We start from the raw sequence: 50712 nt of genomic DNA, 5'->3' as shown, positions 1-50712 counted from the left end.
TAACTTTCTATCCTCCTGCCTCAACTTTCCTAACAGGCATGCCCCAACTTCCTTCTACATTTGTTCTTTTTTTGTTGTTGTTGTACCAGGGATTGAATTCAGGGACACTTATTCACTGAGCCACATCCCTAGACCTTTTAGTATTTTTTTATTTAGAGACAGGGCCTTGCTGAGTTGCTTAGTGCCTCACTTTTTGCTAATGCTGGCTTTGAATTTACAATCCTCCTGTTTTAGCCTCTTGAGCCTCTGGGATTACAGGAGCCTCTGGGATTACAGGAGTGTGCCACCTCAAGGCCATTCTACATTTTTTTTTTTAAATGTGATAAAGTTTTCCCTTTTCTCCAGGTTTTGTTGTTGTTGTTGTTGGTTTTGGTACTGGGGATTGAATCCAGGACATTTGCCGTTGAGTTATGTCATTATTTATTTGGTACTGGAGATTGAAAATAGGGTGTTTTACCACTGAACTATCTCCCCAGCCCTTTCTATTGAGACAGTGTCCTGCAAAGTTGCCAAGGCTGACCTTGAATTTACTAGGATTACAGGAGTGTGCTCTATATTACTTTTTAATTAGGGGGAAAAATGCTTTAAAAATTTGGAATCATTGTAATGGGGTGCAGTTGATTCCCAATACCCCTATTATCTTGGCCTAGGTGTTTGAACCTCAGACCTTCATTTTTTTTGCCGCCAGAGCTTTCAGCCTTGACCTGTATAGTGTCCTTACGGGCGACTGGTCTGGATCTTGGCTTATTATGACACAAATTCAACCCGGGTTACAACTCTTTGGGGCAGTTAGTACTTCCAGATATTCCAAAAGAATACCCCAGTCTCTATAGCTTGGGAGGTATTGTGTCTTCCATCTTGATTCCATCTTTATTCTTCCGTGGAAGAACATTGTTACTGTGATTCAATCCATTATTTCAAATTTCTCAAATTAAATGTGCTTAAGAATTACTTGAAGATTAGGCTGGCTTTGAATTATCACTGAGCTGGGTACGGTGATACAGGCCTGCAATCCCAGCGACTCAGGAGGCTGAGTTAGGTGGATGGCAAATCAGAGGATACTTTCAGTAATTCAGCGAGACCCTGTATCAAAAAAGAATTTTATTTATTTATTTATTTATTTATTTATTTATTTATTTATTAGGGGTTGGAGATGTAGTCAAGACTCCCTGGATTCAATCCCCAGTACCAAAAAAGAATAGAATCACACCGGAAGGAGGAGACCACGGTTTAAAATGTAAATTCCCAACCCTTGGTCAGGGCCCAGAAGTCGTCAACCCAGGTGGTCTCCGGGAAAACTTAACCTCTGCAATAAGAGGGCAAATTTCTCTAGCTCCAGAAGATGGGTGAAACAGGAGACGTCGTGATGCTTCTCCGCCTCACCCCAGGCGCCTTCAAATGCCTGCCTCCGGCCAGTGCCGCCCGGGAGCCAGGAGCTCAGGCGTTCGGGTGAAGGGCCAGGACAAAGCCCGGGGCTCCTCGCAGGGGCAGGCGCCATTCGCCGTCACTGCAGGGGGACCGAGAGGCTGTCCCGGACGCGGCGGCGAGCCCCAACTCCCAGCGCCTGCCCCTCCTCCGCCCGCTCCCGCGCAGCGGCCGGCTGCTTAGTCACGATGAGGCTGCGCTTGCCGGCGGCCCAAGCCCCCTCCCCCCGGGGCCCGCCTCTGGGTTGCTCTCCCTCCCCGTGCCACTTCCGTGTGGATGGCCCTGCTGCCCCGCACGCTGAGCGCGAGCGTGGGGCCGAGCTGGCTGCGGGTGGCGTGCGCCTTCCACGGCTTCCCGCTGCCTCCGCCCGGGCCCGCCGGCGCCCTGCGCACCCTCTCCCAAGCTATGGCGTGTAAGCAGGAGCCTCAGCTGCAGTGTCCGCCGCCCGCTGCGGTGGCCTGCTACGACTACCTGGTGATCGGGGGCGGCTCCGGCGGGCTGGCCAGCGCGCGCCGGGCAGCCGAACTCGGCGCCAGGGCCGCGGTGGTGGAGAGCCACAAACTGGGCGGCACTTGCGTGAGTATCGCGGCCTTTTGGGCGCTGCTCCTAGTGCCTTGGGCTTGCAGCGTTGTATTCGCTACTCCTCTTAGTCCTAGCACCTACAGGAGCCAACTGTGACCTTGCTTACTGGGAACCCCTTTGTCCCGGCCCGGAGGGCGGCCCCCAGCGCCGCGCTTTCGCACACTGTTTCTAAGGCCAGACCCTAGCAGGTGGAGAAAAGTGTAAAGGAGCTTCTCTTCGGCCCCTAATGCTGGGTCAGCGAGTGCTTCCGCACAGGCGCAATATTAACGAAACTCGTAGCTTATTAAATCGAATATAACTTATTTGCATCCTCCCTCCTCCAGGTGGGAGAGTATTGCGTTCCATGCTTATGTGCCTGAAAGGATTCATGAAACCCAAGACTGCATCTGGGAAAATTGAAAGTGGATTGTGGAGGCGGGTAACCTCGAGGAATGTTGATCCTGATCCTTTCCCATCTATTTCAAAGGCATAATGATTTATAGCAGCAGTTTAACCTTGGTTGCGCATTCAAATCACCTAAAATGTTCAGAGTTCTGCGTGGATTCCCATCCCAGGACTTGTGGCTTAATTGTTCTGAAGTGTAGCCTCGGTTTGGGGAGTTTCAGAAGCTCTGCAGGTCATTTGAGTTTTAGCCAATGCCGAGAACTACCGACTACCTTGATAAAAGGCTTTGAAGTCATTGATAGGTGATCTCTCAGATTTTCTTGTTTATTTGGGGTAGATTTAAACCCCCCACTCCAGTGGTTGTATATTCCTTTTTTTTTTTTTTTTTTTTTTACACAATACCTTTATTTTATTTATTTTTTAAATGTGGGACTGAGGATCTAACCCAGGGCCTTGCACGTGCTAGGCGAATGCTCTACCGCTGAGCCATAACCCCCGCCCCCGTGGTTATAAATTCTGAGATTGAAAACCTACTTGTAAATTTTGAACGTGAGTTTTGTACCCATGCTATTAGTATGACCTTTTTTTAATCAAAATGTTTGGGTGAGGTACTTACTTTTGACTTTTAAAATGATGAATCCAAGACTAAGTTGGGATTTGGGAATAGTTCTCTAAATTCCTTTTAAGACTGATGTTTAAATTATACTAAATTGGAAATTCCTTAGGGGCAGGGATGGGTTCCTGTGTTTGTATACCTTTCATTATCTTAACAAAGTACCTTGCTCAATAACCATTTGTGAAATGAATGGAACTTGTGGTGAGTAGCTATGAAAGGCTGACTGTATTGTTAAGTGCTCAAGTTCAAAGTGAAAAAGGGGATTAGGAGAAAGGAAAAATCTCTGTTAATTATTGCCATGCACTTTGACACTTTAGTGCAGAAAGACTAGAACTCTGTGGAGAAGGCCGATTGAGGGATGTCACTTGAAGTTCCCCAGTTTTCATTTCAACTAGTAATAGTACTTGATCCCTCTCACCTGATCTCTCTCACTTTATGCACCGCCTTACATTTTTCTGTTTTCCTTCTTCCTTGTTTATATCCATATCATTGTGGCATGTGCTGTCATTGCTGGTTCTTCTGGTATTAATCAAGAAGGGGCTGACCCATTTTTAGATTTGTTAGGAATGTGAATACACTGAGAGATAACCACTTTGGAGGAAAGCAAAGGACCATCAGCCTTCTATTTTCTGCCTTGTTGAATGCCTGACCTTGCTCAACTCATCCTCCTATAGCAGCTTATATTTCCATCTGACCGTTGACATCTTTGGGAAGTCATCTAGTTAGTAATTTTTAATGATGTCACATTAGGGCTTTTTTTTTTCTTTTTCTTTTTTTTTTGGTAATGGGAATTGAACTCAGGGGCATTTAACCGCTGAGTCACATCCCCAGCTCTATTTTGTATTTTATTTAGAGACAGTGTCTCACTGAGTTGTTCAGATCCTCACTTTTGCTGAGGCAGACTTTGAACTCGTGATCCTCCTGCTTCAGCCTCCTGAGCCACAGGCATTACAGGTGTGTGCCACCATGCCTGACTAGAGCTTTTCTCAGACTAACTTTTGGTTTTGAATTAAAAGGAAGGGTGTAGGTGGTAGTGAATATTTGAGAAGGTAGAACCAATAGGTAGATATGGGTTTAGTTTCCTTCAAGCATTACAGTTATATGGGCTATACACAGTTAGAGTGATTTCCAATCAGGTGTAGGGAGAATTGAGATTTTCTGTTCATGTATTTGTTCATGTATTCATTTCTTGGATTGATGAAGACAAAGAAAAAAGATAGATATAAGACAAAGATCCCTTCAGGGAATTTACCATATGGTGGGGAACACCAAATATAGACAGTCAACTGCAAAGTGGGTGGCCTTGTCTTAACTGCTGCAAGTTATAACCAATTAAAGTAGTTAAGAAAGGAGATGGAATTCTCACTTCCGCCTGGGAAGATTTCTGGAAGGAGACAGTATCTTTCTGAAGATTCAAGAATGAGTATTATTCTTGGACTTGGAAGGGTCTGGGGCAAAGACATATAGCAGGGTATGTTGTGTAATTGAATTTGGAGCAAATGCTGTCTTTTATTCTAATAGATCCAAGAGATGGGAGCTTATGGATAGGTATTAATTTTTAAAAGGTGGATTTTCTGGGAGTAGTCAACGGTGAAAGGGTTTGAACAAGAGAGTGGCACAAATGGTCTTGTGGTAAATGATATTATTAAGAAATATCCCAGATAGAAGTTTTTTAAGATTGATTCTCCAGCTAGTTCCTTCCTAAGTAAAATTCATTACTATAATTTTAAAGCTTGGTAAATTTTTATTTTTAAATTGTTTTTACAATGCTAGGGAATAAACACAGGTCCTTGGCTCTACCACTAAGCAACACCCCCCACCCCCAAGCAGTGGTTATTTCTTTTTTTTTTTTTTTTAATTTATTAGTTATTGGCGGACACAACATCTTTGTTTGTATGTGGTGCTGAGGATCGAACCCAGGCCGCACGCATGCCAGGCGAGCGCGCTACCGCTTGAGCCACATCCCCAGCCCAACAGTGGTTATTTCTATTTATCAGAATTGTTTCTTTTTTATTCTTGATCATTCATTTAGCCAACATTTTTAGTTTTTTAATGGTACTGGGGATTGAACCCACAGATAATTTCCCATTGAACTACATCCTCAGTCTTTCTTATTTTTAATTTTGAGACAGGGTCTCTCGCTTAAGTTGCTGAGGGCCTTGCAGTGTTGCTGAGGCTGGTCAAAGTTGAAATCCTCCTGCCTCAGCCTCCTAAGTCACTGGGGTTATAGGTGTGCACCATCACACCCAAGAACAATATTTTAATAAAACATAGAAATCGTATAATGCAAGTAAGGATAGGTCTTTGAATACATCTAGCTTTATGAAACACCATACCCCCTATTTTTGCTTCATTAAAGATTGGATTTACATATACCCTAATTGAAATGTGAGAGGTATTGTTTTGTCCAACATCTTCACTTTGCTAAGGAACAGATATAAACTAAAATGTGGTTGAAAATAAAAATTAGTTTTGTCACCAGAGAGGGTGCTTGACAGATGTTGCAGAAAAGAATTTCAAGATGTGTCAGAAGCACAAGTAGAGATTTATTTAAGACTTTCTCTAGCAGTGATTATTTCTATTTAGCCCAAGTACAAATTTATTTATTTATTTTGGAAGCAAATTTACATTCAAGGGAGAATGCAGCCTATCTCAAGAGTAGAATGCACTTTTTGGGGTCTCAGATGCTTTTTTTTTTTTTTTTTTTTTTTTTTTTTTTTGGTGCTGGGGATTGAGCCCGGGCCTTGTGCATGTGAGGCAAACTGAGCCATATCCTCAGCCCCTTCAGAAGCTTTGAAAGGAAACTTTGTGAGGGGTAGGTATGGGAAGATAGGTGGAAATGCCATCAGGCTGGTCATTATAAGACAGTTCATGGTGATCAGTCAGTGCTCAGGATCTTTGATGTTGGCTCCATTAAATTGTCTAAAAATACATGTGTTAGTACAGTGCACAGGACCATTTTCATTTTTTAAAAAATTTTATATTTTATTTAGAAACAGGGTCTCACTGAGTTGCCTAGGGACTTACTAAGTTGCCACGTCTGGCTTTTTTGAACTCACTATCCTCCTGTCTCAGCCTTCTATGCTGTTGGGATTGCTGGTATGTGCCATTATGCCTGGCTACATTTTTTTTCTTTTTTGAGACAGGGTCTCCCTAAGTTGTTTAGGACCTTGATAAGTTGCTGAGGCTGGCTTCAAACTTAGTATCCTCCTGCGCCTCAGCCTCTGGAGTGGCTGGGATTACAGGTGTATGCCACTACACCTGGCTGTCCTTATTTTTCTGGATCAAGCAAAAAGTGTGGTTGTTATGGGTATAGTGGCACACACATGTAATCTTAGCAGTTTTGGGAGACTGAGATGGGGGGAATGCAAGTTCAAGTCCAGCCTGGGTAATTTAGCAAGATCCCATGTTAAAAAATTAAAAGGGCTGGGGATGTGTAGCTCAGTGGTAGAACACCCCTGGATTCAATTCCCAGTACCCCCCAACACACACACTCACATACACACAAAATGTGGCTGGCGGGGCACAGTGGCACACACCTGTAATCCAAGCAACTCAAGAGACTGAGTCAGGAGGATCACAAATTTGAGGCAAGCCTCAGCAATTTAGCAAGACCTCAGCAACTTAGACCCTGGCTCAAAAAACAATCCCCCCACCCTCCCAAAAAAGAGTATGGTTATATGTATTAGGATACATGTTAAATATGGGAAACTGAAAGATATCATCTTTTTTTTTTTCTAGAATTCCACTACCAATTAACTTATTTTTGAGGACAGGAAAAAAATATGTGAGATGATCTATGAATTCAGTTTTCTTTTCTTTTCTTTCTTTTTTTTTTTTTTTTGAAGGAGAGAGAATTTTTATTTATTTTTTAGTTCTCGGTGGACACAACATCCTTGTTTGTATGCGGTGCTGAGGATCGAACCCGGGCCTCACACATGCCAGGCAAGCGTGCCACTGCTTGAGCCACATCCCCAGCCCCTGAATTCAGTTTTCAAGTTTCCAAAAAGTGAAACCTAATGCTTCTCTTGTGATCACATGAAGACCAAAGAGCAATGCAGAGCTTGCCCAAAGGTGAAGTAGAACCTCTGGGAGCTTATCTTTGAGGTTGTTCTCTGCCCACGCAGACTTTGGGAGAGTCAGCTTGGGGAAAAGCCCTGATTTATTGCTCCTTTGCTGCAGGGCCATGGGAGCACATGCTTCTGTATTCTTGCTAAGTATACTGATTTTGAGATAAAGAATAGCTGGATTCCTGTAGGACGGCCAGTAGTTCTCATCTGTGAGAGTAAGGGTTGATGGCACAGAGCCTTCTGATCACTAAGTTGTTGTGAACTGCGCTGTGCAGCTCCTACTAGAGAAGACTACAGAATGGGGGTGGGGGCATCAAAGAGGGCTGAGAAATGAGCTGCTCATTGGATTATGGTTCATTTAGGCTGTAAGCAATTCCTTAGCAATATGCAAGGCATAATTGAACTTGAAGGTGGTAGTGTCTACTTTGTTATTGTGACATCTCCCCTCCATAAGGCTGAATATAAAAGGACCTCAGTTTATTTATTTTTATTTTTATTTCTTTGGTACTAGGGATTGAATCCAGAGGAACTTTGCCACTGAGCCACATCTCCAGCCCTTTTTTGTATTTTATTTAGAGACAGGGTCTCACTGAGTTGCTTAGGGCCTCACCAAATTGCTGAGGTTGGCTTTGAACTCACAGTCCTCCTGCCTCAGCCTCCCTAGCCACTGGGATTACAGGCATGTGTGACCACACCCACGCCTTTTTGAGGCAGGGTCTATCTAAATTGCTTAGGCCTTGCTGAGGCTGGCCTCAAACTTGCAGTCATCCTTCTTCACTGTGCCCTGCTAGACCTCAGTTTAAAGTAATGCTGTCCATCAGTTCCTTCAGGATTGACAGGTGTCCCTTAAAATCTGAAAGTTACCCTAATTTGTTTTGTGGGTTTAGAATTCCATAAGTGGAATCCAGCTGTATTCATAAGTGTTAAGTAAAGGAGTGATCATAAAGGGTGGAGAAGTTGGAGTAGGCAACACCTGTTGTTAAACTTTGGCTGATTTACCGTACTGTTTACTTTTTTGCACAGATTTAGTGAAATATTTCTTTGCAGTCTGCCTCAGAACCCTCTTAAAACTCTGCAGGTCCAGAAAAAGAAAGATTACCTCTGAATCTCTCACTGTCTATGTCTTTCATCAAACATGTTTGGAAAAGAGTGAAATTGAAGAAATGATATGGAAATACTAGTAACTGTTTTCATTCAGAAGTGGATCCAGTCATCATTATTTTTCTTTCTTTTTTTTTTTTTTTTTTTGATGGTAGTGGGAACTGCACCCATTAGTGCTCTACCTTAGCCCTTATTTATTTATTTATGTTTTGTTCTTTTTGGTACCAGAGATGGACTACAGGGGCTCTTAAACACTGAGTCACATCCCCAGCCCTTTTTTTTTTTTTTTAACTTTGAGACAGGTAAAGTGCTTAGGATTTTGCTAAGTTGGCTGAGGCTGACTATACTTGTGATTCTCCTGCCTCAGCCTCCTGAATTGCAGGCATTATAGGTGTGCACCACTGTGCCCAGCTCCAGTCAGTCACTATATTAATAACCATTTATTCACCATTTATTGCAACATAAGACATTAATTAGGATGTGGGATCCCAGATTCTTTCTTTTTTGGGAGATGGGGGCAAGAGATAACAGGACAGATATCATTATAGTGGGTATCAGACATTCCAGAAGAGTTTGGTTTCACCAATTTCTTTCTGGGTCCTCCTGGATGCCCCAGAGTTGCAGTTCTTTTAAATTTGATGATTCCTGGGAGGTTCAGTTTAATATCATGTTTTGCTAGTGAATGAAATATTGAGCAAAACCAATTTTAGCTCCTACCTTTGTTAATGAATCAGTTCATTTTCCATCTTTTTTTTTTTTTTTTTTAATCATTGCTGGGGATTGAACCCAGGGCCTCATGCTAGGGAAATGCTCTACCACTGAGCCATATCCCCAGCCCAGCTAGGGATCATCCCTTTTGATCACCAGTATATCCCAAGCCCTTAGAACATTCTTGCACATAATAGGTACTCAATATGTAGTTGTAGAAAAAAATGAGTTGATGGATCACTCGTACTTTGCTTCATAATTGATAACTGGTCCTTCTTTTTAGGTACTGGGGGTTGAACCCAGGAGCACTTTATAATTGAGCTATATCCCAACCCTTCTTTTTTTTTTAGTTTGAGACAAGGTCTTTATAAGTTACTCAGGCTGGTCTCAAATCCATGAGCTTCCTGTTTCAGCCTCCCTGGTTGCTGAGTTTATAGGTATGCATCACTGAAATGAGCAATTTTCTAATAGTAGCCTGCAACTAGATTTTAGGTTGTAAAGAAGGAAGACAGGAGAAAACTAGAGGCAACTCTGATAAGGTTTGGAAAATAGAAAGCAGGAAGGAAATTCACTTCTGAGCACAGGAAACATGTGTGGCAGGTGTGATTATAAATTAATTTATTATTCTTTGCACCAGAGTGAGCGATGTGAAAATTTCCCTATCTAGGCAAAATTGAAGGTCAGCATGCCAGCCTAGGAAAGAGAGTGAATTCCCTGGATTTTGCTACTTGTGCATGTTCTATTCCTACTTGGAAGGTCTGTGTCCTCACTGGGATTCAGTGCTGGTGTGTCCATTGCACAGAAGGATTCTGGGATCTTCCTATAGCTTTTTGTTGGTTAATGCCTGGTGAATGGAGGTTTCATGAGGTGCTATATGCCTGGGGAGGGGGTTTATCAGCTTTGTGCACCGCTGGGAAGCCAGGGCCCTGAAAACCCAGTTCCCCAGTCTGGGAGGTAAACTCCTGGCAAAAGTTGGTCTGTATCAGATAGTTAGAACTCTTTATTGCCTCTCTTCCATATGTCTTGTGTGCAATGTGGGAAGTCAGCAGGCTGCAACAAGTATAATTCAGTTTCATTGTCATCATCAGATATATCATAAATTAGAGATCAATGCTTTACATAATCTCTACACTCAAAACTTTTGTAATATAAGTGTTGCCATTCCCATTTTATGGAATAGGAAGCCACTCAGATTTAGAAACTTATCTACCTACAGTCATTGAGTGGGAGAGCTCAGAGTCAGATTACCTGATGAATTCAAGGCCTTGCTTTCTGACAACCTCATGCACACATCAACTAGAGAAGGGGGAAAGGAATAGGGAGGCGTATTGGGAAGGAATGAACATGACTGGACATAGCTCTTTATCCTGGCTTCCCTGCTGTGAAGGTAATTAAATGTGCTTTTCAGGGTTGGGGATATAGCTTAGTTGGTTGCCTTGCATCATCACACAACCCTGGGTTCAATCCCCAGCACCTCAAAAGAAAAATACATTTCAGCCAGGCACATGCCTGTACATGCCTGTAATCCCAGCGGCTTGGGAGGTTGAGGCAGGAGGATCTGGAGTTTAAGCCAGTCTCACAACTGCAAGGCACTAAGCAACTTCGTGAAACCCTGTCTTTAAATTTTTAAAAAAGTACAAAATAGGGTTTGGGATGTGGCTCAGTGGTTGAGTGCCCCAGGGTTCAATCCCCAGTACCTACCCCTACAAAAAACATGCTTTTAATTTCTTTAAGTTAAAGAGGCAGCTTATGTCCTGTTGCCATGGGAGTTTAACTTGGTCTCTAAAGCCAGCAGAAACCCTATTTCCAGGAGTTGCCAAAGTAGGACCAGTGGCATTTCATGGTCTTGGCCTTCCTTTCAGCCAAGCTGGAGCACAGATTGTGTGACCCAGCAAGGTCATGGTTTTCCACTACCCTTTTCAGATTTCTGACCCAGTGCTCTGTGGTTTCAGGGGATGGAGTGATTCTTCTGCTGACCCTGGAGTTAGTATCTTGGGTAAGCTCAGGGTCTTTCTGGTTAGAACTGTAGACTACAGGGGAGCAGTGCTTTTCCATGCATAATGCCTGGCAGAAGTGGGTGCTTTATCCAAACTTTGAAATGAATGAGTGGCTGAAAGTTAAAAAGCATTTAGAGGGCTGGGGCTGGGGCTCATCGGTAGCATACTTGCCTGGCATGTGTGAAGCACTGTGTTTGGTTCTCATCACTGCATATAAATAAATAAAGGTCTATCAACAACTAAAAAATAATAATAATTTCAAAAAATTAGAAACCAAAAAGGCAAAAACTTCTAAAACAATAAATCTGTCATCTAGTCAGCCACCCAAGTCAGGCCATCTTGACCCTTAGAAGAAGCATATTACAAACTTTAAAAAAAATTGCTTTAAGCAAGGCAGAAACTGATGATTGGTCAGAGTATTTAAGAATATCTTAGTAGTTTAGTACTCTGTGACTCCTTGAATTGCCTTTTTATTTTATTTTATTTTTTTTTTCCTTTTAATACTGGGGAACAGAACCCTCCTGGAGTGCTCTACAACTGAGTGACATTCCCAGCCTATTTTATCTGTTACTGGGGTTTGAACCCAGAGGGGTTTGATCACTGAACCACATCCCCAGCCCCTTTTTCTTTTCTTTTCTTTTTTGTGGTGCTGGGGATTGAACCCAGGGACTTGTGCATGTGAGGCAAGCACTCTACCAACTGAGCTATATCCCCAGCCCTGCATCTTTTTATTTTAAAACAGGCTTTCACTAAGTTGCTTATGGCCTTGCTAAGTGGCTGAAGCTGGCCTTGAACTTACAGTCCTCCTGCCTTAGCTTCCTGATTACTTTTTGAGACAGGGTCTTGCTAAGTTGCCTAGACTGATCTTGAACGTTTGATCCTTTTGCCTCAGCTTCCCAAATTGCTGTGATTATAGGTATGCACTACCACACCGTGCCTTGATTGCTTTTATGAAGATTCCTGGGAAGCTGGAAAAGGGCAAGTAGTGTGCATTTCTTTAGTATACCAAATCATCTCTGCTTTGGGGGAAACTGGTTTTGGAGTCTGTTCAAGACTTTGGTGTATGTAAGCTATAAACCGCAGGTAATAGCCACCGCTCTTCCTCTTTCTGTAAGTGGCCTGAGGTGATCTGTGAAAATGGTCTGATACTCTCTTTGACCTGGAAAACGCCACAAAATCATGCAAATCAAAAGGTTCAAATCGTGGAATTCACTTTAAGAACACCGGTGAAACTGTGCAGGCCATTAAGGGTGTGCATATCCAAAAAAACCACCAAGTATTTGAAAGATGTCACTTTAAAGAAACAATGTGTTCCATTCTGGCATTATAATGGAGGAGTTGAGAGATGTGTCCCCGCCAAACAGTGGGGCTAGACACAGGATCGGTGGCCCAAAAAGAGTGCTGAATTTTTGCTGCACTTGCTTAAAAATGCAGAGAATAGTGCTGAACTAAAGGGTTTAGATGTAGATTCTCTGGTCATTGAACATATCCAGGTGAACATAGCACCCCAGATGCACCACCATACTTACAGAGCTCATGGTTTGATTAACCCATACATGAGTTCCCCCTGCTACATTGAGATGATACTCACTGAAAAGGAACAAATTGTTCATAAACCAGAAGAGTAGTTTGCACAGAATACAAAGATATCCCAGAAGAAACAAAAACTTATAGCACAGAAGTAAATTCAGCATAAAATAAATGCAAATAAAAGTAAACCAAAAACTGCAGGGCATAAAGGTATGGATCAAAGGTCCAGGGAGTACTTTGTCCACCAAATGAACTAGGAAAGTTAAGTCTGATGATGAAATCACCCCTGTTAAGGAATTGGGATTATTTTTCCCAAAGGGTTTCAGCTGCCTTTCTCTGTTGTTAGCATTTAAGAAAGTCCTGTCATCCTCCTTAAGAATGGCTCATTCTGTTTGTCCCCATAAATTGTCAGTTACTTGGAGGATGAGAAATAGCATATCCTCAGCTTAGTCAGATGGGTGTATAGTCATAAATGGTGCTAACTGCTAATATAAAATATTTTCTGAATAGTGTTCTGCATATTGGTATGGGTCTTGATTCTTTAGTAGGTTTGAATTCTGCATCCTTCTCTAGTCACATGGTTTCCTGCCTTTGTTGCTTTTTTAATATGACCTCTCATATCCCTTTGGGTGGGGAGGCCAAATAATGGTAGGAGACCATATAGAAGCATAACTCACTCATTTATAATTTTACATCATATAATAATGAATAATGGAATTATAATAGATTTGTACCAAATATGCTGATAGCAAATAGAATTTGGAATAGAAGAATGGATTACTTTTCAAAAAGACTACTTCTTTCAAAAGTAAGAGATCTTAATGAGATTTGGGTGCTGTCTTTGAATCTAACATGTCATAACAATTGCCCTGGTGCATACAGTGTGGTTCAGCCTTCACAACAGAAGCATACCTGGAAAGCTTTTGTTACAAGAGCTGGGCCTGTATCCTTGGAGCATACAGAAAGCCAATGTAGTTCCTTATGACCATCATCATTATATCAACACCTGATATAATTTATCTAGAAAGTATTCATTTTCATATTAAAAATTATATAATGAACAAGAGGGAACAAAGAATCACTTAACCTAAATGCTACTTCCCAAATAAAATTATTTTGGTTTATTTATCTAAAGTAATTATGCAAGTAATGAATGACTATTTACTATTATAAAAAGCATACAGAGTGAAATATGGAATTTTTCTTCCTTCCTAGAGATAGCCCCATTGACTGCTTGGAATGTAGCCAAACTGTGTTTGTACATATATACAGTCATTTATGCTCAATACCAATATGTTTTGAGGAATGTGTTATTTAGTTTCATCACTGTGTAGATATCATAGAGTGTACTTATACAAACTAAGATGGCAATAATATCACTAGGATATAAGAGACACTAGTGTATACACAGTTGCTGGACTGGTGGTGCAGGCCTGTAATCCCAGCGACTTGGCAGGCTGAGGAGGATTGCAAATTCAAAGCCAGCCTCAGCAAAAGCGAGGCGCTAAACAACTCGAACCCTATCTCTAAAATACAAAATTAGGGCTAAGGATGTGGCTCAGTGGTCAAGTGCTCCCGAGTTCAATTCCTGGTTACCCACCCCCCCCCAAAAAAAAAAAAAAAGACAAAACACCGTTACATGATGTGTGGCTATATGTACATATAATTATAAATACAAATTATGCCATGGAACAGCTATTGTTTTCTTTCTTTTTGCCACATTATATTATAGAGTAGTCCCCCATCATCCACAGTTGAGTTACTCATAGTCAACAAGAAAGGATAAGTACAATACAGGAGATATTTTGAGAGTAAGAGAAAGACCACATTCACATAACTTTTATCACATTATCAAAATTGTTCTATTTTATTATCAGTTGTTTTCTTATTGTGGCCAATTTATAAATTAAAACTTTATCTTATGTATAAGGAAAAACAGCATATATGGGGTTTGTTTGGTACCAGCTACAGTTTGAGGTATTCTGTAGGTCTTGGAATGTGCCCACTACTGATAGGGGGAGCTATTGTGTCTTAGAATTCAGTATTCCATAACAGTATGTAGAAATCTACTTTATCATTTTGAACGACTGCAGAGTATTCCGTAGGCTCGGTGTACGGTAATTTATTTACTACTTCTCTTCTGATGGATAGTTAACTCTTCCCAGTTATACATTATGACTATGTTTCAGGGAACATCCTTATACATTTATCTTTTGGGGCACATGAACAAAATATGTTACCATTTCTCTAGGTTACATTCCCCAAAATAGAATATCTGGACCAAATGTGATGTGCTTGCTAACATTAGTTATAGTCAATCTTTTATATTTCTTGGGGGGTGTGGTACCAGGGATTGAACTCAGGGGCATTTGACCACTGAACCATATCCCCAGCCCTATTTTGTATTTTATTTAGAGACAGGGTCTCACTGAATTGCTTAGCTCCTTGCCATTGCTAAGGCTGGCTTTAACTCATGATCCTCCTTACTCAGCCTCTAGAGCCACTGGGATTACAGGCATGTGCCTCAGTGCCCAGCAATCTTACATTTTTACCAATCTGATGAGAAATATCATTTGGGTTATTTCCACCCTATTTCCCAACACTGGGGATTGAATCCAGGGCTTTCCAGTCAGTACTCATAAGGTTAAAGGTTATGTGAAATACACATCAGATAGCCAGTCTATACGGAGTTTATAATTTGTCCTTCAAAAAAGTGAGATCAGCATAGTTTTCCTTTTACAAGCAGCTCCTCCCCTAGGGTACACAGAGTAGTTAATCATTTAGTTAAGCCCATATTTCTAACTTAAGGCCTTGTAATCAAAGTCCTAATTAGCTCAGTTTAAAAAAATTTAGGAAGTAATCAAAAGAAAATTAACTGATAAGCACAAAAATGTGTGTATAAGGATGAACACTGCATCTTGTTTATAAAGATCCTTGTGTTGAGTGTGATGTTCAGGCCTGAAATCCCAGCTATTTTGAAGACTGGGGCAGGATGATTGAAAGTTTGAGGCCAGCCTCAGCGACTTAGCAAGACCCTGTCTCAAAAAAGACTGGGGAAGGGCTGGGGTTGTGGCTTAGTGGTAAAGCGCAAGACTTGCGCGTGTGAGGCACTGGGTTCGATCCTCAGCACCACATAAAAATAAATAAAGGTATTGTATCCATCTACAATTAAAAAATATTAAAAAAAAAAAGGACTGGGGATGTAGCTCAGTGGTAAAGCACCCTTGGATTCATTCAGTCTCCAGTACCTAAAAATATAAAGATCCTTCTGAGGCATTTTTTTTTTCTTTTTTTAGTACTAGGTATTGAACCCAGGGGTACTTTACCACTAAGCTATATCCCCATACTTTTTATTTTGAGATGGGGTCTTCTAAGTTGCTGAGGCTGGCCTTGAACTTGAGATCCTTCTACCTCAGCCTCCTGAGTCACGGGAGTTACAGGTATGTGCCACTAAACCCATCTAGAAGATATTTTTCTGTAGCCTCCTTATCTAAATAGTTACCTTCCTAAATATCTGGTGGATAAACTCTTAGAACTGTTTTCCTTTGTGTGTTGACTATTAGAATACTAAGAATCAAGGCTTCATAGTAGGGATGAATCTCGTTATTTTGGCCCTAAGGAATAAAATGTCATTCTCTACTTGTGGTTTTAGCAGAGGCCATTCTAGGTGTTTTATCCATATACTCCAGAATAAGATTTCCAGAAATCCTCTAAGATAGCTGCTCAAATGATCTGATTGATGTTCTTTCCTTTCTTGCTGACCCCTTCTCTTGAGAAAATGCTAAGTAAAGATTTTCTACTTCATTACATGAGGAAAATAATATTCTTATCTTTTCCTACTCTATGATAGAAAAAAGGAAGTAGCCGTACAATCTAGTGACTTAGAACTCAAGGAAAAAATTATTTGGAAAAACAAGAGACCCAGAATAGCCAAAGCAGTCCTTAGAAAGAAGAGTGAAGCAGGAAGCATCACAATACCAGACCTTAAACTATACTACAAAGCTTATAGTAACAAAAATGGCATGGTATTCGCACCAAAATAGACATGTAGACCAATGGTACAAAATAGAAGACACAGAGGCAAATCCACATAAATACAGATATCTCAAACTAGACAAATGAGCCGAAAACATACATTGGAGAAAAGATAGCCTCTTCAACAAATGATGCTGGGAAAACTGGAAATCCATATGCAACAAAATGAAACTAAGCCCTCTCTCTCATCATGCACAAAAATTAAACTCGAAGTGGATCAAGGACCTAGGAATTAGACCAGAGACCCTGCACCTAATAGAGGAAAAAGTAGGCTGAAATCTTCATCACGTCAGATTAGGCCCCAACTTCCTTAACAAAACTCCTAAAGTGAAGAAATAAAATCAGGAATTAATAAATGAGATGGATTCAAACTAAAAAGTTTCTTCTCAGCAAAGGAAACAATCAATGAGATGAAAAGAGAGCCTACATTTTGGGAGCAAATTTTTACCACATCCACATCAGATAGAACACTAATCTCCAGGAAATATAAAGAACTCAAAAACTAAACACCGAAAAACCCCAAACAACCCAATCAATAAATGGGCTAAGGAGCTAAGCACACTTAGAAGAAGATATACAATCGATCAACAACAACATCTCTAGCAATTAGAGAAATGCAAATCTCACGCCAGTCAGAATGGCAGTTATCAAGAATACAAACAACAATAAGTGTTGGTGAGGATGTGGGGGGAAAGGCACACTCTCACACATTGCTGGTGACACTGCAAATTGGTGCAATCAATCTGGAAAGCAGTATGGAGGTTCCTTAGAAAACTTGGAATGGAACCCCATTTGACCCAGCTATCCCACTCCTTGGTCTATACCCAAAGGACTTAAAATCAGCATACTATAGTAACACAGTCACATCAATGTTTATAGCAGCTTAATTCACAGTAGCTAAACTGTGGAAGAAACCTAGATGCCCTTCAATAGATGAATGGCTAAAGAAACTGTGTTATATATACACAATGGAATATTACTCAGCATTAAGAAAGAATAAAATTATGGCATTTGCAGGTAAATGGATGGAGTTGGAGCATATCATGCTAAGTAAGCCAATCCCCAAAATCCAAAGGCCAAATGTTTTCTCTGGAAAGTGAATGCTGATCCATAATGGGGGAGGGCATGGAAAAAAATGGAGGAACTTTGGGCAAAGGGGAGGGGGGTAAGGAGAGAGGGTATGGGACAGGAAAGATGTTGTAATGTGATGGACATTATTACCCTAGGTACATGTATGACTGTACATATATGGTGGGACACTACATTGTCTATAATCAGAGAAATGAAAGTTGTACTGCAGTTGTGTACAATGAATCAAAATGCACTCTACTGTCATATATACCTAATTTAAATAAAGAAAAAGAACTCAAGAAAGTCTTATTTGATGTTTACAGTTCCTTTCTTGCAGGTGCATTTAATGGTTTGAGTTTCATTTTCTTAAAGTATGTTTCTTTTTTCCCCCTTAGGTGAATGTTGGATGTGTACCCAAAAAGGTAAAAATTCTTTTCTGTACTCCTTTTTCATGCTTGGTAAATCATGATCAGAACAAGGACATTTTCAAATATATCATTTAAAATTATTTCTGTGAAACGTAACTGAGAAACCAACTAAAAGTGGCTTAAAAAAAATACCATGTTCATGATTTTTTGGTCCTGATATCTGTGGTGTAGTTTTCATTGAACTCATTTCTCTGTTTCACATAGAGGAAAAATTGCATCTTTTATTCCCAAAGTTGCCTCTTGCTTATGGTTGCAAATAATTTTATGATACATTTGAACGCACAGTTGTCCCTCAATATTAATGCAGGATTGGTTCTAGGACCCCTGAGTGTACCAAAATCCATGGGTGCACTAGTCCCTTATATTAAAATGGTGTAGTATTTGCGTATCCTCTATAAACCACTCTTCTGTATACTTTTTTTTTTTTTTTTTTTTTTGGTACCAGAGATTGAACCCAGGGGCCCTTAACCACTGAGCCACATCCCCAGCCCATTTTTTAAATTTTATTTTGAGATGAGGTCTCACTAAGTTGCTGAGAACTTGCTTTGAACTTACAGTCCTCCTGCTTGAGCCTCCCAAGTCACTGGGATTGCAGGTGTGTGCCAGCATGCCTGGCTCCCTCTGTATACTTTTAATCGTCACTAGATTACTTATAATACCTAATAAAGTGTAAATGCTTTGTTAATAGTTGTTAAAATTTTCTTATCATTATTCCCTAAAAAATGACAAGAAAATTCTGTAAATTTCAGTACAGACACAATTTTCTTTTAATATTTTCCATCTTAGGTTGTCTGAGTCCACAGATGTGTAACTGGATACAGAGGGCCAGCTATTTGTTTATTGGGTACCAGGGATTGAATCCAGGGCAATTAGCTACTGACCCATATTCCCAACCCTTTTTTTTTTTTTTTTTTTAACTTTTTAAATTTGAGACAGGGTCTCACTAAGTTGCTTAGGGCCTTGCTGAGTTGCTGAGACTGGCTTTGAACTTGCAATCCTCCTGCCTTAGCTTCCTGAGCCACTGGGATTGTAGGTATGAGCCATCATGCCTGGCCTGGTCTTCAACTTTAAATTGGCAGCTTTCTGATGTCTTGTAAGCAAATGACATGCACTCCACTGAAATTTCATTTCAGAAAGATTTTCTGAAATCCATTCCTTTGGTAAGGTAGGTTTTTAGGAAATTTGCTCTTTTATTTGGGACACTGTTTCCATTATTTTCTTTCCTTTTAATTGTAGATTTAAAATTTAAAAAAAAATTATGGTAATAGACATCAAACCAATGGCCTGTGTATTCTAGGCAAGCACTCTACCACTGAGTTTCACCTCCAGCCCTTAATTCCAGACTTTGGAGTCTGTTCTACTTGGGGTCATGGATATATGAATTACATAAATTAAGTTGTACAGTGATTTTATGTAATTTAAACCTAATTATGGCAATAAGTTCGGTGTTGGCTAGTGCTACCTCATTATTTTTAAAAATACCACTGGACAAATACTGCATAGGAATTTGAATTTGTAATGTCTTGTTCCCATATTTTATTTCACTTATCCCTTCTGATCATATCTGGTAGATTTTTGTTTTTTATTTCTGTTGGGCTCTACTGATTTCAGTGCTTTGCATTCTTGAGCATCAGTTGGTAGTTGCCTCTTATTTTGTACAACAGCCTGAAGTCTAGAGTAACTCCCCTGTATCGGAAGGGCAGAGTGAATCAGCAGTAGAGGAGCAACCGGAGGTCGGTGGCCCCTACTGCTATGATTAGATCTGAACCAAAAGGCCTAAAGTGGTTCATACAGAGGCACCCTCTCCAGAAGGTGCATGATGCTATCACATAGTACATAATACAAACTGGAAGCAAAATATTTGTGGTGTTAGTGACTCTTTCATGTGCATTAAGATCAAGAATAAAGCAGATAAAATGGTTAATTCTATGTTACATGAATTTCACCTGAGTTTTAAAAAAAAATCAAACAGTCCTTATTTTTATGAACATTGACAATCTTTTAAAATATTTCTTTACTGATTGACTGTATTTTGTGTGGTACTGGGGATTAAACCTGGGGGTGCTTTAGCATTGAACTTTGTCCCTAATGCACTACCCCCTTTTTAAAAATATTTTTTAGTTGTCAATGGACCTTTATTTTATTAATTTACATGGGGTGCTGAGAATCGAACCCAGGGCTTCACACAAGCTAGGCAAGTGTTCTACCGCTGAGCCACCACCCCAGTCCCCCTTACTTTTTATTTTTATTTTGAGACAGGGTTTCACTAAATTGTTGAGGCTGGCCTTAAACTTCATATCCTCCTGTCTCAGCCTCCTGAATCCCTGAGATTATAGTCATGTATACCAGGCCCAGTGCCCGGTTCTCATTTTAATCATATTAAGTGCAGAGGGACAAAGGTACAAAGAAGGCATTTTAGGCTGGCCAAAGATGTAGTCTAAAGCTTGTCTTGCAGAGAAAAATGGTAGTTTGTTATCTAGGGTTCTTGATGCCAGTTTGAATCTCATTAAATTGATGTTCATTTGTCATAAAAGACCTTTACAAATGACTGACTGCATTCCACAGCAGGTGCAGTCAACATTTGTATTCCAGATGTGTGATTATGTACATCCTTCTAAGGGCATGTTTGTAGTTACTGACTACATAATAGAAATTTGTTCTCTTAGAATTTTTAGTCCTTGCTGGATGCGGTGGCGCATGCCTGTAATATTAGCGACTTGGGAGGATTCGGCAGAAGTATTGTAACTCAGAGCCAGCCTCAACATTCTAATGAGGCTCAAAGCAACTCAGCAAGACCTTTCTCAAAAAAGGCTGGGAATGTGGCTTAGTGGTTAAGTGCCCTTGGGTTCAATCATCAGTGCCCCCTGCCCAAAGCAAAAAAAAAAAAAAAAAAAAGGAACAACAAAAACTTTATTTCATAGCTTTTCTTCTGAATTACTATCCTGTAAAGTTACACATGCATTCCATTTCCTGGAATTGAATCAAAAGGACAAGGAGTACAGAAATCTAAAAAAAAAAAAACTTAAAATAGTAATATAGGGGGCTGGGGTTGTGGCTCAGCAGTAGAGTGCTCGCCTAGCATGTGTGAGACCCTGGGTTTGATCCTTAACACCACATAAATAAATAAAGGTATTGTGTCCAACTACAATGAAAAAAATAAATATAAAAAAAATAGGAATATAGGCAATGATAAGTTTAAAAATTTTTTGAAAAAACTATTAGGCTTGTAATATTCTGCTTTCGTATTATTTATTATAAACTCTATTACTTAACAATATTGGTTATATTGGTTATAATTTGCCCAATATTTCAGAAGCCTCACTGTCCAGTCCATCTGGTCATGCTTCTGAACTTTCATTCTTAGTGTGTTTAGTTTTGTTTTTAATTTCAAGGTTAGTTCTTACCTGCTGTCACATAGTTACCATTCATTCATAACATCTTTCTTTCTTCAGGACTCATGTACTACTATTTTGGGTACTTTTCTTTATAGGTAATGTGGAACACAGCTGTCCACTCTGAATTCATGCATGATCATGTTGATTATGGCTTTCAAAGCTGTGAGAGTAAATTCAATTGGCGGTAAGTATTAATGCTCAAGGGGTTCAATTTGCAAATGTAGATTTCTAGTAACTAAGCCTAAACTTGGGGAGATATTATTGTGGTAAAATATGTACAATGTAAAATTTACCATTAAGTACATTCCAGTGTTGTGCAGCCATGATCACTCTGCATTTCCAGTACGTTTCTACCATCCCAAACAGAATTCTTTACCCATTAAATGTAACTCCTCATTCCCCATGCCCTAGCCACTGCTACCTCTAGTCTACTTTCTGTCTTTATGGCTGAACCTATGCTAGGTTCTTCATAGAATCATATAATGTATTTGCTTTTATGTCTGGTTTATTTTGCTTAGCATAACATTTTCAAGGTTTATTCATGTTGTAACCTGTATAAATAATTCATGCTCTTTACTGTGCAGTAGTATCCCTTCTATATTTTATTCAGTTACCTGTCCATGGACTATTGGGTTATTTCTACTTTATGGCTGTTAAGAATAATGCTGCTGCAAATGTTGGTGTACAAGTATCTGTTTGAGTCCCTGTTTTTAATTCTTCTGGGTCTATACCTAGAAGTGGAATTGCTGGATGATATGGCAATTCTATATTTAACTTTTTAAGGAATCACCAAAAATTTTTTTTTTGGTGGAGGAAGATACTGTGGATTTATCCCAGGGGAACTTAACCACTGAGCTTAACCACATCCCCAGCCCTTTTTATTTTTTTATTTTGAGATAGGTCCTAAGTTGCTTAGGGCCTCTCTTAATTGCTGAGGCTGACCTCGAGCTTGCAATCCTCCTGCCTCAGCTTCCTGAGCCACTGGGATTATAGGCGTGCGCTTTTGCATCTAAATTGCCATAAACTTTTGAAATCATTGAATTTTCACAAAGTTTTAGCAAATCTATTCGCTATTTATGTTTCAATAAACATTTTTGAGTGGCCACCATGTTCTATGTGCTATGCCAAAGCAACTATCCTTGATTATATGCAGAAAGAAGCCCACATAAGTGGATGCCAACTGAGCGTTCTCCATGGAGTGGAGTAAGGATTCTCATCATAGAGGAAGGCAGGTGGTCACAGGGAAAGGACAGCTGTCTTCAGAGATATTTATTCACTTCATTTTTATTGACAGTCTATGATTTTCTGCTTACGGGTGTTGGGACAGCTCTCTGGCTACTGAAAGAGGAAAATCCTGTTTCTCAGTACTGACTCAGGTTTTGTTGCAGTGTTATAAAAGAAAAGCGGGATGCCTATGTGAGCCGCCTGAACACCATCTATCGAAACAATCTAACCAAGGTGTGTATGCTTTTTGTTGTTGTTGTTGAGAATCAAACCCAGGGTCTTGTGTATGCGAGGCAAGCACTCTACCAACTGAGCTATATCTCCAGCCCTGTATGCTGGGTTTTGAACTTAGAAAAGGAAGGAGCCGTTTTTTTGCTGGAGTAGGCAAGTATGTGTGGCCAGGCAAAAATGTATCTTCGTATAGTGTGTTTGCCTCTGGCAAGTATATGTTGTCCTTTACCTTTCTGAGGCTTTTTCTGCCTTAGTGCTTAGATGTTATACCTCCTCCATGCCATGCCATACTAGTGACATTGGTAAATCACAGGTCATCCAGCCTTCCATTTTCTTTTTTCTTTTTAGTATGGAATGCTTCACAGATTCATATGTCATCTTTGCACAGGGGTTACATTAATCTTTTCTGTTCCTATTTTAGTACATATGCTACCAAAGCAAACACCAGCTCTCCTTTTTCTTTTTTCTTTTTAAAATGTATTATAGTTATGCCTAATTGTAGAGTTCATTTTGGCATATTCATAAATGCATGTAACATAGTTTTCTCCATTTCAGTCCTCAATTCTACCTTCTACCTGCTTCACTTCTCTCCTCCCACATCCTTTTACTGTACAGCATATGTCCCATCATCCTTCCTTTGTCTTTGTGGTTTCACTTTGCAGTTTCTAGGAGATTTACATATTTATATAGCTTAATTTGTATTCAGGTGACAGTAGATTCTGGGTTTTTTTTTTTTTTTTTTGAGTATTATACCTAGTAGTTGGGTTTATTCCAAGAAAATCATATAGCATCAAACAGTAAATTCTTGTTGCTGTTTGAGCTGCCCTAATCTCAATAGTGACATGTTTATAAACCAATGTTTTTTGTCTTTTGCTACTAGGCATTGAAGCCAGGGGACTCTACCACTGAGCTACATCCCCAGTTCTTTTTATTTTTTGAGACAGGGTTCTCATTGAATTGCTTAGGACCCTGCTTAATTGCTGAGATTAGCCTTAAACTTGGAATCCTCCTGCCTCAACCTTTTGAGTTGCTGGGATTATAGGTGTGCATGACTACACCTGGCTCTAAACCAGTTTTTAAGGTGAATTATTTCTACAGATGGCTAATCTCAAATACTTTTATGTTGGTTCTTATCATTCGTTGTATTTGATTATTTATTTATTTATTTTAAAAATATTTTTTAGTTGAGATGTACACAATGCCTTTATTTATTTATTTTTTATGTGGTGCTGAGTATGAAACCCAGTGCCTCACACTTACTAGGCAAGTGCTCTACCACTGAGCCACAACCCCAGCCCTGTATTTATTTTTTGGAGGAGGATATTTAGATATTTTCTTGTAGCATTTTTCCCCCCCAAGTGGTCCTGAGGATTGAACCTAGGGCATTAAGCAAACTAGGCAATTGCTTTACCACTGAGCTATATCCCCATTCCCAGAATATATTTTCTGACCTTAACCCCCAATTTAGAAGGAAAGATACTTGAGTACAGTTCTGTATTTACTAACTCCAAAGGATTTTAAGGCTCTCAGACTTATATTTATTAGAGATACAACATTCTATTACTAAAGCACCCACATTAAAATTTTAATTTTTAAAATTTGTTCTAAATAGTATACATGACAGCAGAATACATTCAACTTATTGTATACAGATGGAACACAACTTCTTATTTCTCTTGCTGGACACGCTGCGGGGTTATGACTCATTCGTGCAATCATACATGTACATAGGGTAATAATGTCCATCTCTTTTTTTTTTTTTTTTAAAGAGAGAGTGAGAGAGGAGAGAGAGAGAGAGAGAAATTTTAATATTTATTTTTTAGAACTCGGCGGACACAACATCTTTGTTGGTATGTGGTGCTGAGGATCGAACCCGGGCCACACGCATGCCAGGCGAGCGCGCTACCGCTTGAGCCACATCCCCAGCCCAATATTGTCCATCTCATTCCACCATCCTTCCCATCCCCACACATCAAAATTTTTAAGTAGAGCTAGCTAAAGTACTTTTGCAAGAGATAGGAAAATTACCAAGAAATCCAGCATTTTTAAATACTTATAAATCTTGATATGTAATAGAACTTACTGTGACTTTATGATCAAGGAATTTTTTATAGCTTTCCCTCATAGAAAAGGAAACTTGCTGTCCAATATCTTAGGAAATGAAAATTCCTCCAAACTGTGTTGTCTGAATTATTACTACTCAGCTCACACTCCTTTTTCTCTAGCACCTCATAGGAACTTTTTATTCCTGAAGAAAGGGTGTTCTGGAGGCTTGTGGGTTTTGGCATTGATTTTAATTCAGCTTGATTAAGCAAGGCACCTGCAGGAATAGACCTGGAGGGGTGATTGGAAAAGAGGAAATAGCTCAGTTCAGAACTAGACATGTTCCAGAATGTTGATACATTCCATTGTGTGATCATACTTGCATGCCTCCATTATCCTTATTTAGTCACCTGTATTCACAGGCCAATACCTGTATCTCGACTGGCAGAAGCTTGCCAGCCTTCTCAAATTGATGCCTTGGCATAGATGATGTTAGTAAGAGCAAATCAGCTTTTAGTTTTCAACATTTCTAACAAAGAGTTTTGCTGTCATATAGTTTTGTGATATTCTTCCCATTTTATTTGGGAAAACAATGACTGCATCTTTTTCCCTTGGCCAGAGAATTTTGCTTTTGCCTTCACTCTTTTAACCTTTATTATTATTATTATTATTATTATTATTATTATTATTATTGTTATTTTAAATATTTTTTTAGTTGTAGTTGAACACAGTTCCTTCATTTTATTTATTTATTTCTATTTGGTGCTGAGAATCAAACCCAGCGCCTTGCATGTGTTAGGCGAGCGTTCTACTGCTGAGTCCACAACACTAGCCCCTTAACCTTTATTTTTTTGTTTTCCTCTTTCTTATTCCCTTCCTCCAGACACATCATTCTTCAATCTCTTCTCACTGTAAGGAAGACTTTCTCCCTCAGTGCTTCCTTTCTCCTCCTCTTCCATTTCTTCTTGCATTTCTTATTTTATGCTTTCAGTATGTAACAGCAATCCCTTTACTTGAGTATCAGTTACCAGTCAAGAACTCTACAGAAATGCAAGAAACAGAATTGTCTTGGCATTTCAAACCAAAAATCACAAGTTTTACTGGAGATACGGAAGAGCTGATATGTTGCATCAGGTGTTTTTGCTTTATCTTAAGAACAGTCTAATGTTATTATTTCTTCTTCAGTCCCATATAGAAATCATCCATGGCCATGCAGCATTCACATGTGATCCCCAGCCCACAGTGGAGGTTAATGGGAAAAAATACACAGCTCCTCACATTCTGATTGCCACAGGTGGTGTCCCCTCATATCCTCATGAGAGCCAGATCCCTGGTGAGTTCAAAGGCAAATAGTTATTAACTATTTGGAGGGGTTTTCCATTGCATTCAGAATTACAAACCAGGCCATGGATATGCCTATATCGGTTTTCTCTCTCTCTTTTTTTTTTTTTTTTAAGAGAGAGAGAGAGAATTTTTTAATATTTATTTTTCAGTTTTCGGTGGACACAACATCTTTATTTTATTTTTATGTGGTGCTGAGGACCGAACCCAGCGCCCCGTGCATGCCAGGAAAGCACGTTACCGCTTGAGCCGCATCCCCAGACCCCAGTTTTCTCTTAAGAAAGGCTGTGAAGCCAGGCATGGTGGTGCAGACCTGTAATCCCAATGGCTAGGGAGGTTGAGGCAGGAGGATCACAAGCTCAAAGCCAGCTTTGGCAAGAATGTGGCACTAAACAACTCAGTGAGACCCTGTCTCTAAATAAAATATAAAATAGGGCTGGGATGTGGCTCAGTGATCCAGTGCCCCTGAATTCAATCCCTATACCCTCAACCCCTGCCAAAAAAAGAGAAAGACTGTGAAAAAAGTCTCTGTAGAACCTAAATTAATTGGCTAAGTGGTAGTTAGTGAAGAGGAAAGAGATTTCATCCATTTCAAACTATTGTAGCCTCAATCTTAGCATGTATAGATTGTTTCTAGTCTCTGTTAGAAGTGTTGCTATTTATAAGGTACAAATATATTGACTGAAGGGAGAGAGATATTGTAAGGATGTAGTTTAACTAGTTAAGTAAGCCTTTTTTTTTTTTTTTTAATATTGCAGTCTCTCTTTTCAAATTTAAAGCAACTTTTTTTTTAAGAGAGAGAGAATTTTTTTAATATTTATTTTTTTAGTTTTGGCGGACACAACATCTTTGTTTGTATGTGGTGCTGAGGATCGAACTCGGGCCGCACGCATGCCAGGCGAGCGCACTACCAATTGAGCCACATCCCCAGCCCATAAGTAAGCCTTATATACATCTTTTTGTCTATAATATGGAGATTATAAAAGAAGATTAAATTAGGAGTCTCAGAGATGGCCCTATCTACCTTTGCAGGTCTTTTGGATGGTGAGCATAGTTTATGCGTCTTTTTTATGTTCCATGGATTGGTGCCATAAGACTCATTACCATCCTGAATTTTATATGGATCATTCTGAAGAGAGGATCCATAAATTGTCACCAACTTTAAAGTGTTCATGCCAGGCCAAGTGGCACACACTTGTAATCTCACCTACAAGAGGGTCACAGTTTCAAGACAACTTAGATGCTGTCTCAAAATAAAATAAAAATAGGGCTGGGGATGTAACTCAAAACACTCCTGGGTACTATCCCCAGTACCCAAAACAAAACAAAGTGTTTGACCCCAAAAAGTAAAGACATTAACTGTAAAAGATACGAAGATACCATTTTCAAGTAGATTAAAATTTAGTTGGGAATATTAAACATAAAATATATTAGACATAGAACATTCAAATAATCACAAATGAATATATTAGACATGAAATAGTTAGACATATGTTAAATAGAATTAGAATATTAGACATAAGTATCCTTGATAGGTATAGTTTCTAAAATATAGAAATATATACATATATATATATCTATATACATATATATGTGTGTGTGTGATTTTTTTTTTTTTTTTTTTTTTTTGGTCTATATGTGTGTGTGGTACTGAGGATTCAACCCAGGGCACTTTACCACTGAGCTATGTTCCTGGCCTTTTATTTTTTATTTTGAGACAAGTTGTTTAGAGCCTTGCTAAGGTGCTAAAGTTGATCTTGAACTTGCGATCTTCCTGCCTCAGCCTCCTGAGTTGCTAGGGTTATAGGCATACACACCATGCCTAGCCTGCAAAAAAAAAATTTAAAAGTAAAATAAAAGCAAATGCAAACAAAGTGTATGAAGATAAGAATGGTGTGAAAATACATTGTATACAATTAGTGACTTGAGAAATTTGGCTATATATGTGTAATATGAAATGAATTGCATTCTGCTATCATGTATAACAAATTAGAATAAATAATTCAATTAAAAATAAATAAATAAATAATTTATTTAACCCTAAAAGAAAACAAATAATTTAGAACATAAGAAATCCAGGCATTTCTCACTCCCAATACTGTATGGCTTACTCTTTCCTTAGAACCTCAAAGTATTAATAAAATAATCTCTTATTCAAAAAAAAATTTTAAATATTTATCAATTTATTTAAAATATAAAAAGTAAGCCAAGTGTACACCTGTAATCCCAGCAGCTCAGGCTGAGACAGGAGGATCGCAAGTTCAAAGCCAGCCTCAGCAACAGCAAGGCACTAAGCAACTCGGTGAGAACCTGTCTCTAAATAAAATACAAAATAGGGCTGGGGATGTGGCTCAGTGGTTGAGTGCGGATGAGTTCAATCACTGGTACCCCAAAAAATAAAAATAAAAAGTAATAAATAAAAAAAATAAAATAAAACAAAGCAAATACAAACACTAAATGAAATGTTCTAATACATGATTGCCAGATAATGAGGTTTTAAGTACTCAGAGGCAGGCCAGATTACTATGGGCTGGGATGAACCAGGAAGACTTCTAGGGAATGTGCACACAAACTGAATGTATGTGCTCAGGAAGAAAAGAATCAGTGGGTAATAAAGGTGTCTTTGGTGGACATTGAAACAATTCAGCCAGTTTTTCTAGCACTGATATTCTTGAGGCAAATACTGTGACCTGAGACTGGAATTGGGTTGGGGCCAATTTATGGGAACTTATTAAGCCAAATAGTGGAATCTCTAAATTTATGATAACTGACAAATGTTAATTTATAAATATTATAGTAATAAGATCTCAGTGATTATTTATTTTGGGGTACCAGATATTGAACCCAGGGGTACTTTACTACTGAGCTATATCCTCAGTCCTTTTTATTTTTTATTTTTAGATGGGTCTCACTAAGTTGTCAAGGGTCTCACTAAGTTGCTGGGACTGGCCTCAAACTTGTGATCCTCTCCCAAGTCACTGATTACAAGTGTGCACCACCACACCCAGCTCAGTGATAATTTTAGAAACAAATGGGACAGTGACTTGAAAGGGACAGAGAAGGATGTAGATCAGCTAGAAAACTTGTAATTCCCAGTGCAGAAGATTGGGTATGGTTTCTACCAGAAATGTGATGGAAATATTTCAATCTTACTTCAAGTAACTGTCTTTTAAGACAGTTACTATTCCCCTGCTGCAATGCCAGGGATAGGAGAAGAGAATAGGCATAAAAGACACAGCAGAAACAGAATCAGGCACTGTATCTATTGATTTCAAGACACGTTTTTAAAAATATTTATCACCTCTGAAAAGATGTATCTTATAATCATGATGCTTGGGTTCTGTGTGTATGTATCTCTGTGTATGTGTATTTGCTTTTATATATTATAATTATTTTTTGTTTGTTTGTGATGCTTGGGATTGAACTCAAGGCCTTGTGCATGCAAGGCAAGCACTCTACCAACTGAGCTATATCCCCAGCCCTATAATTACTTTTTGCAATATTGGGAATTAGGTCATTGAATCCAAGGACACTTTATCACTGAGCTACATACCCAGCCCTTTTGATTTTATTTTGAGACAGGGTCCCAGAGACTTTAGCATCTGGCTAAAGTATTTTTTTAATATTTATTTTTTAGTTGTAGGTGGATACAATATCATTATTTCATTTTTATGTTGTAATGAGGATCGAACCTAGTGCCTCACATGTGCTAGGTGAGCATTCTACCACTGAGCCACAACCCCAGCCCTGGCTAAAGTAAATTTAAAGTTAGTTAGCTGCCGTTGCTTCTAGTTCTAGAAAGAAATTAAGTGTTGATGCACAGAAGACTTAGTGGACCATTTTCTAAACTTGACAGAACTGTGTGTTAACTGAAAAACTGTTTGGTTCTTGCATAAAATGCTGCGTACAAGAGAAAGTGCAGTCTTGTATGATCAATATTGTATTTTCTACATAGGTGCCAGCCTAGGAATAACCAGTGATGGATTTTTTCAGTTGGAAGAATTGCCTCGGTAAGTGGACTTCACCTCAATGGTCCCTTCTTCCACAGTCTTGCCTGGGAACTTTTCCTCTTCTTCCCCTTCCCAACCATTTATAGTGTTTTCTAAGTTCAATTTTTCTACCTTTTCTCCTTTTCTGTCCTTGGGTACCTCATCCACTAGTACTCCTCAGTAGATCCTTGAAATCTTATATGCTTTCAGGCAGAGGCCGTTGTAGAATGTTAAGAACTCAAATCAGATACAGGATAGTATTGAAGACTCAATAATATAAGACCGAAAACTCTGGTCAGAGGTTGTAGCTCTGTAGTAGAGCACTTACCTAGCATGCGTGAGGCACTGGGTTTGATTCTCAGCACTGCATACAAATAAATAAAATAACAACTAAAAAAAAATTAACTAAAAAAATATTTAAAAAAAAAAAAAGACCTAAAACTCTCTTCAGCTTGATATGGCATCAAGTCATAACATCTCTAAAGTAATTGACTCTGGATTTTTCAAAGTTAGTACAGAGGGGTCTCCATAAAAGAAGGCTCTGTTGGTCTCACAAAAATGTATTTTCTGACATTGTTCTTTTCTTGTTCTTTTTTTTTTTTTTTTTTTTTTTGAGATGGGGGTCTCACGATGTTGCCCAGGCTGAACTTGAAATCCTGGGCTTAAATTGCCATCCTGCTTCAGCCTCTCAAGTAGCTGGTGACTATAGGCATGTGCCAAAGTGACCAGCTGACATTGGCGTTTTTTGGTTACTGTTGTTATTTTTTCTTGTACTAGGGATTGAACCCAGGGTTTGCACATGCTAGGCAAACACTGTACCACTGAGTTACATCTTCATTCCCTGGCATTGTTCTTGAAGTAGGTTTGTCTGAGTAACTTTAGTAAATTTCTGACATGAATTTGATTCATAGAGGAAAAGAAGGTAACAAGGGCAAACATTTCTCTCATTTAAAGGCCCTGCATGTTGCAGGCTTTTTGGAGTGGTTCTCCTTTTACTCATGGTAAGAGGTGAATAGAAGAAAGAACCTGTGGCCCAGAGCCTGGCCTCTGTCTCCATCTGAGTCACTCTCTAGTTGATGGTGCTTAATCTGCTGCTCCCTCAGTGGCTGTTGCCAGTCCAGTTTGAGGTCTTAAGCCTCACTTGTTACAAATGCTTTCAGAGATCATCAGTGACTAATAATCCATCTTTACCTTAAGTCACCCATAGCCACAGTTCATAAAGGATGAGGACTACTCTACAGTTCCATGGCACCAGTGAAAATGGATATATAGACCAAGCCATCTTCTGACTTAGATGAGGTTTCAGAAAAGCCTATAGTCTTTTTAGGTTTACTGTCAGTGCATGGAAATGTATTGGATAACAGCCTTTCATCCCTCACGATCCTCCCTGTACTACTTAGTGTTAGTGTTGAATGACATGACACATGTGAGCATGCTTCCAGAAGTGTGGTCATGAGTCATCATGTTTAGATAATAAAATTTGATCTAGACTCAACCTGAAACAAGTTTTATTATAAATATCTGTTCATTAGGTATTTTGAAGTCATTTATTAAGCTTTTATTGACATGAATAAAAGTTTAATGAATGCATTTATACATGTTATAAACAAAAGACTTTTAAGAACACAGGAAAATGAATTAACTGTTGAGCAGAGCATGGTAGCATGCACCTATGGTCCTAGCTGCTTTGGGAGGCTGAGGCAGAAGGATTGCTTAAACCTAGAAGTTTGAGAACAGTCTAGGTAACCCAGGGAAACCCTTGTTATAATCATGGTAAATAAGGAAAGAATCAGGGAAAGAATGAATTCTGTAGACAAAATACTATGTGCACTGTGTAGTTCCATTTTATCCTCTGGTTGGATGGAGTTGGGAACATGAATCCCATGGAAGGTTGTAGCATAAGTGGTCCTGAAGGCCAGAAGGAGGAAAAAGAAGTGCTTTGGGGATTTGGCGGCTTGAAAGATTTCTTCCAGTGAAGATGACAGTGGCAAGTGTTAGCATTAGGGTACTAATGGGAGCTGAAGGGACGCACTGAGCTCCTTGCAGGTCTCTGAAGAAACCAATTTTTTTCCCATGCCTATTTTTCTTTCCTTTTTTTTTTTTTTTTTTTGGTGTGTGTGTGTGTGTGTGTGTTACTGGGGATTGAACCCAGGGCTTTGTGCATGCAAGGCAAGCACTTTACCAGCTGAGCTATATCTCCAGCACCTCTCCCCCATCGTTTTTTGTTTTTTGTTTTTTTTTAAACTGGGGATTAAACCTAGTGGTACTCTACCACCAAACTACATCTTAACCCTTTTTATTTATTATTATGAGACAAGGTCTCACTAAATCACTGTGTTGTTTTTTTTTTTTAATTTTATGGATTTTTTTTTAAAGAGAGAGAGAGAGAATTTTTAATATTTATTTCTTAGTTCTCGGCGGGTACAACATCTTTGTTGGTATGTGGTGCTGAGGATCGAACCCGGGCCGCAGGCATGCCAGACAAGTGCGCTACCGCCTGAGCCACATTCCCAGCCAAAAATCACTGTTCTTGAACTTGCAGGCCTTCTGCTTCAATCTCCTGAGTACTGGAATTATAGGCATGTGACACTGTACCCAGTACATGCCTGTTTCTTGCATGGACTGCTTCTGGGGGCCCTGCAAGAGTTAGTTGTGTTTCAGGAATCTGCAGCATTTTCTAAACTCTCTAATCTGCAAGAACTGACTGGATGTGATCCTTGACCGACTCTAGAGCATGTTTCTCTCTTCCAAAATTCCTTAAGAGCAGGAATCATTATCCATCCTGTCTAGTGTGATACCTAAAACAGCATAGAACTTCAATAATACATGTCTGGGGATAAAAAGAAGGTGGATAGGAGAAAGGAGAGCAATAGGAAGGAAGAACTGTAGAAAGGCAAAGAGGTCAGAAACAATGGTGAAGATGGAAGAAGAGCTATTTCATAGGTTTGAACCATACAGAGATTTTTCTTTTCATACTCTGGATTATAGGATAAGAGGGTCATTACCTCTTATAGCCATTTGTTTTTCTTTCTTGTAGTGTTCCTGGAGGTTACTAATACCTCACCTTTAAAGGGGAGATCCATATTTACAGTACCCAGTGCAAACAATATGCAACCGGAAACCAAATAGCTCCTATTTAGACAATTACAGTTTTGTCACAATAATGAGAAATGATGTGTGAGATTAATATCTACAATATAAATAGTAGGTTTGCATAAATGTCTGTGGTTTCTAATGGTGAACAAAGAGTGTGGGAGGTGTGGGATGTGAGGTTTATGAGGTAGGAGGAGAGCATATAGAGGTATTAGATCATAGGAAGAGTGAAAAAGGAATCAAGAAAAGTAGGCTAGCAGGGATACCTCTGGTGTAATCAGACCTGCAGGGCCTTTGGTGATGATCTTCCAGGTCCTGGCTATTGTCTCTAGTTGAAAGCAGGCCAGGAGAGCCACATGTTGGTAATTGGGGGCCACAGTGGTGTGGCTCTCCTCCCTGAGCAGGTGTAATCATCTCTTCCTGCTCCTCCTCCTACTCCTCCTACTCCTCCTACTCCTGCTCTGTGCAGTGGTGAACCATTTGGGTTTTTACTTTTTTCCATCCAGATTGTAAGCCCTGTGAAGTCTGGGACTTACAGTGTAGGTACTTTGCCTAAGGGAAATATTGGAGCAAGATTTCCTTTGTTCTCCCCTTGAGTGCTTATTACCCATGATGCATTGCAACTTTGGGAAAGGTTGTATGAAGCTTTAGAGGACACCAGTCCCAAAGGGGATATCCAAAAAAGAGGTCTTATTCTGCAGACTGCAGCATGAAAGTAAACCTGGAGCTGGGTCCAGGATCAGAGCTTCTTCACTATTGGTTTAGACCTTCATTCAAACTTTTAACCAGGACTGAAGATTCTTTTTAAACCAAAATGTATTCAGGAAGTTTAGTTTGCAGAATTATCCTAGAAGTTAAAGTAGCTTTCTTAAATTGGCCCTTGACCATATTGCAAGAATTGATAAAACTGAGTCATGATCAAGGAGAAACACCCAACACAGAAGAGTAATGGTGCTAAGAATTGTGGCCCTGCTGTTAGTTTTAGACACGGAAGAGGCCATCTCTAGAGTGTACACCCACTATAAAAACGAAGTAATCCAGACTTTGGGGATGGAAGCAGAAGATCTCAGAAATGGTCCAAATTAACAAGTGAAGTATGACTCCAACACAGAGCATGTGGAATGTAGCCTTTGAATAACCTCTTGAAAAGCCCCCTGTTCCTGCTGATGGGCAGAACCACAGCCTCTGGGACAGAAGTCTCCTGTGTTTCTCCTTTGCTTGCAAAGCAGTAAAACTGCTTTTTCCTTTTTCATAAAAAAAGAAAGAAAGAAAGAAAGAAAGAAACCATCTCTAGTTTGGAAGGTTTTTGTGTCATTAAAGAAATGTCATAGTATCTGTATAACTTGTCTATAAATCTAAAATTATAAAACATTAACATTCTGCTCTCATTTAAGCCGCAGTGTCATTGTGGGCGCAGGTTATATTGCTGTGGAAATAGCTGGGATCCTCTCAGCCCTGGGCTCTAAGACATCATTAATGATACGGCATGATAAGGTAAATCTTAGCCTTTTCCTTCTCATTCCCTGTGTTTTCCTTTTCTTTTTTGGTTGGAGGGAAGGTACCAGGGATTGAACTCAGGGGGACACTAAATCACTGAGCCATATCCCAGCCCTATTTTGTATTTTATTTAGAGACAGGGTCTCACTGATTTGCCTAGCCCCTCACCTTTGCTAAGGCTGACTTTGAACTCACAATCCTCCTGTCTCAGCCTCTGAGCTGCTAGGATTCCAGGCATGCGCCACTGTACCAGGCTGGTTATACTTCTTAACTTGAACAAATGGAGGGACCAGAGGTTTGCTTACAATCCTGGACAGTGCATACTCCTAAAACTTTCTCTTTGGCTTTGAAATATGTCATATAATTCAACCCCAAGGAGATTTATGTCCTGAAAAGTGCTTTTCATAAACATGATTTTGCATGATTGGAATATCCAGTAAATTGGAAGGAAGAGGAAAGGCAGAGTATTTAATAAATAAGTAAATTTTTATAGTCTTATCAGTACATGGGTCCATTTGGAAAGTTGGTAAGCACTGATGACATCTCCAGCCCTTTTTATTTTTTTTCAAACACGGGCTTGCTAAGTTGTAGAGCCTGGCCTAGAACTTATGGTCCTTTGACATCAGCCTCCTTAGTAATTGGGATTAAAAGCATATATTATTGTGCCCAGCTGACTATCCATTTTATTTTTACTCTAAAACAGGAATTAAGTCAAATATAATATAGACACTAGTAGGAGAAGAGAGGATTTATTAAAACTTCACTTCCGTCTCCCAGGATGGCTTGTACCTGTGATCCCAGTGACCTGGGAGTATGAGACAGGAGGTTTTCAAATTTGAAGCTAGCTAGCGCAACTTAGTGTGAGACCCTGTCTCAAAAAATAAAAGGGATTGAGGATGTAGCCTGGTACTAAAGTGCCCCTTGGTTGGGTCACCAGTACCAAAACAAAAACCAAAAAAACCCTACTCTCAATATGACCATGAATGAAGGAGATAGGGAAAAGGATAATACAGCACTGAAATTTCCTTCCCAAGTTTGTAGCATGTCTTTAATCACATTTTTTTCCCCACAACCCCCATCCCTCTGTTGCCTATATCTGTACACAGGTACTTAGGAATTTTGATTCACTAATCAGTTCCAACTGCACTGAAGAGCTGGAGAATTCTGGCGTGGAGGTCTTGAAGTACTCACAGGTGTGTCCTCAAGGCCCTCTCATAGCCTCTTGTCATCTGTCTCTGGGGAATAACACTTTTTGCGTTTAACCTCACCCATTTAGGTTTTGAATTTTGTTCCTGGTTGTCATGCTTTGTTTGCATCAAACCCAGGGCCTTACACAAGTCAAGTACTCTACCACTGAGCTACACCCCAGCCCTCAATTTTATAAACACAAACTCCTCAGTCAAAATTTATTCTACTCCTAGAGTACTGCCAATTATTTCTTTTATTTCCTTTTTTTAAGAAAGCTACTTTTCACATGAAGGTGTTAACAAAGCCAAATATGTAAAAGATTAGAAACCCGACAGTTAGAAGCTTTGATGTTTGTGCCCATATACCTTTTTGCATATCCTTACTTTTTATATTTACATTTGTTTTCCAGAAAATAGTATGGGATTTTTTTTTCAGTGCTAAGAGTCAAAACCAGGGCCTTTCACATGCCAGGCAAGTACCACTAAGCCCCATTCCCAACCCTTGGAATCTTTTTTTTTTTTTTTTTTTGTCTTCTTCATCCTATAAGTATATTCCCCATTCAGTTTGGTGCACTACAAAGAGAGAAAGCACCGAAATTGTTTTCTTTTGCATCGTAGTGCAAACTAAAATGGAACATATTTTTTTTTTTAAAAGAGAGTGAGAGAGGAGAGAGAGAGAGAGAATTTTTTTTAATATTTATTTTTTAGTTCTCGGCGGACACAACATCTTTGTTGGTATGTGGTGCTGGGTATCGAACCCGGGCCGCACGCATGCCAGGCGAGCGCGCTACTGCTTGAGCCACATCCCCAGCCCCTGGAACATATTTTTAATACAAGTACTTTATGGTTTATTTTGATCAACTTTTATAATTTTTTGATTTTTAATTGCTGCTTGAAGCCTTTTTCTTTCTCTCTTTTTTTTCTTTTTAAGATATCTGTGACAGGATAGTGTGGAACCTATTTTTAAGGCCTAACTCCTCAGGGAATTCTTGAATTTCAGCCAATTTTCTTGGAGAATAATCTTGTAAAAATGTTTTTTCCACCCCCACAACTTCATCCTTTTAACATCAACTCTATTAAGTAAAATAATTAATGAGAACATGCTTTGTAATTATAAATATGCTGAACTAGTAGAAAGGCTTACCATCCAAATCACCTTAGGACCTTCACTAAGCTGCATAGTCAGCCCTCTTTTATCAATGGGTTCTGCATCTGCAGAGTCAACTACTTGTGGATCAAAAATATTTTGGGGAAAACAGTGGCATGTATACTGAACATGTACAAACTTTTTCTCTAAATAATACAATCTAACACCTGTTTACCTTGTGTTTTGAATTTTAAGTAAAACAAAGTTGATTTAAAGTACACAGAAGGAGGTATCTAGGTTATATGCAAATACTATGCCATTTTATATAAAAGACTTGAACATTTACAGGTTTTATGTCTGTGGAGGTTCCTGGAACCAGTTCCCTGCAGGAATGGAGGGGTAGCTGTGTATAAACTCAGCTGTCCTGAGTAGGTTATTCCTTTCCCCCATTCTGATTCCGAATGTCCAGGAGGAAGCATTGACCATGCTTTAGAAAAGTTTCTTGGTGATGCTGCTACATCCTTTCTTTCAAGCCACTGTGCTTAGATTTATGACTTAAAATATTATCACAGATTTGAAGAAGTGCATTTAATAATTTGTTTTTAAGCCAAAGCATTATAATGATAACATTAGTTGACATTTCCAGTCATTGGCTGGGAGCTTTGGGGCAACACAGGAAACAAGCCTGGCTCCAGGGACTTCTGATGCTGATGGCCTGTGGCTGAAAGTAAATTGTCTTTGTCAGCTATAGGTTTCAGGTGGGATTTAAGTTTCATCTTCATTTGCTTTCCTTCCAACTTCTCCCCTTGCCTTGCCACTCACATTTAACATTTTATTTGCCAATAGGTCAAGGAAGTTAAAAGGACTTCATCAGGCCTGGAAGTTTCCGTGATTACTGAAGTTCCTGGAAGCAAGCCGACCTTGACCACTATTCCAGATGTTGACTGCCTGCTCTGGGCCATTGGGCGGGACCCAAATTCCAGGGGCTTGAATTTAAACAATCTGGTAAGCTGACTTAGTCTGTCCTGAGCAATCTTGAATCTGTCCCTATCTCACCCATCCAAAACTTGAGTGGGATTCATTGGATTCTTTTTATTTCATATATTCAGTTTGTCATCAAATCCAATCACTTTTCCTTTGAAATATTTTCCCTTTCTAGTGCCATCACTTTGGATCAGTCCCCAATTATATTATGTCTAGATGGTCCAGTGGTTTCCTGCTGGCTTCCTTCTTGCAGTCTTCCTTTTTGCTATGTGAATATTGAAAGTCCTATACTGATCCCAGATTGTCCCCAGCATCTAATTCAGATAGCTGAGTGTATACCTCATCCTGAACATTGTGTTATTCAGCAGAGGAAACAGATGTGAAGCTATCTCTCTCTGGGATCTGCCAGTACTTCACACAGAGAAAATATTCTTCTCTTAAATTTTGAAGTAAAGTCTAACAGTGATTTGGGGTATAGTTCCCAGAGTTCAAACCAAACTGGAACCTCACTTCTATCATTTACCAGTTGCATGGCCCTGAACAAGCAATTTAAGTTTTCTGTTTCAATTGTTTCACATACAGGATGGAAATAAAAATATTACTTTGTCTCATTGTGTTATAGAGAACAGTAAATAAGAAAGTACCTGCAAAATAATTAGCTTAGCTCCTGACTTATAGTAGCCCCTGACTTAGTTACCAATGCAGTATATGTTAATCTGTTGTTTCTGATACTTATGATGTTTTTTGTAATGGGCTATCTTATTCAATTGCAATAATAGAATATTTTATGTTGGAGGTTTATAGTGTTGATGGAGTCTCTGGAGCAGTATGTAACATTTTCATTTATGTGCTAATATTAAATTCTGTTATAATGTGGATTTCTTTTTCATCTCTATAAAAGGTTATTTCTTCATCATCATCATCATCATCATTTTTTTGATGCTAGGGATTGAACCCAGGGGTTTGTCTATGCTCAGCACATGCTCTACCACAGAACTACACCCCCAATCTTATTTTTCAGGTTTTTTTTTTTAAACTTTATTTAGAGCCAGGGTCTCATTGAGTTGCTTAGCACCTCACTTTTGCTGAGGCTGGCTTTGAACTTGCAGTCCTCTGTCTCAGTCTCCCGAGCCCCTGGGATTACTACCCCCAGCCCTTTTTAAATATTGTATTTAGGGATAGAGTCTTGCTGAGTTTCTTAGGGCCTCAATAAATCACTGAGGCTGGATTTGAACTTCTGACCCTCCTGCCTCAGCCTTCTGAGCTGCTGGGATTATAGGCATGCACTACCAAGCCAGGTTTATTTTCTTTTTCTTTTTTTTTTTTTTTTTTTTGTACCAGGGATTGAACCCAGGGGTCCTTAACCACTGAGCCACATCCCCAGTCTTTTATATATATATATAATATATATATATTTTTAAAAATATTTATTTTTTTAGGTGTAGATGGACACAACACAATACCTTTATTTTTATTTGGTGCTAAGGATCTAACCCAGGTCCCGCCCGTGCTAGGTGAGCGCTCTACCGCTGAGCCACAATCCCAGTCCCCCTTTTTTATATATTTTATTAGAGATAGGGTCTCACTGAGTTGCTTAGGGTCTCACTAAATTGCTGAGGCTGACTTTGAACCCATAATCCTCCTGCTTCAGCCTCCCAAATTGCTGGGATTGCAGGTGTGTGCCACCGTGCCCAGCTACCTATTTACAAAGAATAAAATTCCCAGGGAGATATTTGTTTTGTTTTTTTCTTTTAGTTGTTGATGGACACAATATCATAATTTTATTTATTCATTTTTATGTGGTGCTGAGATTTGAACCCAGTACCTCACACATGCTCAGGAAGCACTCTATCACTGAGCCACAAACCCAGCCCCTTGGCTTGTTTTTAATCTTATTGTTCTGTGAAATTTAGTCAAAGTAGTTGTCTGTTTTTATATTAATGAAACTAATCATCCAGCTCTTTCACCCTTCAAGAGCAACTTTGCCTTTGTACAGTGTGGGCATTGGTGGGTCCAGTATTAAATTCTGTTTGCCGAATTTTTTAAGAATTTTTAAGAATGAGGCAGTTTTGAGTTCAGTTTTATCGCAATGTTAAGATATAGCTGTATAATGTATCTTGCATCTTAATTATGGGGTTTGAACCCCAGGTAGACCCATAAACCCCATAAAGTCCAAAGGTTTTACCCTTCTTTTTTTTCTCTTTGGTGGTGCTGGTGATTAATTCAGGGCTTTGTGCATGCTAAGCAAATGCTTTGCCCCTAAGCTATACCTCACCCTTCTTGTTTTTTGAGACAGGATCTCACCAAGTTTCCTAAACTGGTCTTGAGCTTGTGATCTTCCTGCCTCAGTCTCCCAATCTCTGGGATCTTAAGCATGTGCCACCACACCTGGCTCTGAAGAGTCTACTCTTAACCATCATGCTGCCCTGTATAATCCATTATGCTTCTTCTTTTGCTGTACATTTATTACTCACACTGGAGTGTATCTTATCTGCAGAGCCATAAGATAAGCAAATATATGTCTCAGCAGAGAAGGAAAATTGGTTATGGGAAATATCAGTATATTTTAGAGTAGAATGTGAAGTTTGCTTAAATTTTTAAAAATAAAAAATAGTAAACTGCAAATGCTTTTGGTGACTGCTTCAGGTTGTGTCCCTGTATGGGATGTGTTAGCTTGCCTTAGGAGGAGCCCGTTGGTGAACAAAGTTGAAAAGCACTCAGGTTTAGCAGGTAGCTGAGTGATTCCTTTCTTTGTTTCCAGTACCAGTTGAATTGCACATTACTGTGTCAAACATCTTAAAATTGGATAAAATATTTCACCTGTTACATTAAACAAAGATACAAACTTGCCAACTTCACACACTTTCAAGTTGTGTTAAGTCTTGTGGTTGGTTCCTGGATGCTCAGGTAAAGGGGTGTCATGCATATTGAGGCAGATGTAGAGCTTGGCTCTTTGATTTTTAGTAGACAAATTAGTATTCATGTGATATCCCTTCATAATTTTAGGGAATTCAAACTGATGAGAAAGGTCATATTATAGTAGACGAATTCCAGAATACCAATGTCAAAGGTGTCTACGCTGTCGGGGACGTGTGTGGGAAAGCTCTTCTTACTCCAGGTAATGCTGCTTCCCCTGTGTGCTACATAAAACTGTTAAGCTTTTCACAGTCACATCCACTTCAGCAAAGTATCTTCATATCATCAAAATGGTAAAAATGTATTGACATGGATGTTGATTTGGAGGCCTGACATTTTCTGAACCATATTCAATTTTCCTTAAAAGACTTAAGAAAATGCTTTGCAGTAGGGACTGGGGCTGTGGCTCAGTGGTAGCACACTTGCCTGGCAAGTGTGAGGCACTGGGTTTGATTCTCAGCACCACATATAAATAAATAAAATAAAGATCTATCAACAACTAAAAAATATATATATTAAAAAGAAAATGCTTAGCAGTGACCAAAGGTTTTGTGTAAATGATATGGTCACCCTCTGAAGTCTTTGAGTCACAGTTTTGTGTTGTGACAGTGGAAATGGCTTTTGGAAGAAGTCATTTAGATTAGCCTTGTAACTGATTCTCCTTCATTCCCCCATCCAGGACCTCAACCCATGTCCTGAGTTTAGGATCACTTTCCAAGTTCTTTGTCCTACACCTTTATCTAGTTAATGATGTCATTCCTTCAGCTTTTGATCCATCTTTCTGAAGGACTTCATCAGATTTTCTAAAGTGCCCTGGGGATGTTGCTTCAGGATGGAAACCTATCCTGTTCCACACCCCAATCCTTTTATTTGCTTTAGAAGCTCTCTTCCCCCACCATCACCTGTATTTATTTTTTATTTTGTTTTGTATTGTTGGTGGTAATTTCTTTATTTTTTGTTTGTTTATTTTTTGGTACTAGGGATTGAACACAGGGGCACTCAACTACTGAGCCACATCCCCAGCCCTATTTTGTATTTTATTTAGCGACAGGATATCACTGAATTGCCTAGTGCCTTGCCATTGCTGAGGCTGGCTTTGAATTCACGATCCTCCTGTCTTAGCCTTCCAAGCCACTGGGATTACAGGCATGTGTCACTGCACCCAGCTTTTTTTTTAAGGCAGGGTCTCACTAAGTTGCCCAAGTATATGTGATCCTCCTAAGGTAAGCCTCCCAAGTAGCTGGCATTGCTGGGATTACAGGCATATGTCACAGTGCCTGGCTCCTAATTTATTATTTATTTATAACTTTTTATTTTTGGTAATAGAGATTGAACCCAGGGGTGCTTAAACACTGAGCCACATCCCCAGCCCTTTTTATTTTGAGCCTTGCTAGTGTGCTTAGGGCATGGCTAAATTGCTAAGCCTGGCCTCGAATTTGCAATCCTCCTGCCTCAGCCTCCCAAATTCCTAGGATTATAAGCAAGTGTCACCATGCCTGGCTCTAATTTATTTTTTAATTAAATTTAAAGAGAGAGAGAGAGAGTGTGTGTATATATAACATGATTTGAAGTATTTATACATTGTGGATGTCTAAGTCAAGCTAGGTAAGATATGTATTACCTCACATGTATCTTTCTGTTTTGTTTTGGTGAGAACACTTTAATCTACTCCATTAGCAATTTTCAAGTATATAATATATTGTTATTAACAATAGTCAACATTTTACAATAGATCTCTTAAGACTTAGTTGTGGGCTGGGGATGTGGCTCAAGTGCTCGCCTGGCATGTGTGGGGCGCTGGGTTTGATCCTTAGCACCACATAAAAAATAAAATAAAGATGTTATATCCACCAAAAACTAAAAAATAAATATTAAAAAAATTCTCTCTCTCTTTAAAAAAAAAAAAAAAGACTTAGTTGTGCTGACTTAAAAAAAAAAAGTTTCTAGTGTTGGGGATCAAATTTAGGTCCTTGCACATATTAGGCAAGCTCTGTGATACTGTTATACCCCCCAAACCCCCAAATGTAAGACTGTTAGGAATAAAAAGGGCTAAGGAGAATAAACTTCTGGGTTTTTGTTTTGTTTTTTTTTCAGTGCTAGGGATTAAACCCAGGGTGTTGGGCGTACTAGGCAAGCCCTCAATCACTGAGTTACTTCCCCAGCCCTTTTTAAAATTTTATTTTGAGGCAGGGTCTTGCTAAGTTACTTAGGCTGGCCTCAAATTTGTGATCCTCCTTACCTCAACCTCCTGAGTAGCTGGGCTTACTCACCTGGCAAGAGTAACCTCTTATGTTAAAATATCTTACTGTGAAATGAATATGGTTATGAATAGAATCAGAGATGTGCAAAACTAATTTGTTCCATTAATATGTATCAGGGGGCTGGGATTGTGGCTCATCATTGGTAGAGTGCTCGCCTAGGAATTGTAAGGTTCTGAGTTCAATCCTCAGCACCACATAAAAATAAATAAATAAAGGTATTTAAAAATAATAAAATAGATACTTTAAAAAAATATTGTATCAGAAAGCTAATATCATCACTAAATAGATTTACTGCCAGATGTTTGGAAACTTACCAATGTAGCTTGTTTTTCTGTTTTTGTTTTGATAGTAAATGGTAAAGAATTCTTATATATCAGTGTTTTGAATTGTTAACTAAAGCTTGATACGTTTTCTTTGCTTTATCATTTTTTTCAATCTATATACATACACATTTAAGTATCTATTTGTTAAAAACAAGGTTGTTCCCTTATGTAAACACAATACAGTTTTCAAAACCGAGAAAACTTTATTATATCATGCCAGATAGATAAATAGTTAGTAGAACAATTCTGCTGTTAAAATGAACAGTAAGGGGCTGGGGCTGGGGCTCAGAGGAAGAGCGCTTGCCTAGCATGTGTGAGGCATTGGGTTCGATCCCATGTAAAATAAAATAAAACAAAACAAAGGTATTATGTCTACTCACAACTAAAAAATAAATGTTTAAAAAAAAATGAACAGTAAGATAAACACTGATTTTAAAATGTCTTTGTAGTTGCAATAGCTGCTGGCCGGAAACTTGCCCATAGGCTTTTTGAATGCAAAGAAGATTCCAAATTAGACTATGACAACATCCCCACTGTGGTCTTCAGTCATCCCCCTATTGGGACGGTTGGACTCACAGAAGGTAGGTATTTAAAACAAGGTCATTTTATTCCTTCTGTTCTCTTATTGGCCCACTAAATCTTTCTCAGCCCCCAAATTACACTCCTTTTTTGGTTAGTCTCTAAGTACAGCTCCAATTTATTCCTCAGCTACTAATATTTTGAAAGTATGGTTTCTTTTCTCCACACTACCCTGTTTGTCTTTCTGATGGTTCTTAGCTTACTTATTTGAACTAATTTTAAATTTAAACAAAAATTGCAAAAAGAGTATAAAGGATTCCTATATATCTTTAATGATTTTGTTTTTTATCATTTTTTTCACGCTATATACATACACATTTAAGTATCTATTTGTTAAAAACAAGGTTGTTCTCTTATATAAACACAATACAGTTTTCAAAATGAGAAAACTTCAATTGATACAATATTACCTAAACTTTAAATCTTACGCAAATTTTGCCAATTATCTAATGTCATTTTCCACATTTTTTCCCTCAAGTCCAGAATTTAGTCCAGATGATGTATTACCAGTAGCTTTTATACCTCTAGAGTATCCTTTAATCAAGAGACAAAATTCTTGAGCCTGTCTTTTTTTTTTTTTTTTTAGTGCCATCGACATTTATTTTGTAGAATGTCCTTTATTTTGGTATTGTTTGATACATCTTGTGATTTAACTTAGGCTAAGTATTTCTGCCCAACTTTCTTTTTGATAGCTCAGTGTAATTATTTAGGTTTTTTTCTTTTTTGATAAATGCTTTTTTTAATGTGCATTATAGATGAGGCTGTTAATAAATATGGAAAAGATAATGTGAAGATCTATTCAACCACGTTTACCCCAATGTATCACGCAGTGACCACAAGGAAAACTAAATGTGTGATGAAAATGGTTTGTGCCAACAAAGAGGAAAAGGTATGAAAAGAATTCAGTAAGCTAAACAATGCTTTGTAAAGTTGACAGGGATGCTGGTAGTTTCGTTGTCTGGGACAGGGGATGGGGGAGACCAAGTAGGTAAGCTTACAGGTTCAACTAGGCAGTTCCACTTTATCAACTATATATACATATTATATATATATAATGGGCTGGGGATGTGGCTCAAGCGGTAGTGCGCTCGCCTGGCATGCGTGCGGCCCGGGTTCGATCCCCAGCACCACATACAAAACAAACATGTTGTGTCCGCCAATAACTAAAAAATAAATATTAAAATTCTCTCACTCACTCTCTCTTTAAAAAAAAATACACACACATATATACATAATATATATGTCATATATTATATATTATGTATATATATCATATATATAAGTTGCCCTTCATAGTGTTTTATTTAGAAAGAACTTTGCATTTCTCTTAAAAAATGAGGATAAGGGCTGGGGATGTCACATGTTAGGCAAGTGAGCAGTTGCCTCGCATTTGCAAGGCCCTAGGTTCAATCCCCAGCACAAAAAAAAAATTAAAAAATGAGGATCAAAACCCACCAAGATGGGGGCTGGGGTTATAGCTCATCGGTGGAGCACTTGCCTTGCACTTGTGAGGTACTGGGTTCTATCCTCAGCACCACATAAAAAATAAATAAATAAAATAAATAAAGATATCCATCTTTAAAAAAAAATCCTTATTTAAAAAAAAAAAAAACCACCAAGATGAGCTGGGGCTGTAGCTCAGCAGCAGAGCACTTGCCTAGCATGTGTGAGGCACTGGGTTCAATTCTCAGCACCGCATATGAATAAATAAAATAAAGGTCCATCAATAACTAAAAAAAAAATAATAATAATAGGGGGGCTGGGTTGTGGCTCAGTAACAGAGCACTTGCCTAGCATGTGTGAGGCACTGGGTTTGATCCTCAGCACCCCACATAAATGAATAAAAAATAAAGGTACATCAACAACTAAAAAATATTTTAAAAAATAATAGCAGTTTTAATTTTGGTCCTAAGCCAGACTATTAGGCTGTTTCTAGTTAAATAGTAAAATGGAATTTAGCAATATTGCTTAGAATGAGGATCTTCCCCACCCCCTGTGCTGGGGATTGAACCCAAGGCCTCAGGCATGCCAGATAAGCACTCTACTGGTAACCTGTATTCCCCACCCAACTGTTAGGAATGAGAATGTACTTTTGTTTGTTTGGGTGTTTTTTTTGGGGGGGGGGTAATCAGTATTGCTTGGGACAATGGTTTAAATGAAGATTTGGATATTGTTTCCAACTTCTGTTATCAAAAAAGAGTATAGTGTGTCTAATTTAGTGTGAGCCAAAACCCAGATATAGTCCCTAATTTACAGAATTCAGCACCCCCAAGGACTGACAGAAGCTGAGAACCAGAGCAGAGGAGGAGGGTGGCAGCAAAACAGAGCTTGTTATCTCAGTCCTGATGGCTCATTCATAGCCTAAGATTTCTTGATATTGGTCAGCAGGATCCCTGCTTATCTTGTTATATAAGTTATTTCCTCATGTCAGCCATCATTCATTCATTTGATGAGTATTACTTGGCAGTCTTCTAAAGACTAAGTAAGACCTGCAATATGGAGAGGCAGAATATATGAGTTCCTGCCATCACCAGAGACTCTTTGTAAGATCAGTTGGATCTTAGTAGACCTTGCTGTTTAATGCACACATGATATTTGATTTGGGATTTTTGTTTTGTTTTGTTTTAAATTTATACACAAACCATCTTAATAATTTTTTTAAAAAAACTTATCTTATTTGGGGCTGAGATTGTAGCTCTATGGTAGAGTACCTGCCTAGCACATGTGAGGCACTGGGGTAGATCCTCAGCACCACATAAAAATAAATAAAGGTAGTGTGTTCATCTATAACTAGAAATAATTTTTTTAAAAAAAACTATCTTAATTGGCTTTATTTTTTAATCAAGAATCAGGTAATACCTCGTTCCATAAAATAGAATGAGAGCTCCTATAAGTTGGAGTTTTGTAGACAAAGGCTAAAGAAAATAGAAACAAAGAATAAAAACCATATTGTTCATTTCAAAGTTACTTTTCTTGTGAAACAGAGATGGGGAGACAGATAATAGGAAAATAACTAGTTAACATTAGGTTATTTCAGTTACCCTTGTATAAGGATTAAAGTAGGAAACTTCATTTTTTGCCAGTGGAGCTGGTCTACATCTTAACCATTTAGTTGTTTATAGAACTTTATTTATTTATACGCAGTGCTGAGAATTGAACTCAGTGCCTCACACATGCCAGGCAAGTGCGCTACCGCTAAGCCACAGCCACAGCCCCTATCTTAACCATTTTTAAGTGTACAGTTCAGTAGTGTTAAGTGTATTCTCTCCCCCCACCCCCCCAAATTGGTACTGAGGAGTTAACTCAGGGATTCTTTATCACTGAGCCACATTTCCAGCCTTTTTTTTTTTGAGACAGAGTTTTCCTAAGTTGCTGAGACTGTCCTCAAACTTATGACCCTCCTGCCTCAGCCTCCTGAGTTGTTGGGATTACAGGTGTGCAGCACCACACACACCCAGCTAGTTTTTGCTTTTTAATGGAATGATAAATATATTATAGAACTGTTTGCTGAAGATAGACAACATATTGAGAAACTTCATGGTGAAATTTGATTAGAAACAAATGCTCTTTACATCCTTCACATAGCCAAACAGCATATTTGGATTGAGTACTTCCCAAGTGCCATCATTATGTTCAGCCATGGGGATAGAGTGGGGAGCAGAAGCAGAAGGGATCCCCTTCAAGTAGTGGTTAAATTCTGACTATGATAGGACCATGACAGAGAACTATTGGCACTGAGAGTTCATGCGATGGAATTTAATTTAGTCTGAAAGACACTACTCTATGGCTATTTTAATCATTAGCTCTTAAGAGAGGGAGAACAAACAGAGGGACACATTGTGCAAAAGAGAACATGGTTGGTACATGGGACAGAGTGAAGAGAACCTGAGGAATAGCTGTTTGATATGGGCTCCAGGAGGACATTGAAGCGGCCTGTCCAGGGTCACAGTGCTATGCCAAATTAGGATTAAAAATATTCTAAGGGATTGGGGATATAGCTCAGTTGGTAAAGTGCTTGCCTCACATGCACAAGGCCCTGGGTTCAATCCCTAGCACCACAAAAAAAAAAAAAAATCTAAGTTTTTTTAGGTTTTTTGTTTCATTTTAGTTTTTGCCATGCTGGGGATAGAATCAGGGTCTCATGCGTGCTAAGCAAGCACACTGCACTGCACACCCGGCCTATAGGGTTTTTTAATGTCATATTTCCTCTCATGACTGTACACCAAATAAATAATTTCTCTTTCATAATTTCTTTTTTCCTTAGGTGGTTGGGATCCATATGCAGGGAATTGGTTGTGATGAAATGCTGCAGGGTTTTGCTGTTGCAGTGAAAATGGGAGCAACTAAGGCTGACTTTGACAACACAGTTGCCATTCATCCTACCTCTTCAGAAGAACTGGTCACACTCCGTTGAGAACTTAGAGACTTCTGTGGCTGGCAGTTGGGCCAGTGGACCTTCTGAGATGAACCAATCAATCACTGTTATTTCCTGTTCCAGTTTTATATATTTCTTTATTTTAATCAGGATCTTCTGATAGCGGAAATTTTTAGTAAAGAAAGTAACTTATTTATGTAATCAGAAATGTGTTAATCCAAGGTTGATTTTCATTTGATCCTATTTCACAATAATTAATGTTTTAAAGTTGTTTTATTAACAGCTCTGTGCTAATGTTTTTTCCAGCCTCATTCCAAGTATACAACTATATGAAGTACAATGAAGTTAATGTGCTTGAATGAATATAGCTTCCTAATTTTATAAAGGAAGAGGATGGCAGCTCTTCACATTTAAGTAATGCAAGTGCACAGAATCTATATTTTTTTGAAGCCAGTACTGTGTTCTGCATATTGCAAAGCTGCTTCAAGGATGTGACTGTTCTCTAATCCCCTATTTTTTTATTATTTTAAGTGATTAAAAATGGGTTTTGTTCTTTTTTTGAGATGAAGTGCATCAAATTTGGGAAGGATTTGAAGAGACTGGTTAAATATGTGAGAGGCATTCTAGAAGTCATTCTTGTTTTCTGTAATAGGTGGATTCGGATACTTCAAAAATCCTTTCCTCTGCCAAGAATTCATAGCTCAGTAAATAATTTCAACATTTGTAAATGTTCCTGTCATTTTATTATTTTCTGACAACTGTTCCAAACATTCGAAAATAACAGCATTTTCTTCTTATAAAATTTATTATGAACTTAATCGACACTGGTTTATTTTCTAAGAATATTTTACATTGAGGGCTGGGGCTGGGGCTGGGGCTCAGTGGCAGAGTGCTTGCCTAGCTCGTATGAGGCACTGGGTTCAATCCTTAGCACCACACAAAAATTTAAAAAGATAATAATAAAGAAAATGCTGTTTATCTACAACTACAAAATTTTTTTAATAAAAAAATATTTAGATTGAAAGATCAAATGTCAAAAAGTGTGGGGAAGAGAAGAGGTGTCTCCTAAAAGTAAAGACCAGAGAAGTTGGGTATAGTGGTGTACTCCTATAATTCCAGTTACTTGAGAGATTAAAGCAGGAGGATCACAAGCTCAAGGCCAGCTTGGGCAACTTTTGGTTCTGAGGGTTTATCGGTGGTAAAGCTACTACCAGTGGTAGAACCTAACAAGACATTGTCTGAAAAAATTAAAAGGGCTGGGGATGTGGCTCAGTGGTATAGCACTACTGGATTTAGTTCTTGGTACAAATAGATAAATAAATACCAGATGTATAAAAGAAATCTTAAGCAGATTGATGATTGATTTAGAAATAAAAGCCAAGCAATTAGGTTTTTAGCACTTTATTTCCATTGTTTTATCAGCTAGGTAAGCTGGTTATACTTTTCTGTGGTTTTCATTAATGATAAAGTGCTACTGGATTTTTTCATTAAGCTTTTCCTAAATGTCTTTCTGAGTGGTCATGGCCAGTTGCTACGCTCATTTCTTAGTTAGACCCAATACCAATGAAAGAAAAGTATTGCATTAGTAACTAAGTTATGTGTTTGTGGTATAGCAAGAAAATAGGATCCCAAGCCCTGGACATTGATTGGGTCCCTTCCTTTTCCCACCAGCCTAAGATAGGGGGCCAAGCTTTTGGGCTCTGCTGTGCCCAGCTTCTGGGCTCTACTGGATTTCTCACTGCATAGGTCCGAAACTTGAAGTGTGCCTCTGCTAGGAAAAGGGACTTTCCCAGAAGTCACATCCATTCTAATATCATGCATTATTTGTTTTGTTTTTTGGTGCTGGAGATTTTTGTTCATGCATCGCATGTACTGTACCACTGAGTTATATTTCCAGCCCTAACACCATGTGTTCTTAATCCCATATGAATCCTCTTTGTGCTGCCTGTGTACTATTTCCATAGTAAAACAGCATGAAAATAACTACTCAAGTCCCAGCCCACATTCTTACCAAATTCTTGAGAACACCCAGGACTTTGAAGTGTTGTGGCCTAACAGCCTGTTGCTCAAAGCACTGGGGAATAAAGATATTCAAGTCAGCATGTTGTATGATGTGTAGCACATTGTATGTGCTCAGATATTTTTTAAAGAAAAACATCCTTGCTTTGAAGTAACCTTGTACATAGTTTAGAGAGAAGACATTTCTATACTATTTCAAATAGGACAATTAAGGACAGAAT

The 50712-nt window shown here is 38.9% G+C and overlaps 1 protein-coding gene and 1 pseudogene across 1 annotated transcript; one reads left to right on the top strand and one right to left on the bottom strand.

The window, feature by feature from the left end:
* Positions 1-1530: 1530 nt before the first annotated feature.
* Positions 1531-49848, top strand: Gsr (glutathione-disulfide reductase). The gene is made up of 13 exons (XM_026414042.2): positions 1531-2001; positions 17915-17941; positions 21438-21526; positions 22731-22800; positions 26026-26173; positions 30137-30191; positions 34658-34757; positions 35867-35953; positions 37881-38039; positions 41025-41136; positions 43968-44099; positions 44853-44986; positions 48362-49848. The coding sequence occupies exons 1-13, from the start codon at positions 1702-1704 to the stop codon at positions 48509-48511; spliced, it is 1563 nt and encodes a 520-aa protein (XP_026269827.1). The 5' UTR covers positions 1531-1701; the 3' UTR covers positions 48512-49848.
* LOC113200577 (U6 spliceosomal RNA) lies at positions 23141-23238 on the bottom strand (annotated as a pseudogene).
* Positions 49849-50712: the final 864 nt, after the last annotated feature.

This window comes from Urocitellus parryii, chromosome 14 (genome assembly GCF_045843805.1).
Source record: "Urocitellus parryii isolate mUroPar1 chromosome 14, mUroPar1.hap1, whole genome shotgun sequence".
In the NCBI taxonomy this organism is placed as follows: Eukaryota; Metazoa; Chordata; class Mammalia; order Rodentia; family Sciuridae; genus Urocitellus; species Urocitellus parryii.
The sequence above is the reverse complement of the archived record's forward strand: the minus strand, read 5'-3'. Positions and strand labels throughout refer to the sequence as shown.

Excerpts from the sequence above, each read along its gene's own strand:
- Gsr (XM_026414042.2), top strand. The coding sequence starts at position 1,702 with ATGGCCCTGCTGCCCCGCACGCTGAGCGCGAGCGTGGGGCCGAGCTGG. Across the intron at positions 41,137-43,967 it reads GAAAGCTCTTCTTACTCCAG|TTGCAATAGCTGCTGGCCGG; the intron begins GTAATGCTGCTT and ends ATGTCTTTGTAG. Across the intron at positions 44,100-44,852 it reads GACGGTTGGACTCACAGAAG|ATGAGGCTGTTAATAAATAT; the intron begins GTAGGTATTTAA and ends TGTGCATTATAG.